Source organism: Nomascus leucogenys, chromosome 2 (genome assembly GCF_006542625.1).
Source record: "Nomascus leucogenys isolate Asia chromosome 2, Asia_NLE_v1, whole genome shotgun sequence".
Lineage (NCBI taxonomy): Eukaryota > Metazoa > Chordata > Mammalia > Primates > Hylobatidae > Nomascus > Nomascus leucogenys.
This window is the reverse complement of record NC_044382.1, coordinates 84710361-84782449: the sequence shown is the minus strand read 5'-3', so window position 1 is coordinate 84782449 and position 72089 is coordinate 84710361.

Sequence of the window (72089 nt, the reverse complement as noted above, 5' to 3'; positions counted from 1 at the left end):
CAGCTATATGTAAGTGTTACATGGTACCGTAATTCCTCTGGAGAGTTAGTTCAGCATTTCTGCACGGTGTGGTGGAGTCACACCACATGCCCATTTAACTTAGTGGGGGTTATACCACACACGCTTGGGTAATATATCATCACCCAGCCAAGCAATCAAACCAAACAACCCTCCAATAGGTATTTTTTAGGTTGTTTAACTGAAGGATCGACATTCTGTTTTGATGCTGGAGAAAAAACCTGGCTAGCAGGGGTAGTTACATAATATTCAGAACCACGCTTACTTTATTGATGAAATAAGGGATTTTTTCAAGGTGAATTTTGGACCGTTTTGGGGGTTTGCCTGAATTATTATTATTATTAGTTTTGAGACAGGGTCTCACTCTTGCCCAGGCTGGAGTGCAGTGGTGTGGTCTCGGCTCACTACCACCTCCGCCTCCCGGGGTTAAGCAATTCACGTGCCTCAGCCTCCCAAACAGCAGGGACTACAGGCGTGTGCCACCATGCCTTGCTAATTTTTGTATTTTTAGTAGAGATGGGGTTTCACCATGTTGCCTAGACTGGTCTCGAACTCCTGAGCTCAGGCAATCCACTCACCTCCACCTCCCAAAGTGCTAGGATTATAGGCATAAGCCACCACGCCCAGCCTGAATTCTTGATTTTGCAATTTTTCTACAGATTTTGGATTCTGCCATGTCCTATTTGATCCTTGTCCAACCTGGTGAGATAGGCGAAGTGTGTTAAAATAACCAGATAGCAGAGCATGGTAGTTTGGACTGGGAACTTGGGAGTCAGACTGCCTGGGTTCAAATCTCAACCCTGCCACTTACTCTTGGATATGCTATAGACAAATCAACCTCTATGTGTCTTCATTTTCTTATCTGTAAGTAGAGATGATGATTAGCACAATAATAAAATAATAGTACCACCTAGGGGTGTCTCAAGATTAAATGGGTTAATACACATGAAGTGCTTGGAACAGTACCTAATAAATGTTAGTCAAAAGTGATAGCAACAGTCATAAAACAATGACTAGTGCCAAGCCCTGGGCGATGCATTTGGTATGTATTACTGCATTTGAACCTGGTAAGAGCCCTTTTTGAACAGGTGACAGGATTTGCCAAAGTCCCACAATCACGACCTCAGCTCTGCAGCTCATGTGTGCCTTTAGCCCTTGGTGGGACCCTATGAGAGTATAAACGGTGCAAACCTTTAAGGTTGTACACCAGAACTTCAGTTTATTGAGTACCACCTACTGTGTGCAGGACATTGTGTTAAGTGCATTATCTCATTTAATCTTCACTGTGACTGTATGAGGTAGGTGCTCTCACTAGCCCCATTTTCTTTTCTTTCTTTTTCCTTCATTTCTTTTTTCTTTTTTTTTTTTTTTAAGACAGGGTCTCGCTCTGTCACCCAGGTTGGAGTGCAGTGGGGCTATCAGAGCTCACTGCAGCCTCTACCTCCTGGGCCCGAGAACTACTACTGCCTCAGCCTTGTGAGTAGCTAGGACTATAGGCAAGTGCTACCACGCCCAGCTAATTATTATTATTATTATTTTTTGTAGAGATGAGGTCTTGCTCTGTTGCCCAGGCTGGTCTCAAACTCCTGGACTCAAGTCGTCCTCCTGCCTCAGCCTCTCAAAGTGCTGGGATTAAAGTGTGAGCCACTGCACTTGGTCCTACTTTCATAGAGAGAAACTGAGGCACAGGGGCCTGTGTCTTTTTCATTTCTGAGGTCTTAGTACCCATGCTGGGTCAGTTGGGTGTAACCGTTTGCTGAATGAGAGGTTGGCTTCAGCTTCTGGGATTCACTTGTGGTCTGTTTCATCCATCATAAGAAACGGGGAAGGGAGCAAGAGCTGAGTGGGGTTTTGAGAGGAACGCACAGTGAGGGCCCGGGGCAGAGAGCCCTCTGGAAATGCCAGCTGGGAACACTGAGATGCCTTGTCTTGCTGTCTGTGAGCGTTTATAGGGAGCTGTCTGACAAATCTAGCCGGGCAGGCACTGTGGTGACTTACGAAGCTCAACCAAATGTGTGTGATCAACTCAGCACAGTCGGAGGAGGTCTGGGGTGTCTTCCCTGACCTGGGGAGGTTTGGCTTCATGTAGGGTCATGTGTGCACATGCATGTGGGGAGGGGTATCACCAAGAGACAGTTTGTGTGGTCACAGATAAAGGTGCTTATGACCTTTTTGTGACTTTCACCTTGGCCTAGGGAAGAGATTCTCTGTGAAGCATCTGTTGAATTTAAATGTCACTCTGGTGTGGGGGGATATGGAAAAGGCAGAATCTAAACTGGGTGCAAATCTGGCCAAGTCACTTTGGGCAAGTTACTTAACCTCTCTCTGCTTCAATTTTCTCATCTACACAAGGGGAATAATAATCTCACTCTCACTATCATAATGCCTAGAACAAGTGGGTGCCCCGTAACTTGCTGCTCCCGCTCCTCTGAAGTGGATTATTTCTGTGGGAATCAGGAGAACCCACATATGCCTTGGAGACAGATAGTCTGGGCTTGCTCATTTTCATTTTTTTTTGAGATGGAGTCTCTGTCACCCAGGCTGGAGCGCAGTGGCATTATCTCGGCTCACTGCAACCTCCGCCTTGCGGGTACAAGCGATTCTCCTGCCTCAGCCTCCTGAGTAGCTGGGATTACAGGCGCCTTCCACCATGTTGGCTAATTGTTGTTAGTTTTTTTTTTTTTTTTTTTGAGACGGAGTCTCACTCTGTTGCCCAGGCTGGAGTGCAGTGGCATGATCTTGGCTCACTGCAACCTCTCCCTCCCGGATTCAAGCAATTCTTCTGCCTCAGCCTCCTGGGATTACAGGTGTGCGCCACCATGCCTGGCTAAATTTTGTATTTTCAGTAGAGACAGGATTTCACCACGTTGGCCAGGCTGATCTCTAACTCCTGACTTCAAGTGATCCACCCGCCTCAGCCTCCCAAAGTGCTGGGATCACAGGCATGAGCCACCGTGCCTGGCTGGCTTGCTCATTTTCAAACCCTTTTAGGCCTCAGTTGCATCACCTGTAAAATGGGAATGACAGCAGCCAGCCTGGTAGTGTTGTGATCACCAAGGGAAAGAATGAATGTAACATGTTTGGCCATGGTAACCATTCATGTTAGTTTTCTTTTCTTGTTCCTTTTCTCCATTCATTTCCTCGAAGCTGGGTTTCTTGACCCAGGAGAATATGGACAGGATTTGTAGGGGTGGGACTGGGAGACCTCAGAGCTTTCTATGGTACTTTTTGTATCCTTTGTTAGGTTTGACTCTTGTAACAGCTCCAGGAGGTAGGGTAGGTGTCATCTCCATGTAACGAATAAGAAAAGCAAGGCCCAGAGGGGTCAAGAAACTTACCAAGGAATATCCAGCAATGAGGGTGGAGCCATGCCTAGACCCCAAGCCTCCTACCTCCCACCTATTGTTCTTTATATAGCAGTGTTTCTCGACTGGGAATACTTTTACCCAAGGGGACATTTGGCCATGTCTGGAGACATTTTTGGTTGCCACCATTTGGGGTAGGTGTGCTACCAGCATCTAGTGGGTAGAGGACAGAGTTGCCGCTAAATGCCCTACAGTGCACGAAACAGCTCCTAAAACAAAAAATGGGCCAGCCCTAAGTGTTATTGATGCCATGGTTGAGAGATCCTGTTCTATACTCTCTTCTTACTGATTATTCTAAAATAATAATGCCTGAGATTTTTAAATCATTTACCATGTTCCAGCCGCTGTTTGAACATTTACACCTGTACTTGTATAAACCCGTTTAATCCTCAAACAATCTCAGAAGTAGGTCATAGACTATCCCTATTTGATAGTTGAGGAAACTGTGGTACAGAGAAGTTAAGTACCTTGTCCAAGGTCACACAGTTAGTAAGAGTTCGTATCTGAACCCAGGCAGTCTTGTTCTGGAACCCAAACCCTTAATCTCTCTTTTTGCTAATAACAGAGAAGGGAGGGAATTGGTTATGAATGAATTCAGAAATAAACCCATCCCCTTTCTCAGAGGATCAGAAAATGTAGTGCAGTCAGTATTTGCTGTTTTGTCTGCCCAGTACTCCTCCCTTCTTCTGGGAATGCTTCATTTTTCTCCCACCTCCAGTCCCTGCCAACCTTCCTTTGTTGAACTGAGTTTGCTATTCTTCCCTATTCCATTCCCACCTGAGGATTCTTGTGGGGATTGTCAATTTCAGGTTTCACCCTCGTAGCCATAGTTGATTGACCCAAGGGTGAGCACATGACCTCCCATTGGACCAATCAGAAGCTTTCTCTGGGATTCTTTTTGAAGGAAAAATGGGAATACAGCAGCAGTCTCTTTTTGTGATTGATAGTGCAGAGTGTGTGTTAGAAACAGGCCCGGAGAAGCAGGAATGCGAGAGTTAGGACAGAGACCCCAGAAAGTATTAGAATGTCCAAGTTCGGTTGTCCCCAGGTACCACCCTACCTTTCCCAAGATTGGTGAAAACTTCTGTTATATCCTATTTTGATACATAGTCTGTAATTTCTTCCTGTTTGCTTTGGAGATCTTCTCTGTATTTAGCACGATATGTCTGGGTGTGAATTTAATTTTTTTTATCCTGCTCAGGACTTGACTTTCTTTGTGACATGTTTTTCAAGGATTTAGAAAAGTCTCAGCCATTTTGTCTCCAAAAACTGGTTCTTTTCAACTGTTTTCTCTAGTCTCTCCTCTTTTGTATTCCTGTTAGATTTTGAAGTATCTCATCTACCTACCTACCTACTTATCCTACCTACTTACCTATTTAACCATCCACCTGTCACATTTCTATCTCTTTATCTCCCTGAGCAGAAGGCTCTCAAATGAAGAGATGGATACAGAGATTGGATATAATATCTCACTTGGCTCATTTTCTTTCACAATATTGTGACAGCTTCTCTCTTTGTAGCTATGAGTTTTCTATAACGGAAGATTTATTGTCTTCATTTGGTGTTGACCTCAGGGCTTGGTTATGGCCGGTGATGTGGCAGGTCATCACCTTGTGGAGGGTTTGGGATGGTGGAGGGCTTGGGATAATGGAGCTTCTCAAAGGCTTTGGTTGGAGATGCCATTACCCAACTTTGCTGAACACTTATACCTCCTGTTGTCTGGTGAATTTCTCCTATATGTTTTGCTGCCTTATATGTTTGTATATATATATCCTGCCCATAATTACCTTGCAAGGTTTTTGGTTCTTCTTCTCCCTTTGGTTTCCTCCATAGTGCCTGGGTGCTGAGGGGCATTTAGGATATAGCCAGGACATGTCCTTTCCTGATCATGGGGGTTGTGGGGAGGTGGTTGATCCAGCCGGTGTGGGATTTTGAGGGGCCACTCTCCTTTTTGAGAGGCTAACCAGAACACAATTTGCAAGGTTTCCATGACATTTAGCAAACTTGAGGTTATTGGCAATCCTCGTGAAGAGCTGTTTTAGAGACTGCAGCAGGATTGCAGGGACTGAGAAGTGAAAAAGAAAGAGAAAGTACAAATACATTAGGCTCCTTTCTCTGAGAAGCTTGGTTGCAAAGGGGCAGTGCATTTTGTGGTTTTAAGTTGCATTTCTTTAACCGTGAATGAAGTCAACCCTTTCCACATTTTGTTAGTCATTTGGATATTCCAGATGTTGTAGTTTTAAATGGAATGTGCAGTGAGAGCCTTACTGAGAAAGGGACATTTGAGCAAAACTTTGAAGGAAGTGAGAGATGATTCAGGACAAAGGAAGGATAGAGTGAGGGGAGTCAGGATCTGGGGCACACAGGGGACTCTGTTCTATATGGGAGGAGGCTCTGGGCACAAGACAGGGATTGGCTTGTTAAATTCTCACAAACACTGGACTGAGAGGAACATGGAGCTCAGAGAGTTTAATTGACGTGACTGAGATTACACAGCTAGCAGGTGATGGAGCTGGGATTTGAACCCAGTGCCATGACCATTGAGCCTTGGCTCTTTACTCCAGGAAGTGTGGGGGAGACCACTCAGTCAGTTTCACAAGAGCCCCATTCCTATCAAGAGCAATGCTCATGAATGCACTCCAACTGAGAGCTGTGCTGAATGGAATTCTAAGGACAATAAGAGCAGGAGCCCAAAGGACCATTTGTGCCAATAAATTGATTTCTTTATGTCCTCATGCTGCTAGCTTACAAGAAATGAGCCAGGCCTGCTGCTGCCCAGGGAGTCCCTGGGGAGTTTTTTTGGAAGCCCCTGTTGCCAAGGCAACCCAGGATCCCTCTGAAAGTGTGTTGTCCTGCATGTGTTCCTGTCTGTCCCCTCCCAGCTGGTTGTCTGGACCTCAGCCAGCCTTTCCTGGTCACTGTCCAGCAAGAGCAGGAGGTGGGTTGCAGCAGGAGAATTCAGGGGATACCCTGCCCCCCACCCTGTGACAGATGCTCATTTCTCTATTCCAAACCCTGTCTCACCCATACTTAAGGATGGGGTCCTTGCAGAGCCCCCCCAAGGCCTGCATGATCTTATCACCCTTCTGTCCCTCCAGCCCAGCCTCCTTGCTGATCTTCATCACTCCAACCCTACTCCTACCCCAGGGCTTTTGCACTTGCTGTTCCTTCTGCTTGGAAGGCTCTGTCTCCAGATTTTGGCTAGGTGCATGCCATTACGTCCTCATACCATTTGCTGAAATACTACCTTCTCAGCCAGGACTTCACTGACTGCTTTATTCAGAATTATATCCCCATATTCCCTGTCTTTATTTCTTGCTATGTATTTTTCCTTATATATACTATAATATACAATATGGTTTGCTTTTTTTTTCTTGTGTACTGTCTTGCTCCCTGTGGCAGGTAGCCTCTATCATGGCCCCTGGTAATTTCCACCTCCTGTTATTCATGCTGTTATGAAATCCCCTCTCACTGAGTAAACTGCTTCTAGCCAACAGAATATGACAACATTGAGGGGAGGTCACTTCTGTGGTTAGACTGTGCCTCTGTCTTGCAAGACAACTCTGTCTGTTGCCTTCCTGGCTGGCACACTTTAATGAAGCAAGCAGCCACATGGAGAGACTCATGTGGCAAGGAATTGAGAGAGGCCTCTGGCTCATACCCAGGAAGGGACTTAGGTTCTGAGTTCGGCAACCTTTGAGGAACTGAATCCTGCCAATAACCAGTGAGGTTAGAAGTGAAGCCCTCCTTTTTTTTTTTTTTTTTTTTGTGGGAAGGAGTCTTGCCCTGTAGCCCAGGCTGGAGTGCAGTGGAGAAATCTCGGATCACTGCAACCTCTGCATCCTGGGTTCAAGCGATTCTCCTGACTCAGCCTCCTGAGTAGCTGGGATTACAGGTGCACACCACCATGCCTGGCTAATTTTTGTATTTTTAGTAGAGAAGGGGTTTCGCCATTTTGGCCAGCTTGATCTTGAACTCCTGACCTCGTGATCCACCCACCTCGGCCTCCCAAAGTGCTGGGATTACAGGCATGAGCCACCGTGCCTGGCCGGAGCCTTCATTTTTATGGCTGCATAGGATTCCATGGAATCCATTTGCTTTATCCAGTCTATCATTGATGGGCATTTGGATTGACTCCATGTCTTTGTGAATAATGCTACAGTGAACATATGTGTGCATATATCTTTATAATATAATTATTCATATTCCTTGGAGTATATACCTAGCGATGGGATTGCTGGATCAAATGGTATTTCTGCTTTTAGATCTTTGAGGAATCACCACACTGTCTTTCACAATAGCTGAACTAAGTCACACTCCCACCAACAGTGTAAAAGTATTCCTTTTCTCTACAACCTCGCCAGCATCTGTTGTTTCTTGACATGGATGGAACTGGGAGCTGTTATCCTCAGCAAACTAATGCAGGAACAGAAAACCAAACAGTGCATGTTCTCACTTATGAAATGGGAGCTGAATGATGAAAATACATGGACAGATGCTGGGAGCAACACACAGTGGGGCCCGTTGGCAGGGTATGGGGAGAAAGAGCATCAGGAAGAATAGCTAATGGATGCTGGGCTTAATACCTAGGTGATGGGTTAATTTGTGCAGCAGACCAGCATGGCACACATTTACCTATGTAACAAACCTGCACATCCTGCACATGTACCCCGGAACTTAAAATAAAAGTTTAAACACAAAAAAAGAAGTGGTGCCTTCACTGATCGAGACTTCAGATGCAACCCCAGGTTCAGCTGGCACCTTGATTGTAGCTTGGGAGAGACCTGTGAGCAGAGCACCTAGCTAAGCCAGGCTCAGATCCGAGTCACAGAAACTACAACATAATAAATATGGGATGTTTAAAGCTGCTGAGTTTTGTGGTAATTTGTTGCACGGTGATAGATAACAAATACATTCCCCTCCTAGGATGTAAGCTCCACACTCTTGTTAAGGTTGCCAGTGATCCCAGTTGCTGAAATGCAGCAGACACTTTTCATTCTATACTCTGCTTGATCTTGCATGAAAAACCTGCCGCACCAGCTCTGGGCCCTTGGGTGTCCACCTGCCTGGCTGGCCACCTGCCTTCAGTGAGCAGGGACCTTGCTTCCTGAGAGACCAACTGATTCGTTTGGAGGAAGACTTTGAAGACATTGCTCAGTTGGGCCATTGGGGACTGTCCAAGGGAGGGGGAAAGGGAACCAGAGAAGGAAGGAGAACATGTTACCTTCCTTAAGAAAATAAAGTCCAGACCCCCTCACTGGAGAGAGTGTCTCTGTGTGGAATCAGCCTTTGCTGTCTCCAGTGCTTCTCCTTAGAGGTTCATCTTCCTCTTGGTGGCTTCTGGAGGCATTGCTGGATTCAAGGGTGACAGCCTCCCTTTAGTCTTAGATTCTATTCTTTTGTTTTGCTTTTTAAAACAATAGCTTTATTGAGGCATCAATTTATATGCCATAAAGTTCACCATTCTAAGTGTACAATTCAGTGATTTTTAATAAATTTACAGAGCTGAAAATCATCATCACTGTTCAGTTTTAGATCATTTTCAGCATTCCAAAAAGGTTCCTCATGCCCATTTACAGTTATTCCTAGGATAATAATCCCTGCCTCATGGGGTTGTTGTGAGGATTGAGGTGTATGAAAGGAATATGGCTTGCCAGATGGCTGACAAACTGGACATGTACTCTGGTCTTTGGAGCCAAACAGATTTGGATTTGAATCAAACTCTGCCATTTTCTAGCTCTGTGGCCCTTCTGTAGCCTCTTTGCCTCTCTGTGCTTTTGTTTTCTCATTTATAAAATGAGCATAAGAGGATCTACTAGATCACAAGTAAGATGTGAGGTAAAACAAGATGACACAGTTTGCCCCCAAGTTACCTGGTCAGCGGCATCACTTGGCTCTTTATCCAAATGCAATTTCTCAGCTTCATCTCTGAATTAATAAAACTGAGGTGGGGGTCCAGGAATCGGTAATTTTAATTGGCAAATTTGGGAAATACCAAGATAAATATCCAAACCACTTAGTTCTCTGTATATTTATTTTTACCTTATTAATTATAGTGTGTGACATACAGTATTATCATAGTTGTCATTTATTCATTTAATTAATTAATCAATTTATTCATTTATTTATTTATTTTTGAAATGGAGTCTCGCTGTGTCGCCCAGGCTGGAGTGCAGTGGTGCGATCTCTGCTCACTGCAACCTCTGCCTTCTGGGTTCAAGTGATTCTCGTGCCTCAGCCTCCCAAGTAGCTGGGATTACAGGCGTGTGCCACCATGCCTGGCTAATTTTTTGTATTTTTTAGTAGCAATGGGGTTTCACCATGTTGGTCAGGTTGGTTTCGAACTCCGGACCTCAAATGATCTGCCCGCCTTGGCCTCCCAAAGTGCTGGGACTACAGGTGTGAGCCACTGTGCCTGGCCCTATTTATTTATTTATTTATTGCCTTGCACAGAACCTGGCTGTGGTGAGGCCCCCACACCATCACGTGTGGACAGGGTGCCCTTGCCACCAGCTCCTCTCATGTTCCTACCTTCTTTCTGCCTCCTTCTATAGCAGCTGAGCAGAGGAGCGGCCTTCTATGCCAGGCCATCCATCAGCTCAGGTCGAGTGCTGCTGAAAGGTTCACTCTTGAAGCAAAGTGCTTTCTCTGCTAAACGCATTATTTCTTCCAATAGAGCCAGGAAAGGATATCATCTTTAAAACCCACTCAGGCCCAGCCAGCAATGTTTTGCAGCACTGTTGCTTTTGGAGGGCAAAGGCATAATCGCTGCCTCCTGGATCAGCCAGGGTCCAAGAAAAAAAAGACTCTAAGTTTTAAAAACTGAGGGAATGTAGATACTCAGGGGATAGGTAATGCAGAGGAGGGAAGAGCTGGGGTAGCCAGGCAGGAAGCCACCACCATCGGTAGGGCTGGAAGGGCAAAGGAAGGTAGTAGAGGCAGACCCCAGGGCTTGGTGTCTTCCAGAAGAAGCTGGTATCATGGGGGTTTGTCTGATGGGGACTGGAGGCTCAGAGAAGATAAATGAACTGCTCGAGAAGCTGCCCAAACCTCAGGTGTGGAAGGAAATGTCCTTGCTTTGTTCTTTCTCCTATCTGTGATCTGCCCACGATTGCCAGACACACACTGACTCAGGACCCTGGGGAACACAGGCTGCGGGGGTAGCATCCCTGTGAGCAGGGGTAGGGGTAGGAGTCTCTGAGAGCAAACAGGCCTAGATCCAGCAAACCTCATCCCCAAAATATCCTAGCACAGGAGTAGGTAAACTACAGCCCAAAGGCCAAATCTAGCCCACCACCTGTTTTTGTAAATAAAGTTTTATTGGCACCCAGCCAATGTGTATGTCTTGTCCATCATTGGCTGCATGTGCATGCCAACAGCAGAGTTGAGTAGTTGCAATAGATACCATGTGGTCTGCAAAGTCTAAAATATTTACTGTCTGGTGGTATTAGTCCATTCTCTTGCTGCTGTAAGGACATATCCAAGACCGGGTAATTTATAAAGGAAAGAGGTTTAATTGACCCACAGTTCCACAGGGCTGAGGAGGCCTCAGGAAACTTACAATCATGGCAGAAGGGGAAGCAAACACATCCTTCTTCACATGGTGGCAGGAAGGAGAATGAGTGAAGGTGGGGGAAAGCCCCTTATAAAACCATCAGATCTCATGAGAACTCACTATCAGGAGAACAGATGGAGGTAACCGCCCCCATGATTCAATTACCTCCCACTGGGTCCCTTCCATGATACGTGGGGATTATGGGAACTACAATTCAAGATGAGATTTGGGTGGGGACACAGCCAAACCACATCACTGGTCTTTTATAGAAAACGTTTGCCAACCCCTGCTCTAGAGAAAGGTATCTATGGGGGAAAAATGCCTCCCATGGAGAGTGTCTTCTAGGAGCTATCAGGTCTTTCTGCCTGGGGTTCTTGGGCAAGGGCAGAGAGGGGATAAATTACACAGCGGGAGTTCTGGGAGAATCTCTTCTGTTGCTGGCCCTGGCCGTGGAAATGAGTTGATTTGACGGGGTTTGATTCTTCTAGCTAGACCGAGAGCTCCATAAGGGTAGGAGAATTAGCAGTGGTAAAATTCTCCATTTGTGATCCCAGGGAAGCAGTATGAAATGTTCCTCTGATGAACCATCTGGGAGCTGCTGATTTTAATTATAGGACGTCCTTATTATCCAAAGACAATTTATGTTAGGGTCAGCTCACTAAAAGTGAATCTTGTTTAAAAGGGGACCAACATTTCATTGGAGACAGTGGGGGAAAATAAGGAAAAATATAAAAGAGTTATGAAATTGGAAAAGCTAAGTTTTATATTACATTTGATGTACTAAATATAATTTTGGTTATACTAACAACTCTGCACTAAATCTTAGGACAGACAAAAAATGAGCCACTTTTTTTGACACATAGTTTTCTACCAAAGTTAAGTGACAGCATGATGTGACAGCCTTCACTTCATGTTTGACTGACAACACCATCATAAATAACTCTCCTTTGTGTGCTAAGTTTGAGAGCTTCACCAAATTTCCCAAGGCTCTCTCAATCCATAAATATTAAAATCTAAGTTTTGGTGCCCTGGAGCAAGTCTCAATCACCTCATCCAAGCTATAGCTCAGTGTGACACATGCTTGGTACTGAACAGATATTTCAGAACAGAGTAAAATCTAGAAGGAACAGGAGAAGCCAAGATTTGTACTAATTGATCAATCTTTTTGGAAACTAAGAAGCATGAATATATAGCTTAGTTGAAAGTAACAAAAAGCCAACTCAAAGTTGCCTGGGTCAATAGGGGATTTATTGGCCCATAGAATTCAAGTAAGGGTTAAACAGCAACATTGCAGGAAGAGCTGTGAGGCAGCTGGACCTGATGAATCATTGGAAGCAGGACCATTCTTCTCTTGTTTTTGCCCCTTTCCAATTGTTAACTTCTCTCATGATGGATGAGTAACTCCCCATGGTAGAAAACATGGTGGCCATTGGTGTTGACTTTTTCAAATCATGGTCATACCAACCAGGTGGAGGCCACTTATTGCTCTCTGTGGCCCAAAATAATAATAAAAAATCTTGACCTCTGATTGGCCTGGTTTGGGTCACGTACCCATCCAAGAACCAATCAATTGTGCCTTGAGGTCAAAGAAGAACTTGCCAGCTCTTAGAGAAATCTTATGGATGTATCTGGGAGAGGATAAATTCCCAGAAGAAGCAGGGAGACACAACATTAGATACCTGTACAATGGGTTTATCAGCTATGCTTTGTCCTGCTCCTCCTACCCAGACGTTGCAACACAGAGAGACTCTTGGACTCTTGTGAGGCACAGATTTTGGTGTAGTTGAACACCAGAGGCAGTTTGTGCTCTACCCAGAACTCACTTTCTCATCTTTCAAGCATTTTCTCCTCCAAGAAGCTGTCTCAGTGACCTCTAATCCAGAGAGAATTGTCTGCTCTCTTCTTTGTGCATCAACATTTATCCTTATGTGCTTATATGTCATTTCCTCTACCCTGTGTGCACTTCGGGGGTGGAGGTTATGCCCCCACAGCTGGGGTTGTGCACAGCTTATAGTAAACATTCAGTAATTGTTATCTTTGCTGATTGAAGGGGAGGCTTCCAGAGAGTGATCATCATATGAGGACAGCACTCAGTGTTGCCAGTTGTGTGAGTTTTGGAAAAAGGAGGCAGCATAAAATAGAGGTTAGAAATCCAAACTTCGGAATCAGCAAATATGGATTCCAGGTTTGGCTCTGTCACTTAGACAGGATGGCTGCATGACCTTGGGCAAGTTACTTAACCCCTCTGATCCTCAGAGGTTAAAATGGGTGCATAATAATAGCACATTCTTTTTTTTTTTTTCTTTGAGATGGAGTCTCACTCTGTCACCCAGGCTGGAGTGCAGTGGCGCAATCTCCACCTCCTGGGTTTAAGTGATTTTCCTGCCTCAGCCTCCTGAGTAGCTGGGATTACAGGTGTGTGTCACCACACCCAGCTAATATTTGTATTTTTTAGTAGAGATGGGGTTTCACCATATTGGCCAGGCTGGTCTCGAACTCCTGAGCTCAACTGTTCGGCCTGCCTCGGCCTCCCAAAGTGCTGGGATTACAGGCGTGAGTCACCATGCCTGGTCTTAATAGTACATTCTTTATGCAACATTTAGCACAATGCCACGTACGTAGCAGGCACTCGACGGTAGCTGTAAGATGGTTAGCCTGTCCTTGCTTTTCTCTTCGGTGAAATGGGGAATGCTACTGTCCAGTGAAATTGAGGCGATAAACCAGGAAAGGAAATTCTTCAGAGGAAACCTTCTTCATAACCCCAAAGCTTACCTGTTGGGAATCTTAATATTCTTTGGTACAGCAGCAGTTGAACGCTGTTTCAGGCAGTGGCTTAGTTGGATTTTACTTTATCCTCTTAGATTATTCTGATCTAAATAGCCGGTGTATCTAGGGAGATCCCACTCATCCAGTTAGAGCAAACGTGCAACACATACTCACTAATCCAGCCCACTAAACAATAGATCCCAGTTCAGACTTCTAAAGCTGAAGCTTCCCTGGTGAATAATTTATTCAATTTTCCTTTCAAGCCCTTATTTGTTATTTCATTATGTTTAAGAGAGGGCAGATGCTTTACACAAAACTCGTGTCATATCCATTTTAAGTTGTATTAATCAATGATCACAAGAGAAAACCATTCCCATCTTTGGAAGTGATGGCAATCATTGAAGTGAATGCTGTGGTTCCAGGGAGATGGGGAGCCTCGACCTACCTGCAGTCAATACTGAGGTTAGAGTGTCCGTGCCTTGTCATCCTCTCCTACTTCATAATCCTGGGCTGTACCAGGTGAGTGCACAAGAAGGAAGGTGGTTGTTACCATCTGGCTTAATATTTTCCTTTTTGCCCCTGCCTCAGGTAAAGTGGACAGGTAAGAAGGTGGTTGTTACCTGTCTGGCTTGTTACTTTCCTTTTTGCACCTGTATCCGTAGACTTACCATTATGAAAAAAGAAGGAAGAAGCTTTACTATTGATAGAACCCGCTTAGGGCAGCAGTTCCCAACTTGCCTAATCTGAGAATCGCCTGAGTCTCTTATAAAAACACAGAGTCCCAGGTCCTGCCACAGTAGGTTCTGATTCAGTAGGCCTGAAGTGGGAGCGGAGATGTAAATTTGTTCATGCATCCCAGGTGAGTCTTATAATCAGGGAATCTTGGGAAATGATCTCTTAGATCGCTGTTTGTCCAACTTTAGTGCGCACGGGATTTACCTGGCGATCTTATTCAAATGGAGATTCTAATTCAGCAGGTCTGGGGTGGGACTTTATTTATTTTTATTTTTAAATTTTATTCATTTAGTGTTTTGAGACGGGGTTTCGTTCTTGTCATCCAGGCTGGAGTGCAATGGCGCAATCTCAGCTCACTGCAACCTCCGACCCCTGGGTTCAAGCAATTCTCCTGCCTCAGCCTATTGAATAGCTGGGATTACTGGCGCCTGCCACCATGCCTGGCTAATTTTTGTTTTTTTAGTAGAGATGGGGTTTCACCATGTTGGCCAGGCTGGTCTCGAGCTCCTGACCTCAGGTGATTGGCCTGCCTTGGCCTCCCAAAGTGCTAGGATTACAGGCATGAGTCATCATGCCCTGCCTGGGGCAGGACTTTAGATTCTGCGTATTCTTTCAACTGTCCTCTTAGGGGATGCCGATGCTGTGGTCCATGACCACACTTAGGGTACCTCAGCTACTAAACTACTGGATGAATATACTAGTTGGTATAAGTTGGTTTATTGGGGGTTAGAGACCTAAGATACTGGCTTGCATAGGTTGTTTATTGGGGGTTAGGTAATTAAGAATCACCATAAGGAATATTGTTTTGAAAATGACATCTATTCAGTTTATATTTGGGGGACCTTCACTGTTTAGAGCAGTGGACTTCTAAGTAGAGACATTCTTTAGGATGTGGGGAGAAAAATTAGACTTTTCTTTCTCTTTATTTTTTATTTCATCCTTAAAAAAATCCCCTCCCGTGCATGTTTTATAACTATCCAATATATCAACACAGTTGGACATGCATCTATTTTGTATATAAGTGTATGTATGTACTAGGGTGCATAGTCAAAAGCTTATTAACACAGTGTGCAGTAAGGACATCTGGAGACTATGGCTTTAGGTTCTCATGAAAGGAAGGCGTTTTATGGGGAGCTTAATGTAGTTTCTCAAAAGATAAAGTGATTGTTTCTGAAAGAAGAGAAGGGGCTGAGCAGACAGCGATCAGTGCTTATTTCCATCTGGCCCACAGACCAGAGCAGTAGAGGTCAGACATCCATCCAAAGGGCAGAGGTCAAATAGGAGTGGATTTCCTGGAACTTTATTACAAGGATCTCTCTCTCAGTCTCTCTCTCTCTCTCTCTCTCTGTCTTTGTCTCTCTCTCTCTCTCTGTCTCTCTCTCTCTTGTTCCTCCAGTTCAGGCCCCTCCCTGGGAAGATGTTTGTGCCCAGGTGGCACCAAGACAAAATTTGGCAGGACAAGCTCATAGCCCTTTAGCCCTTTCCTGGAACACAGGAGAAAGAACTCTGTGGGCAGGCCCTGTAGTTTCATCTTTCCTTGATTCACTGGTGTCTCTGGTCCCTATCATCCAGTTTTTCACCTTCTCTCCTTTCTAACTGAGTGGTGCTGAAAGGTTTGACAAACATCAGTGTGATGAATATACTCAGAAGAGTCAGAGAAGGTGGTGAATTCTGGCCCCTGATTTATGTCTCATGAAAGCTGAGGGTAGAGGTGCGGCGATTGGAACAGCCTAGTAATTCAAAGCCGTGTGATCATTCAGCTGGGTGTGTGATCTTTGGCTACCAGGTCAGTCCCCATTCCCAAGGACACTTTGTCTTCCAGTGGGTCCTTCAGCATCCTCAGGGTAGGGTACTAAGTTAATACAGAGGCCCCTGGCTGTTAGAGCCATAGAATATTTTCCTGGGCCAAAGGCATGTCCCATAGGAGTCAAGCAAAGCCCAGGACCAACTTGAATCATGGCACAGTGTTGACCTGTGCCATCTAAGGTGGGTAGTATGTAGTATGAACCAAATATATGCTGACTGTGTACCTAAGTGATTTTGGTTTTTTTGCTTTCAGATGTTCTAGTTCTAGATAACTAAATTACCTAGTTCCTTGGACCCTTCAGCCCCATTCATTCATTTGACATTCAGCAAATCATTTCTAAGGGCCAAGTACTATGCTAGAGGCTGGAGATATAGCATTGAACAAAATGGTCAAGGTCCCTGCCCTCTTGAAGCTCACATTCTTGGAGTCAAGGTAATAATCAGATGAGCAAATAAATAAAGGACATACTTTCAGATATTGATGAGTTATGAGCAAAATAAAATATAATGGGCTAGAAATTGGCTACAGAAGTGGTTATAGAGATTTTTTTTAATTAAAAAATTTTTTTTTGTTGAGACAAGGTCTCACTCTGTAGCTTAGGCTGCAGTACAGTGGCACAATCACGGCTCACTGCATCCTTGACCTCTCAGGGTCAAGCAGTCGTCCCACCTCAGCCTCCAAGTAGCTGGGACTATAGGTGTGTGCTACTACACAAGGCTAATTTAATTTTTTTTTTTTTTTTGTAGAGATAGTGGTCTCACTATATTACCCAGGTTGCTTTCAAACTCCTGGCCTCAAGTGATCCTCCTTCCTCAGCCTCCCAAAGTGTTGGGATTACAGGTGTGAGCCACTACGCTTGGTCCTAGTTTTCCTTTTTAAGGGATCTGGCTGAATATTTGGGGAATAAAGGGCAAGAGTGAAGGCAGAAAGACCAATAGTGAAGCTGTGGCATTAGCCCAAGTGAGAGGGGGCAGCAAACTGGACCACGGAGATGAAGTCCTTAGCAGAATCCTCACAGCTAGTATGTGACCCAGGGCTCAAATCAATGGTGACAGAGTAGACAGACTGTTAGCTGAAGGACCAAGCTTCTGCTGAGACCCTGAGTGACTTGGATCTAGACAAAGAGACCGAGAAGCATGACTGGGACACTAATAATAAGAATTGATCTTAAGACTGTTCTTCAGTGCTGGAGGCTCCTAATCAATTTCCTGATTAGGGCCACAATTGGACACAAAATGGACATGGCCTGAACCATTTAAGTGAGACAAGAAAGTCTCGCCAGGCGAGAGTGGAGATGTGATACAGCAGGCATCTGGTTGACCCTGATGGTAAATCTCCCTTGGATCCCAACAGACCTCCAGACAGAACCCAAGCACCCAAGCTATGTTAGTCCTGAAGCACCTCCTAGTGGCTGCCTTCAGATAGTCTGATTTATTCCGTCCCTCTTTTTTTTTTTCTTTTACAGTGGGTCTCACTGTTGCCCAGGCTGGAGTGCAGTGGCACAATCAGAGCTTACTGCAGCCTTGACCTCCTGGGCTCAAGCGATTCTCCCCCCTCAGCCTTCACAGTAGCTGGGACTACAGACACCTACCACTACATCCAGCTATTTGTTTTACATTATTATTTGCAGAGATGAGGCCTTGCTATGTTGCCCAGGCTGGTCTCAAACTCCTGGGCTCAAGTGATCCTCCCACGTTGGCCTCCCAAAGTGCTGGGATTACAGGTGTGAGCCACCGTGGATGGCCTCATTTTCTTTCTTACTATCTCCTTTTTCCCTCTGCAAGCGGATTGAGTGCACGTGCTGCTCTCCTTGTTCACTGTTTGAACACGCAAATCTTCGTTCTATTTCAGGAATCTCACTGGTGCACACTACATACATGTGCTCCCTTAACTTCCACCCTCTCTTCCATCTCTTACCCAGCTCTTCTCCTTTAGGCAAATCTTTCTCTTCCTTTCCTTTTATTCTGTTTCACATAAAAGCCTCAGATGTCAGCCGGGCACAGTGGCTCACGACTGTCATCCCAGCACTTTGGGAGGCTGAGGCAGGCAGATCACCTGAGGAGTTTGAGACCAGCCTGGTCCAACATGGTGAAACCCCGCCTCTACTAAATATACAAAAATTAGCCAGGCGTGGTGGCAGGTGCCTGTAATCCCAGCTACTCGGGAGGCTGAGGCAGGAGAATCACTTGAACCCGGGAGCTAGAGGTTGCAGTGAGCCGAGATCGTGCCACTGCACTCCAGCCTGGGTGACAGAGTGAGATTCTGTCTCAAAAAAAAAAAAAAAAAAAGCCTCAGATGTCATAACAAGGCCTGCCAAGTGGTAGAGCAGTTTGGGTGATATATCTGAATTAAGGTGAAGGAACAACTCTAGTTTCGATCTGGCACACCAATGTCACAGAGAACCATCATGTTAACCCCAAAAGCCATTGAAAGAATCCAGGGTTGCACTCAGAATCCACATGAATGACTCCCTGGGTCTCCCTGTTGTCTTGTTAATTAAACCTGGTTTTTATCCTCCTCAATCGTGCAGATACAAATCCTACTGTGTGAAGGGCATCTGTTTCCAACTTAAGAATGTCTTTTGTTTATTTTATCCTTTAGTCGCCAGAACTCATCGGGATTGCTTTTTACCCCTGAAAAAAATTACAAAAATTTGGAGGACTTAAGTTACTTTAGTGCCAAGCTATTGAGAATGACTCTGGGAACTCCATCACCAGGTATTCCTACAGGAAGTACTTTGTTTAATGCAAGAGACATTTATGGAGCACTTAGTGAGACACGGTAGAGATGGGGCTTGGTTTCAGCTCACCCCCACTACAGCATTATTTCATGCATTCCCGCCCGTCACAAAACCACACCACGACCTCACTGCTAAAAATTCCAGGAACTGGCTCTAGGAGAAAACTAAGGTTGTGGAGTGTCCCACCTGGGAAGGAATGCTGAACAATTTGTTTGCAGCCTTGTTGCTGCAGTCTGGACCACCAGGTGGCCCATGATTCACGATAACCATTGCAACGAGATCTGTTGACCTGCATACCGTACCTTCACGTGCTTTGCCCAGCCCAGCCTCCATACTCTACCCCGATGTCAATTCCTGTGCTTTGATTAGTAAAAAAGCCCTACCTGCTCTTTTCAGGGCATCAGTTCAGGGAATTCTGTCTCTTATGCTGCTTCCCTTATGCCCAAGCATAAGTTCCAATGAAGCCTTGTTTGGGAAAACTCTTTCGGCACCATGGCAATTTCTATTGCATTGAAAGCCCAAGAACCTGTGGCTGCTAACATATTCTCTGGGGGCTTGTCTGGGATTACAGGACATGGGGAGCCTTTCTCTCTCTAAGAGGGAGACTTGTGAGCTGATGAGACTGCTGGACAAGATCCCTTTGCGGCTGACAAGTGGCCACCTGAACTTTTGATTCAGTGTCATTGCGATGGGTGAGTCTTTTCTGGAGCCTCCCGAACTTCCTTGCCTCCCCTCAACTAGCAATGCTTTTCTCCCTCCCCTTCTTTCTCTTTCTCTCCTTTTCCTTTTCTGTCTTTTCTGTCACTCTGGGTGCTTTACTTCTCGTCTCCTACTTCTTACTGCTTTGGGTAGCCTAAAGCAGTGGTCCCTAACCTTTTTGGCATCAGGGACCAGTTTCGTGGAAGAATATTATTCCATGGACCGCGGTCGGGGGGATGGTTTTGGGATGATTCAAGTGCATCACGCTTATTGTGTACTTTATTTCTATTACTATTACATTGTAATATATAATGAAATAATTATAAAACTCACAGTAACAGAATCAGTGGGAGCCCTGAGCTTGTTTTCCTGCAACTAGATGGTCCCATCTGAGAGTAATGGGAGACAGAGACAGATCAACAGGCATTAGATTCTCATAAGAAGTGCACAACCCAGCCAGGCACGGAGGCTCACACCTGTAATCCCAGCATTTTGGGAGGCCAAGGCAGGTGGATCATAAGGTCAGGAGTTTGAGACCAGCCTGACAAACATGGTGAAACCCTGTCTCTACTAGTAATTCAAAAAAATTAGCTGGGCATGGTGGCATGCACCTGTAATCCCGGCTACTCAGGAGGTTGAGGCAGGAGAATCGCTTGAACCTGGGAGGCAGAGGTTGCAGTGAGCCAAGATCTGGCCACTGCACTCCAGCCTGGGCGACAGAGCGAGACTCTATCTCAAAAAAAGAAAAAAAAAGTGCACATCCTAGATCCCTTGCATGTGCAGTTCACAATGGGGTAGTGCTCCTATGAGAATCTGATGCTGCTACTGATCTGATGGTAATGTGAACAATGGAGCAATGGGGAGCAGCTATAAACACAGGTGAAGCCTTGCTTGCTTGTCCACTGCTCACTTCCTACTGTGTGGCCCATTTCCTAACAGGCTATGGACCGGGGGTTGGGGACTCCTGGCCTAAAGAGATATCCTTGAGAACCTTGAAATGGCTTCCCTGTTTTACTTATAGACATCCCTGAGGGATGGATTGAAACAGGTGATATCTGGGTCTGATCAACCCAGAGGCAGTGAGATGGGCTGCATCCCTCCCCTGGCCTAAGTTGGTTTGGGGTTGAGTCCCAAGAAAATCCCTCTCTCTCTTGTCACTCTCCCTACCTGGCACCCTGGCCCTTGATCCTGTAACTCTATTCAAAACCCCTCATTGCTTCACTTCCCTTTGTCACCTCTGATGGAGAAGAGAGGCCTGTCATCTTTCTGGGCATCTGTCTCACGTGTGGTCCTTTAAGTGTGGGGTGAATGCCTGAGACAGGGTGCTGGGGATGCCTGGCTGGTCTTCAGGAAGGCACCAGGGATGCCTATGAGTGACTGTCAGTATGGGTTTTCTGCACAATAAGAAAAGTTCAGGCCGGCTGTGGTGGCTCATGCCTGTAATCCTAGCACTTTGGGAGGCTGAGGCGGGTGGATCACCTGAGGTCAGGAGTTTAAGACCAGCCTGGCCAACATGGCGAAACCCTGTCTCTACTAAAAATACAAAAATTAGCCATGCGTGGTGGTGCATGCCTGTAATCCCAGCTACTTGGGAGGGTGAGCAAGGAGAATCGCTTGAACCCTGGAGGTGGAGGTTGCAGTGAGCCGAGATCACGCCACTGCACTCCAGCCTGTGCAACGGGAGTGAGACTCAATCTCAAAAAAAAAAAAAAAAAAAAAAAAGAAAAGTTCAGGGATCAAATGTTTCACCTGCACCTATAGAGTTCAGTAGAGTAATTTGAAAGGCTCTAGCCTGTGGTTCCATGAAATGGAAATAGATGATTTTCTTTTGTAATGTGACTTGGCCCCCCATAGCTATGGTGCAGTGAGCAAGCTCAGCAAAAGCAGCTCTGCTCTTCCAGAAGCTGCAGAGAAATGGAATCCAAAAGCCTGGCATGCCAGCAAGAGGGTAAGAATTTCTTACCCTCCAGGTTCCTGGCTTCTCTCTCTCTGTGCAAACTGGTTGAGTGAATGGTAAAAATCACTGTTTTCTCTGCAAGGTTTTGATTAATGGGAAAAAGGATTTGTCTGTGTTGTTCTGTCGTGGAGAGGGGCACCGCAAGACAGAACCTGGGGATAGAACTCATGTACGCTCGCTGTTTGAGACAGCCCAGCAGACTGGTCAGTTACACAAACTTTGCTGCCGGTCCCTGAAATAAAAACTGGATGAGGTTTCTCCTCGTTTTGTTTTATGTCCTTGAGAGCTTGACTTTGTGACCATGGAGGTCACTTTCTTCTGGTCTTTGCTACCTGGAGGGTGAGAATTTTCGGGTTCATGTCAGGCATTTGGTCTGAAAGGAACATGATGATGTCACAACTAGTTTTAAGAATTCTCTTGAGCAGTTAAAAATCTTTTGCAAGTTCAACAATGACTGCTCTAGATACCTTCTGGGAAAAACAGTGGTGACTGCCTCATGCTATAGTTCAGTAGCTAAGGGTTTGCTGTTTGATGAAGGTGGCTAGGATTCAATTCCTGGCTTAGGGAATGAGTTCTTTCTGGTTTGATAACATGTGGGACTTTTGCCATTGATTAATTCTTTTCCCCTCCATGGACAGCTTCTGATTTCCTGTCTTGAATTTTTTTTTTTTCTCTGAGCTATCTTTGGGGCGATTCTAGATCTTCTAAAAACGGCTTGTCATCTCTTTGGAAACACTTTGTGCATCCACAATTAAGTCATAATCTTAGTTAAGGCTTATTATGTCATTTGGAAAATACCTTTGGGGAGAAAAGCTTAAAAGCCAGAGGTGTTGGCTGTTTGTCCTGGCTAAAGTCTGGTAATATAATATTTTAAAATATATTTTTTCTTTTCTTTCTTTTTTTTTTGAGACGGAGTCTCACTCTTTTTTGCCCAGGCCGGAGTGCAGTGGCACTATCTCAGCTCACTGCAAGCTCCACCTCCCGGGTTCACACCATTCTCCTGCCTCAGCCTCCCCATTAGCTGGTACTACAGGCGCCCGCCACCATGCCCAGCTAATTTTTTGTATTTTTAGTAGAGACAGGGTTTCACCGTGTTAGCCAGGATGGTCTTGAGCTCCTGACCTCGTGATCCGCCCGCCTTGGCCTCCCAAAGTGCCGGGATTACAGGCGTGAGCCACCGTGCCTGGCCATATTTTTCTTTTTTAAAAAGAGCTCTATGGTTAAAAGCCAGATTAATTTTAAAAGTCTTTTATGCTTTTTTTTTTCTTCTTGGATCTTGTTTTTTGAAAAATTTTTTTTTCTTCTTAGTTGACTAAATTGTTTCTCCATTTACTTCTGTCTGTTTCCTTGCCACCCACAATGCCCACAAGAGAGGACCTAAGGTCATTTCTAACAGCCTAGGACTCCTTGGAAAAACGGAGGCGTCGCAGACCCTGTTTTGGGAGAAACCTCTGTTTTCCTCATAGAACCCCAAGAATTGTAAGCAGACAGATTCCTCTCACAAGCTAATGCTTTGCTTTGTTTTGTATTACATTACCTAAACATTTTGACTTTTGGGGGCATCACATAATACTTTACATTATGAGAAAACTTTTAGCCTTGGTGTGTAAGAGCTAGATGAGAAATTTACTTTTAGGGATGGCTAATGATAGTTGCTTACAGTGAATGTTTGTTACTACAGGGCGATACTCCTTTCTTTGAACATTTAGATAAGAAAAGTGTGCTCTACCTAGAATGTATGGAATTGGGGGGATGGGCTGATTACCCAATGGGCTGATTGGTACTGGGCTACCCACCAGCATTGGAGAAATGTCCTTGCAGTGAGATGCTCTGTGGAAGCATTGCACTGTCCTGTCTTGTAGTGTTTCTCTCTTTTTGGGGACCCAAGATTCGGGATAAAAATGGGATCCGTAATCCCCGGGAATCTGTTTTGCCATCCAGCTGTGCCTGCTTATTAGGCCTTAGAAACAGACTTTTCTGGCCTTGTTCCTTAAAAGGCTCCACCCCAAAGCCAATAATCAAATTTAAAAATTTACATCTTTGGCCGGGTGCGGTGGCTCACGTCTGTAATCCCAGCACTTTGGGAGACCGAGGCGGGCCGATCACGAGGTCAGGTGATTGAGACCATCCTGGCTAACACGGTGAAACCCCGTCTCTATTAAAAATACAAAAAATTAGCCGGGCGTGGTGGCGGGTGCCTGTAGTCCCAGCTACTTGGGAGGCTGAGGCAGGAGAATGGCGCGAACCTGGGAGGCGGAGCTTGCAGTGAGCGGAGACCGCGCCACTCTACTCCAGCCTGGACGACAGAGCGAAAGTACGTCTCAAAAAAAAAAAAAAAAAAAAAAATTTACATCTTTAAGGAAATCTCCATGAGTAAGAGTGTCTGCGTTTCCTAGCTATCTTTTTTTTTTTTTTGAGACAGAGTGGCCGGTTCTGTGGCCTAGGCTGGAGTGCAGTGGCTCAGTCTTCTCGGCTCACTGCAACCTCCGCCTCCCAGGTTCAAGTGATTCTCATGCCTACGTCTCCCAAGTAGCTGGGATTACAGGCGTGAGCCACCATGCCCAGCTAATTTTTGTAATTTTTAGTACAGATGGGGTTTCACCAAGTTGGCCAGGCTGGTCTCGAACTCCTGACTCAAGCAGTCTGCCCGCCTTGGCCTCCCATAAGTGCTGGGATTACAGGCATGAGCCACCTCACCTGGTCCGTTTCCTGGCCATCTTAACTGAACTTTTGCTCACACCATTTTCCCTTGGTTTGAGTAAAATACTAGTCTTCTATCTTGTTTCACCTGAGTTGTTCCTTTACAAATGCAAATTTAGAGTTGCCTAGCTGACAATTATTTAGGCAGGAAACAGGTAATCAAAAGACTCATGGTCTAAAATGGTCAAGAGAGACAGAAACTGACAAATGAAAAATTTATTACCATACCAGAGCAGCTTCTGTCTGTGTATTTATATTTGTTGTGTGTGATGTTTATAAAAAAGAGCTCTAATTAATTGGCTTAAAGAAAAATAAGTGCTTAAATAATATACTTTGTCAAAAAATGAAAACTTTAATGCCTTTTAGTTCACGTGACTTTAGTAATCTTTGGTACTACTACTAATATTTTAAAGATTATGAATAAAATAAAAACAACTTCAAAATTCAAGCATTTGGTCTACATTAGACAGCTCAGATACTGTCTTTACTAGATAGCTTCGAAGTCATAAACTGCTTTTATGACTTTTGGTAATTATTTGACTTGCTGGCTTTAGAACTATTATTAGGTTGGTGTGAAAGTAATTGCAGTTTTTAATTATTAACAATAATAGATTCAGCTGGCCGCGATGTCACATGCCTGTAATCCTAGCACTTTGGAGGCTGAGGTGGGCGGATCACTTGAGGCCAGGAGTTCAAGACCAGCCTAGCCAACATGGTGAAACCCCATCGTCTCTACTAAAAATACAAAAATTAGCCAGGTGTGGTGGCACACGCCTGTAATCCCAGCTACTCGGGAGACTGAGGTACGAGAATTACTTGAACCTGAGAGGCAGAGGTTGCAGTGAGCCGAGATCATGCCACTGCACTCCAGCCTGGGAGACAGAGGGAGACTCTGTCTCAAAAAAAAAAAAAAAAAAAAAAAAAAAGTAATAGATTCTAGGTGAGGTTTGGGTACATATGGTGTTAGCCATGAGCCCTAGCTATGCTAGAAAGAGTTAGACATTGTCTGCAGTTCTGTCCTATGTCCTAGACTCTGCAGCTGATACATAATTATAATTGCTTGTGCTAAAAATAAAAATTATATGTTTTTGGTAAAAAGGCATGGGAATGTGGATTTTAAGAAAAAGTAGTTTTGTCTAATTTAAAGAGTTTGTAAAAGGAAAATAAATCTTGGAAATCTTGGGTCCCCCAAATCACTAAGCTAAAGGGAAAAGTCAAGGTGGGAACTGCCTAGGGCAAACCTGCTTCCCATTCTATTCAAAGTCATTCCTCTGCTCACTGAGATAAATGCACATCTGTTTGCCTCCTTTGGAAAGGCTAATCAGAAAGTCAAAAGATACCATTCAGGACATAGGCATGGGCAAAGGCTTCATGACTAAAACACCAAAAGCAACGGCAACAGAAGCCAAAATTGACAAATGGGACCTAATTTAACTAAAGAGCTTCTGCACAGCAAAAGAAACTACCATCAGAGTGAACAGGCAACTGACAGAATGGGAGAAAATTTTTACAATCTATCCATCTGACAAAGGGCTAATATCCAGAATCTACAAAGAACTTAAGCAAATTTACAAGGAAAAAACAAACAACTCCATCAAAAAGTGGGCGAAGGATATGAACACTTTGCAAAAGAAGACATTTATGCAGCCAACAAACATGAAAAAAGCTCATCATCACTGGTCATTAGAGAAATGCAAATCAAAACCACAATGAGATACCATCTCACGCCAGTTAGAATGGCAATCATTAAAAAGTCAGGAAACAACAGATGCTGGAGAGGATGTGGAGAAATAGGAATGTTTTTACACTGTTGGTGGGAGTGTAAATTAGTTCAACCATTGTGGAAGACAGTGTGGCAATTCCTCAAGGATCTAGAACCAGAAATACCATTTGACCCAGCAATCCCATTACTGGGTATATACCTAAAGGATTATAAATCATGCTGCTATAAAGACACATGCACACATATGTTTATTGCAGCACTGTTCACAATAGCAAAGACTTGGAACCAACCCAAATGCCCATCAATGACAGGCTGGATAAAGAAAAAGTGGCACATATATACCATGGAATACTATGCAGCCATAAAAAATGATGAGTTCGTGTCCTTTGCAGGGACATGCATGAAGCTGGAAACCATCATTCTCAGCAAACTAACACAAGAACAGAAAACCAAACACCACATGTTCTCACTCATAAGTGGGAGTTGAACAATGAGAACACATGGACACAGGGAGGGGAACATCACACAATGGGGCCTGTCAGGGAGTGGGGGACTAGGGGAGGGATAGCATTAGCAGAAATACCTAATGTAGATGATGGGTTGATGGGTGCAGCAAACCACCATGGCACGTGTATACCTATGTAATAAACCTGTATGTTCTGCACAGGTATCTTACAGGAACTTACAGTATAATAATAAAACAAATAATAATTTTAAAAAGGAGAAGAAAAAAAAGAATGCAACCCATTTGTCTCTCACCTACCTGTGACCTGGAAGCCCCCTCCCTGCTTGAGTTATCCCATTTTTCCAGAGGGAACCAACGTACAGTACATCTTACATATATTGATTAATGCCTCATGTCTCCCTAAAAGTATAAAACCAAGCTGTGCCTTGACCACCTTGGGCACATGTCATCAGGACCTCCTGAGGCTGTGTCTCGGGCATCCGTTCTCAACCTTGGCTAAATAAACTTTCTAAATTAACTGAGACCTGTCTCAGATTTTCAGGGTTTGCAGGTTTAAAGCTTGTCTTAGGTTAAAAGAAAGATAGAATAAAACTGATGGTTTAAGCAAGTTGAAGAAGGTATGTGAAAAATTAATATTATTAAGAAAATTCTGTGTGTGAGCAAGTTGGCTAAAATTAAGATTATTATTTAGTTTCCCCATAAATTACACATTAAAATAAAATCATATTGGTGCAGGGCCAGAATTTGGGCCCATGTGTCAGAATAACAGGGTTTTCTTGGAGTATTGATCTGTTCTTTAACAAAAAATTCTAAAGGGTTATAAAAGGTTTATAACATTCTTACCTTATGGTCAAATTGGTTACAATTCGATAGATTTCTTTATAAAATTTTATTAAAATGAACTTTAGCATTAATATACTAATGCAGAGGTAACATATGGTTTTCTCTTTTAAACAAGATTTTCATTTGCCTGCAGGAAAAAGGGAGAGAGAAGAGACAGATTCAGCTGGCTTCATGCTGCCTTTTTTGGTTTTTGTTGTTTGGAAAGCTGTCTCCTCTCTATAAAAGACTAATGGATTTTTGCTTTTTTGAAATCTTTGAGTTAATCACTTTGACTAAAATAAACTGTGGTTCTATTTTGTGATGAAAAGTGTTTTAAACCTTTGATATTTGATTAACTTTTCAAAATCACACTCTAATCTTTTTTTGACTTGATTGACCTTTTTAGATATTAGGTTCCCTGAAGTCCAAAAGAGACATATCTAGCTTATTTGGTACATAAAAACGTGCAGAAGACATTGTCAAATATAAAATGGTGTTTAACTTTCTTTGGGTTATATTTATATGTTATTTGTATGTATCACAAAATTATATAAAATTCCTATAATTCTAATATATCTCAGTATTATGTTGTTAATAATTATGATTATTATGTTAAATTACCGTGTGCCACAGAGATGACTAGATTTCCTTGTCAATTGTGTCTTTAATTGTGGCTGCCCTAAGACTTTTGTCCTCTACAGACAATCATCTTGTTTTGATCTTATTCAAAAGACAGTTTATAATCAGCTAGAGGACTCTGACAGGTACTCTTGAATTCAGGTCTCTGATAACTTTGAGGACTGAGTCATTAGAATAGAGGTAAAAATTTCCAAGACTCTCTTGGGGAGGTAACGTGTTCATAAATATTGAGCAGACCAGAAGTTAATTGCACGGACCAAACTAATAAAAGATTTTGCTTGAAACGTTGCTGGTCCTTTTTGTTTTGTTTTTCAGAGTCAAGAACACTTTTTTTTTTTTTTGAGCTACTTTACAGGTTTTAACAATTGAGTAAAGTACGCTCCTGTGAACAAATTTTCTCTGCCTGATTTCTCTATTTTCAAATAAGAGAATTTGAAAACTATTTGTGAGTACTCTTAACTTATGGCAACATAGTTATTTGCGTAAGTGCAATAAGAATCTGTTTTCTTTTATAATAGGACACACTTGGAGATATTGGTTATTTTACCAAGGCTTTCATTGAAATGACATGCTTTCACATATAAGCAGACTGCCTCAGGGAATCAAAGTTGACTTATAGACTGATAAATCTCCTTGGAAGAACTGGTCTCATACTTCGTCTACATAGTCCCTGTATAGGGTTCCTAACTGTGGTAAGTAAAGAATACCACTTTTTTTTTTTTTTTTTTTGGAGATAGAGTCTCACTGTCACCCAGGCTGGAGTGCAGTGGCATGATCTTGGCTCAGTGCAACCTCTGCCTCCTGGGTTCAAAGGATTCTCCTGCCTCAGCCTCCCGAGTAGCTGAGACTACAGGTGCCTGCCACCACACCTGGCTAATTTTTGTATTTTCAGTAGAGATGACGTTTCACCATGTTGACCAGGCTGGTCTCAAACTCCTAACCTCAGGTGATTTGCCTGCCTCGGCCTCCCAAAGTGCTGGGATTACAGGTATGAGCCACCATGCCAGGCAAGAACATCACTTTCTAACAGGCCCAGAAGCCCCCATTTATCTTGGGACCTCCAGAAGAGAGGAATTCACCCAACTCATATAAGTATTTGCAGGCACAGATAAATGTGTGACTGGGCTTGAGGCTTTAAAAAGTCAAATCTGATACTCCTTATGGAAAAAGTTCTAGGAAAGCCAATTTAGAAGAGAGCCTCTATGGGAAATAATTATTTTTGTTGCACTTTATGCAAATAATCAGGCCAAGTATAATAAGATCAAAACTTGCTTTGCAAATTGGTCCTGCTGTGATTTGCCATTGATAAAAATGAAAGACTGGATAGAGAAAGCTTATAATATACCTGCTGTTAGATTCTTGTTCATTGTTTTTGAGTTGAAAAATTATTTGCTGCTATTTGGATTGAATCTTAAGTCCTTTCTGGGCTATGAGTCTCCAAACTAATGTTTTCAAATTTTTCTTCTATTTTCCTGACTTAATAGGGTTTCTACTGTCTTTTTCCTGATTGCCTGCAAGCTAAAGCTTATTCTTTATGATACAGGTGAGAACATGTCAGATTGCCACTGCCTTTCTCTGTAACTAAAGATTCTTTGAATCTAACATCTGGATAGATTATGCCCACCATTAATGCTTGTTTTTCTTCTGTTTCCATAGAAATGCCTCTATTAAAAGTCTGTTTGCTCTATATTTCAGACAACAGGAGACTAGTTTTCCAGCCTACTAACTTAAATTTCAAATGGCGTTCAATCCCTTCTTATAAGCATTGTTAAACTGAGCTTAAGCATTTTATTAATTATTGCTGTGTGCTATTTGATTTTTAAAATAATTATCTGTTATATTCAACAGGGGTGCAGATGGTTAAAGTTTGTCTTCCAGGCTTCAACAGTTCATGTCAAACTGATAGTGGTGCAAGGATTCCAACCCCTACCATCCCAGGAGGAGCCAAGCTCCTATAAAACACTAAATCAAGAGGTTTTTATGACTTCATAAATTAGGCAGAAACAATGACCCTGGCCAGCAGGAAGTAGCTCCAAAAGATGAAACAATTGCCCTTTCTCCTTAAGAAGAGGGAGAATAAATTCTCTCAGCAGGGAATAAGACACAGTAGAGATGGAGTTTGTTCAGCTCACAAGCTCTAGAGCATTCTTTCATGCAGTCTTACTGATCGCAAACCCACACCAGTTCCTCAATGCTAAAAATTCCAGGAACTGGCTCTAGGAGATAACCAAGATTGCAGAGTATCCCACCTTGGGAAAGAATGCTGGACAATTATTTGTAGCCTTGTTGATGCTGGCCAGACCACCAGGTGACCCATGACTCCAAACAGCCATTGCAACCTGATATACTGAACTGCATACCCTACCCTTCACATGCCTTGCCCAGTACAGCCTGCATACCCTCCCCCTGATGTCAATTCCCATGTTTTGCCTAATAAAAAAGCCCTACCCACTCTTTTCGGGGAATCGGTTTAAGGAATTCCCTCTCTCTCTTGCGCTGCCTCCCTTAATGCCCAAGTATAAGCTCCAATGAAGCCTCATTGGATATCCCATGATCCCACCATTGCACTCCAGCCTGAGTGACAGATACTGTTTCAAAAGAAAATCTTTTGATGCCTCTCCCTGGGGGCATAATCAGAGAAACACAGGAGTTCAAGGGACTTGTGTGGGCTTAGACTCAGAGTCAGCAAACTATGGCTGCCACTTGTTTGTGTAAATAAAGTTTATTGCAACACAGACAAGGTCATTTATTTATGGATTTGCCTGTGGCTGCTTTTGCAATACAACAGCAGAACTGAGTAGTTGCAGCAGAGACTGTATGGCCAGCAAAGTTGAAAATATTGACTATCTAACCCTTTACAAAAAAAACTTTGCTGACTGGCTTGAACAATGTGCATTTCAGCAGAGACTACATGGGGCACAGCCTATGAGTATTGCCTTGAAAGGATAGGGCTAAGACCTGAGAACTTTTGTTCACCCCTTGTGGGTAGGGGGTGGTGCTCAGAAAAGGTGTTCTGATTATCACTGAAGTCTCCTTTTCCACCAGGACAGTGGATGGCCACCCAGAGTTGGATTGAAGTTGATTTAAAGAAAATAAAGGAACAGGATAACCTTGCACACTGGAGATTTGTATCTGCTTGGGTAAAAATAGTATGATAGTATTATATTACCCAGTGCATCCCACCACTTCTGGAAATTTCGTATATCATTCTCCCTCCCACCTGAGACTGCAGTATTCCATACTCATCACCATCCGGGGATGGCTGTTATGGCAGGAATGCATAGAGGAAGAAAAAAAAAAAAAGCCAATGCTCAGCTTTTGAGTTTCAAAACAGGTTTTTGAAATGCTTGGCACCTGACAATAATTTTGAAAACCAAGGATTTTGCTTTATAAAAGCCAGTTTTTAAAAATGGTTTCGAAAGCTTAAGTCCTAAAGAGCTTAGGGTGTATGGTTTATATCATAATAAAAAACTTGGAAAGGGTAGATGAAGAGGCAATTTTATCACTACAGAAATGATAACATCTCCCTGGGAAGAGACAGAAACAGGGAGATATAAGAGAATTAGGTGTGGATAAGTATGGAATCAGTTATTTATTGCTGCATAAAAACCACCCCAAAACTTAGTGGCTTAAAATAACGATTCTTATTTATTTTGCTCACTGTTCTGCAATTTGGGCAGGGCCTTCTCTGCTCCAGTGACATCAGCTGGGATGGCTTGATGGGGTGGGGGTTGGGAGGTGGTTCGGAGATTTGTTTTCAGGATGGCTCATTCATATGGCTGGTAAGTTGGTGCTGGCTGTTGGGAAACTCAGCTGGGGCTATGGCCAGGGATCTCAGTCCTCTCCACAAGTCTTTCCTTGGCTACTTGGACTTTTCTGCAGCATGGGATTTGGGTTCTAAGAGCAAGTATCCCAAGAGAGGAGGATAGAAATGCATAGCTTTAAAATGATCTAACTTTGGTAGTCAGATAGTATCTCTTCCACCGTCCTCTATTGATGGAGGCAGTCATAATGTTCTGCTCAGGTTCAAGGGAAGGTGCTGTGGTTTGAATGTTTATCCCCTCCAAAACTTATGTTGAAACTTAAATCCCCAAAGTGGCACTATTGAAAAGTGGAGCCTTTTAAAGAGGTGATTGGACCATGGATGCTCTGCCCTCATGAATAGATTAATCCATTCATGGATTGATGGGTTAATGAATTAATGGGTTATTATGGGAGTGGCATTGCTAACTTTATAAGAGAAGAGACACCTGAGCTAGCATACTCAGCCCCCTTCCCATGTGGTGCCTTCCTCAGAACTCTGCAGAGAGTCCCCACCAGCAAGAAGGCCCTCACCAGATGCACCTCCCTTGACCTTGGACTTCTCAGCCTCCAGAACTGTAAGAAATGAATTTCTTTTCTTTACAAATTTCCCAGTTTAAGGTATTCTGTTATATGCAACAGAAAATGGACTAAAAGAGAAGGAGATACAGACTGCACTACTCCACGGTTGGAGTACCAAGGTTACATTATAAGAAGAGCAAGTTGAACAAGAGACATTATTGCCCCCATCTTTGGGAAATCCAATCTGCCACAAGTCTATTTTAGAAAGGGCTTTGGCTCTTGTTCCCTCACCTGACTCTCAAGTGGGGGAGAGGTTGCATAAGTAAACTCTAGTGAGGTTGGGAGGTCAAGAGCATTGGGGACTTGTGTCTCAGCTGTCAGGCCTTTCAGAGAGGCTTCTACTCGGCTCAGCTTGAAATGATAGATAAGAGGTGGCTGTGAGTGTTGTCTGGGCAGACTGGTCAGGGGCAGGTTCACTGCATCATCAACATCCCCAGTGTCTCCTAGGAGAACAGAACATGCTTCTATGGCCAAGGTTAGCATGGTGGGGGTGGTGAGAGCCTTGTAGGGGAAATGAGGGAAAATGGCCATCACTGACTAGTGAGACCAGAAAGCATTAAGTCCCCACGAAGTCAATGAGGAGTAACGGCATTGATTGAAGAGAAGCTACTTCTCGGTGGCTACCAAAGGGATAACGAAGGGCCAAAGAGTGCCCCCCACCAATGCCATGATGCTATGAACACCTCCCAGAAATTCGATGCAACTGGAAGGAGAAGGCAGAAGGAAGTAGACCATGAAATAACCAATGAAACCTTGAATTTGCTGAGTTCTTCCTGAATTGTCTGAGTTTATCCTCAATTGAACAGGATTAGGTTTACTGCAGCCACATAGTGTGGGGGCCCTGGAAAATAATAAAATTCAGTTATAAGGAAGTAAAAGAGATTATATTTTTCTTACCTGGGTTTGCGGCTTTTAAAACGTTATATCTGCTGCAAAGAGATATGCATTGGCTACAAAAAGCAGCAGAGAACCAAACAATTTTGAAAAAAACATTTAGGAGGTGAGGTCGGGGCTTGGTGCTGAATGAGTCAGTAGGAAATCCAGACAATGATCTTTTGGAATACCTGCATTGTAAGGTGCCTGTCTTCTCTGAATCTTTGTGGAACTGAGGGGTAGCCTGGCGACAGACACGGTTTTAATCCTTCTTCTGAAATGCAAGACGGAGCCACAAAATTGAACAGAAAAAAAAAAGATAGGCATTTTTGCATCGTTGTCCAATTTGGCCAAGGCTATATCAGCTCCACAAGCAAACAAGCACTTGGCATCCCTCCGTAGGTTTTTTCCTCGAGTCTCATTAGTTCCCCAAATGGAACAGCTGCTGCCAAAGCAGTTTGCTCCACCAGCCCAGCACTCGCTCCTCTGCCTGCTCAGGCTCCCTCAGCTCTGGAGGAATTAATTTCATCTGTAGCAGAGCTCGGAGGCACTACGGTGACTTCAGTTGGCAGCCAAGGGGCTCCAAGCAGCCAAGCTAAACATGGTGGGGGAAGCAAGCCCTGTTGTCCCAGCTCATTGCTGGCATGCCAAGACTCCATTAGTTAAGAGTGCTTCCTGGTGCAGGCTGGAAAAGGGAGGAGGGTGGAGTGCAATTGCATCCTAAGCATGGAGCACACCTGCAAAGGGGGAGCTGTGTTCAGAGCTGCTGCCCCTAGTTTTCTGCATTTATGCTACCCTATACTCTTCCCTGTAAATGGCCATCCCTATAAGTGCTTCATTGCACCTGGGTGGCTGGAAGGTCTAGTCAGTGGTAATGCTCCTCAAGTGTTAATTGTGCATAGGATACCCGAGGATCTTATTATAAAGGCAAGTCTTGGCTGGGTACAGTGGCTTACACTTGTAATCCTAGCACTTTGGGAGGCCAAGGCAGGAGGATCACTTGAGGCCGGTAGTTCAAGACCAGCCTGGGCAACAAAGTGAGACCTCCATTTCTAAAAAACTAAAAAAATTAGCTGGGCATGGTGGCATGCACCTGTAGTTTTAGCTACTCAGAAGGCTGAGACAGGAGGATCTCTTGAGCCCAGGAGCTTGAGGCTATAGTGAGCCATGATTGCACCATTGCGCTCTATGTACTCTAGCCTGGGCAATAGAGCAAGACCCTGTCTCTAAAAAAAAAAAAAAAAAGAAAAAAAACTTGGCATGTCCTGAGACTCTGACTTTTTTGAACTTATTTATTTATTTATTTATTTTTGAGACAGAGTCTTGCTCTGTCACCCAGGCAGGAGTGCAGTGGAGCAATCTTGACTCACTGCAACCTCCATCTCCTGAGTTCAAGTGATTCTTGTGCCTCAGCCTCCTGAGTAGCTGGGATTACAGGCGCATGCCACCACGCCTGGCTAATTTTTGTATTTTTAGTAGAGATGGGGTTTCACCATGTTGGCCAGGCTGGTCTCAAACTCCTGACCTCAGGCGATTCGCCTGCCTCGGTCTCCCAAAGTGCTGGGATTACAGGCGTGAGCCATCATGCCCAGCCTGAAATTATTTTTATTGTGATTAAATATACATAATACAAAGCATACCATTTTAACTGTTTTTAGGTGTACAGTTTTGTGGCATTAAGTATATCACATTGTTGTATAACCAATCTCCAGAACTGTTTTCATCTTCAGCTGAAACTCTACCCATTAAACAACTCCCCATTCTTCCCTCTCCCTGACTCCCGGCAACCTCTATTCTACTTTTTGTCTCTATGAATTTGACTACTCTAGGGACCTCATATAAGTGGAATCACACAGTACTTGTCTTTTTGTGGCTGGCTTATTTTACCTAGCACAATGTCCTCAAGGTGCATCCACATTGTTGTATATGTCAGTATTTTCTTTTTAAGACTGGATAATATACTATTGTATATACTACATTTTATCCATTCTTCAGTCAGCAGACATTTGGGTTGTTTCCATCTTTTGGTTATTGTGAATAATGCTGCTGTGATCATGGATGTACAAATAAGACTTTGCATTTCAAACAAGCTCCCAGGAAAGGCTTGCTGCTGTTGATCCTTGGAACCCACGTTGAGCAGCCAGAGCCCTGTAGTGAAGGGTCTGGGCCCCAGATTCTCACCCTCTGGGTTATATCTTAGGTCTGTAATTTATTAGCCATGTGACATTGGGCAAATAATTTTTTTTTTTTTTTTTTGAGACAGTCTTGCTCCGTCGCCAGGCTGGAGTGCAGTGGCGTGATCTCAGCTCACTGCAACCTCTGCCTCCTGGGTTCAAGCGATTCTGCTGTCTCAGTCTCCCAAGTTGCTGGGACTACAGGCACGCACCACCACACCCAGCTAATTTTTTTGTATTTTTAGTAGAGACGGGGTTTCACCATGTTGGCTAGGATGGTCTCAATCTTCTGACCTCATGATCCGCCCATGTTGGCCTTCCAAAGTGTTGGGATTACAGGCATGAGCCACTGCCCCGGCTGGGCAAATAATTTGTTTTAATTTATTTTTAATTTTTATTTTAGAGACTGGAATGCCATAGTGTCATCATGGCTCACTGCAGCCTTGACCTCCTAGGCTGAAGTAATCCTCCTGCCTCAGCCTCCTGAGTAGCTGGGTTTATAGGCATGTGCCACCACACCGAGCTCAGGCAAATAATTTAACCTCAGTCTCCTCCTCTGTTAAATGGAAATAGTAATGGAATCTGCCTTGGAGGGTGATATGGCTTGGCTGTGTCTCCACCCAAATCTCATCTGAAATTGTAGCTCCCACAGTTCCCACATGTTGTGGGAGGGACCCGGTTAGAGGTAATTGAATCATGGAGGTAGGTCTTTCCTGTGCTATTCTTGTGATAGTGAATAAGTCTCATGAGATCTTATGGTTTTATAAAGGGTAGTTTCCCTGCATAAGTTCTCTTCTCTTATCTGCCACCATGTGAGATGTGCCTTTCACCTTCCACCATGATTGTGAGGCCTCCAGCCATGTGGAACTATGAGTTCATTAAATCTCTTTCTTTTGTAAATTTCCCAGTCTCGGGTATGTCTTTATCAGCAGTATGAAAATGGACTAATACAGAGGGCTGGACGGGTATTGAATAAAATGATTATGTGTTAACTGCCTAGCACAATGTCTGGCATATGTTAGGTTGCCCCCTGTGAAACTGTGCTTTATGAAATTGCCCAGGTCAGAACTGGTCAAATATCAATTCATATGAGTCTGGTCATATGAGAGTTGGTCAAATATCAATTTCATATGAGTCAACCTAATTACAAGCTTTTAAAATATTTTAAATAATAATTATTGAATAATGTTAATATTAATCCTCATTTCCAAACCATAGTTACTCATCTCCTTCCAGAATATCGTCTGTGTCTTGGGGACTTCCAGAAGGGAAAATCACCACCACTTTGCTTCTTTCCCATCCCATCTTGACCCCAGCCAGCAGTCACGGCTGCCACCTTGGCCTTCCTTTTGGCAGCATACCCCTTTCCCCCAGCCTGCCGAGGTGAGAAAAAGCCTTCTGAATGTCCAGTGGTGCTGTCTGCATTTTTCTGCCTAGAGATAATTTTTGGGTGTGTGTACATCTTGCCCTTGTGTGTGTTCAGTTTTACTAGTGACCTGATTTTGCAGAGCTCAGCAACCCGTGAGGACCAATAGGGCCTTGTTGACTAGGACAGTTCAGCATTTGCTGGTTCATGCATTTAACTGCATAATGCACGATGCCAGTGGACCCAGCCCTGAGTCTTCCCTCATCATCCCTGTAGTCCCACGGGTTTCTCACGTGTCCCCCTGACCAGTCCTCTCAGCTCCCACTCTGCATCCTCTGGCTGACCTTGGCTGTCTGATAAGATGTGGGACAGGGAGATGCTCACTGTGGCTGCTGAGTTGGTGCCTCTGAAAATGCCAAGCCCTTGGTCAGGGGGTTGAGTCCTCCACCCTCCAAAAATGACAATCCCTGGAGATGATGAAAAACACTGCATCTGAGTCCATTTCTTGCTGCATCCTAGTCCCAGGGTGGAGAGAAGGCCTTTCTCGGCTACTCTGGGTCACATTTTATCCTGTGGACCTGGGACCTAAGACAGCCCTTGTTTTGTTTTTGTTTTTTAGATGGAGTCTTGCTCTGTCACTCAGGCTAAAGTGCAGTGGCACGATCTCGGCTCACTGCAATCTCTGCCTCCCGGATTCAAGCGATTCTCATGCCTCAGCCTCCTGAGCAGCTGGGATTACAGGTGAGCAACACCACACCTGGCTAATTTTTGTATGTTTAGTAGAGACAGGGTTTCACCATGTTGGCCAGGCTGGTCTTGATCTCCTGACCTCAAGTGATCCTCCTGCTGTGGCCTCCCAAGGAGCTGGGATTACAGGCATGAGCCACCGTGCCCAGCCTGTGTTTGGGTTTTATGTTGAAACTAGCTCCTTTGGCTGTGTCTCCCAACCATGATATCCAAGAGGCCAATGAAAGGACAAACTCCCAGTCATCCTCTTCATCTTCCCCTATATCTTTGTACTTCAGAGCCCAAACTTTTCCTTGCCAACTCCTTTTACCAAGTGTGAAAAGCGTAATCACTAACTTTTACTGAAGGGTATTTTAGATTTTATAATTCCCCCCTAGTTATTTGCCTCCTGATAAAAGGATTATACATTCCTGCTCATTACTGTGTGATTGACATGCCTCCCAGTGAGAGGAGCAACATTCTTGTCCCGCTGATACTGGGCTTGGCCCTGTGACTTGCTTTGGCCAGTGGTGTCTGGAGGGATGTGATGGATGTCTGAGCAACTTTAAACTGTTGCCTGTTTCCGCCAGCTCCCTTGTTCCTTTCCTCTGTCACAAGAATGGTACATCTTAGGGCTTATCCCAGTGAGGGGCTGCCCTTCAGCATGAAACCAGGAAGTAAACTTTTGTGGTTGTAAGCCACTGAAATGTTGGGGTTATTTGATATTATAACAAAGCTGATTAATAGAAGAGCTTAACATGTCTAGGCATTGTTCTGTGTTTCATGTATATTTAATAATTCATTTAACTCTTAGAACAACGTTATGAGATATTTGGTTGGTGCAAAAGTGATTGCGGTTTTTGCAATTAAAAGTAATTGCAAAATGTACTAATTTTGTAATTTTGCGGTTTTTGCAATAAAAAGTAATTGCAAAATTTACTAATTTTGTAATTTTTTGTTACTACAGCAATCCTACCCCATCCTACATACCAGTCAGGATGGGGTAGGCTTTGCTGCAGTAATAAAAGAAAAAATTCCGAATACTCTATGGCTTAGCTAGAATAGAACTTACTTTTTCCACATGCTGTGTGTCTGCTGAAGGTCAGCAGGGGAATCTTTTCCTCACTGTTACTGAGGAACCCAGGATGATGGAGGCTCCAAATTGTGACATGTGGTCACAGTACAAGAAGGGGCACATAGCACATAGTGCATTGGCTCTTAAAGTTTCTTCCTGGAACAAATACACATCATTGTGCTCATGTTTCACTGGGTCAAAGCAAGCCTTAATTCCACATAGCAACCCTGCAAAGCAGGTGGCCTTCTCTCTAGTTCTCAGATGAGAGACCTGAGGTTCAGCAGGTGAAGGACTCGCCCAAGGTCACACAAGGGTGTGGAGCCTGCATTTGAATTCAAATCTGTTTGACTCCAAAGCCTGTTCTCTTAAGCAGCACATCCTTCCGCCTTGGAAAAGTTGGTCATTTTCAGGTCAGATGACCTATGGTTTCCCCCAGGAAAGGGTGTTCTTATCTTCAGATTTTTCAGCTTCCTTGAGCTCAGAGATGGCAAACAGAAATCCAAGGGTTGGATTTGACCTCCAGAAGTAATTTGTTTGACTTCTATGTTAAAACATTCTTAAAAATTAATTGCAGGTATTTAAAATGGAAAGATATCAGAAACTCACGCACAAATTCCTCTTTCCCAAATTCTTGGAAAATTGAAGATCCTCTCACAATGGGGCTCATTTGCATATGGGCAGGCAACAATGGCCAGGAACCGAGTAGGGCCATCCCTTTTAGGTGATGTCTGTGCTCTCTAGTTTGTCTCTTCCCCTCGTCTCCCAGCCCAATTCACTCATTTGTCATGCCCGCCTGGTCCTGGCAGGCACGTGAATTTGGACTCCTGCCCTAATTCTCCCCTACTTGGCTTAGAGAGTTGCCAGGTGGAAAACCAGCCTGCACCCAGTCAGTGGAGATGGGAGGGGGTGTGACTTCCTGTACAAAGAAATGAGCAAATGGGTTCACCCATCAATAAAACGGTAACACAATAATCCAGAGTGGTCCCAGCCTCTAGAACAAGCAGGCTACACATGCAGAAGCAGGCTCAGGGACAATCAGATTCAATAAATATAAATTTTATATCAGCAAGTTTTGCCACCAGCTCATTAAACTGGAGTAATAAGTATGGGGCTGAGTACCCTCTTAACACACTGCAGCCAGAAGGAGGGCTGATGGAGAACCAGGCAAGGGACTCACTGGGGGAACGGTTACCGGCAATAAGAAAACATTCATCACAGCTGCCGAGGAGGCCTGAGAATGTCCCACGATGCACAAACTGTAGAGGCCATGGAGGAAGAGGTAGAGGGAGAACACCGAACAGGAAGCATTTAAGGCAGGGCAATTTGTTCATGGTCCTGGTGAAATTAAGGGACTGTTAACTATTGCCTAGTGCCTTGTTCCTTTCTTCAGGAATATTTTTTCTCCCCAGTGCAGCACAAGGTTGCTGCAGACAGTTGTACAACTGCACAACCCTAGGGGGTGCCATTCCCACCGTGTTCATATGAATGTGTCTGCTGGAGTTGAGCAGTGCACAGTCTGCACAACTGCACGTGGCAGGCTGGTTCCAGCACTTCCAAGTCCCACTCATCTTTCCAAGTCGAGTTCAAATGCCATGGCCTTCCAAAGCCTCTTCTAACCTTACTTCCTTTGAACTGCCTCTACTTTTTGCTGTCTCAGTTTTCTAGCATTTACCATTTCTCCAGAGAGTTCTTCCCTGACCAGCCCTCTCCCCGACAACCTAAATGAATTTTCTCCTGTTATTCTCTCTCATAGCATCATGTTCTTTCCTTCATGGCATTTATCCAAATTTGTAATTAAATATTTATCTGTGTGATTATTATTTCATGTCCTTTTCTGCAGCTGGGCTGTAACCTCCCTAAGAACAGAGACCAAGCCTTGATTTGTTCACGGCTGTAGTCTCATTCACAGCACATAGTAGGTGCTGGGTAAATATATAATGATGGAAAGAACGTGCATAATTATCATTTCATTTGCTATTCTATATGATATAGTTTGGTTGTGTGTCCCCACCCAAATTTCACTTTGAATCGTAATCCCCATGTGTTGAGGGGGGAACTCAGTCGGAGGTGATTGGATCATGAGAGTGGTTTCCCCCATTCTGTTCTCGTGATAGTAAGTCTCAAAAGATCCGCTTGTTTGATAAGTGTGGGCCTCTTTCCCCTTCATGCTCTCTCTCTCCCTCTCCTGCTATCTTGTGAAGAAGGTGCCTGCTTTTCCTTTGCCTTCTGCCATGACTGTAAGTTTCCTGAGGCCTCCCCAGCCATTTGGAACTGTGAGTCAATTAAACCTTTTTCCTTTATAAATTACCCAGTCTCAGGCATTTCTTTATAGCAGTGTGAAAACGGTCTAATACCCTATAGGCTAAGAGAGGGCAGGAACTGGCCTTACTCCTGGTTGGGTCCCCCAAACACTTGGTAAAGTCCTAGCACACAGTAGTTGATCAATCAGTGTTTTATAGAAAAGTACAGGATATGAGCTCTCATGATGAGATGGACTGTAATTGCTTTGGTCGTTCTCATAGCAAACACCCCTTCCTGGATCTTCACCAGTTCTGCTATGCATCTGTCTTCCTCCAGCTTCTTGTCTGAGAGGCTTTAGTACCTAATGGACAAACATGGGTTCCATCTTTCTTAGATGACCGTCTAACTCAGGGTTCACCAACTACAGCCCATGGGTCAAATGCTACCCCTTGCCCATTTTGTACATAAAATCTTATTAGAACACAGCATGACCCATTTGTTTATGTATTGTCTATGACTGCTTTTGTACTGCACTGGCAGAGTTGAATAGCTATGACACAGACCATGTGACTCACAAAGCCTAAAAACTGTTTGCTATCTGTCCCTTTACAGAAAATCTTTGCTGACCTCTGTTCTAGCTCAATGGCCTTGAACAAACCATTTAACTTCTCTGAGCCTCAGTTTTCTTACAAAGGGGATTATAGGCACAGTGGCTCACATCTGTAATCTTAGCACTTTGGGAGGCCAAGGCAGGTGGATTGCCTGAACTCAGGAGTTCGAGACCAGCCTGGGCAACATGGTGAAACCCCATCTGTACTAAAATACAAAAAATTAGCTGGGCATGGCAGCGTGCGCCTGCAATCCCAGCTACTTGGGAGGCTGATGCAGGAGAATTGCTTGAATCCAGGAGGTGGAGGTCGCAGTGAGCCAAGATCGAGCCATTGCACTATAGCCTGAGCAACAGAGCGAGACTCTGCCTCAAAAAAGAAAAAAAAATGGCTTATAATAGCTACTTCATAAGATTATTGTGAAACTTTATGTATAGTAGGTGTTCAATAAATGCTTGTCTTGTCTCTTTCTTGCTTACTTTTGTAAACAGAATTCTGGTCCCTTTTCCTGTACCTGAACAGAATCTCTGTGTTGTTCATCCATTCAACACATGTTTATTGGGTGTCAACTATGTGCTAAGTATTTTGTTAGGTACTGAGCATTCAAGGGTGAACAAGGCAAAGACTCTGTCTTCATGGATCTGCTGGTCAATAAGGGGAGACACAATTAACAGGTAACCAAAATCCAATGTGGTAAGTGCAGGTGGGTAAGAAATGCAGAGGACTGAAGGAGCACACAGTGGGCCAGCTCATTCAGCCTCTGCAGGCGAAGTAAGTGTTATAGAAGAAATAACATTTCAGCTGAGACTAGAATGCATAAGAGTGAGTTAGCCAGGGGAATACGTCTTAGAAGGACTGTCTCTGGAACTCTTTCTGAGTTAGTACTTCACGGGATGGCAAGATACTACTGCTGAGTAATTGCAATGATCCAACTGGAGTTGAAGTTGGAAGGGGAGAGAGGTGAGCAACAAAGCTGGGCAGGAAAGCAAGAGTTTGATTGAGGGGGCTTGGAAGCCTCTTGCTCCAGGTCTATCACCAGAATGTGGGTGTGGAGTCCCAGGGCAGCCCCAGGGCTGGTGCTATGAAATGAGTGCTGGAATTTGTGGCTCCTGGGGAGGAGCAATGATGGACATGTGATTTCAACGTAGCCCACAGGGTCACCAATGCAAAGGCCTGCAGGGAGGGCTGGTTGCAGCATGCCCATGTCCATGGGGGATAGGCAGGTGACTAAGTGCTGTGGGTGACCCAACAGCCTTCCTTACCCTTGAAAGTGGGCAGACACCACCTGGATCCAGGTAAGTGTGGCGGTGAGAAAATCAAGAAAATCTAGAAATCTACATTTTATTCTGTTTTCTTTTCTTTTGAGACTGAGTCTCACTCTGTCGCCCAGGCTGTAGTGGGGTGGCATGATCTTGGCTCACTGCAACCTCCGCCTCCTGGGTTCAAGTAATTCTCCTGCCTCAGTAGCTAGGACTACAGGTGCCCAGCACCTCGCCCAGCTAATTTTTTAAATTTTTAGTAAAGATGGGGTTTCACCATTTTGGCCAGGCTGGTCTCGAACTTCAGACCTCAAGCAATCCACCCACCTCGGCCTCCCAAATTTCTGGGTTTACAGGTGCGAGCCAATGCACCCGGCAGAAATCTACATTTTAATGTTGATAGCTAATCTTTATTGAGCATTTACTCTATTCCAGACACTCTTTTATAAGCTTTCTATCAATGAACATACTTAAGTCTCTTATATAACTAGGAGGCATGAACTACTATTACCCCATTTGGCAGCTGAGAAAATTGAGGTCAGCATGTGTGAGCAGCACAGGTGGAGGCTGGGGGAGCTGGGATGTGAACCAAGGTGGTCTCTGTTTAGGACCATGACTACACTCTTTCAAAACACTGGTCTAAGGGCCTAAACTTCTGGCCAAATAAATTCTCAAGTCTGCCAGCTTTAGATCTTTGATTAAGAGGATGAAAATGAACTTCATAAATGTAAAATGATGATGGATTTAAAAATTTGGCTCACTAATATTAAACAGCGCTCTTGCAAAAGCTGCCTTATTCTTCATGGATCAAGATGTACCAAGCATCAGAGAGGGTTGCCTGTGCTGCGGTTCCCAAGCCCCAGCATGCTTGAGACTCTTTCTGGGGTGTTTATTTAAGATGCAGACTCCAGATCTTTTGGTGAGAGTGTCTGTTTCAAAGACTGGGGGCAGGACCAGCTAATCTGCCTTTTAACATGTACCCTAGTTTGATTCTGCTGGGGGTGAAGCCAGGACCACCTTTAGAGGATCAGAAAAAGTCTGATCCAGCCTCCAGGTGGGTGATGAAGAAGGTCAGATGCTCTTTCCATCTCTGGGCATCAAATCAACTCTGCACATGAGTTCAGAAATAATGACCACATCAGCTGGGTGCAGTGACTCAAGCCTGTAATCCCAGCACTTTGCGAGGCCCAGGTGGGCAGATCACCTGAAGTCAGGAGTTTGAGACCAGCCTGGTCAACATGGTGAAACCCCATCTGTACTAAAAATACAAAATTTAGCCAGTCATGGTGGTGCGTCCCTGTAATCCTAGCTACTTATGAGGCTGAGGCAGGAGAATTGTTTGAACCTAGGAGGCAGAGGTTGCAGTGAGCTGATATCGTGCCTCTGCACTCCAGCCTGGGCAACACAGTAAGACTTTGTCTCAAAAAAAAAAAAAAAAAAGAAATAATTACTACATCAATTTCCAACCATGTGGTCCTCCCTCAGAAAGCCACCTGATCTTCCAAGCCTCAGTTTTCTTATCTGTGAAATGGACATAAGCAATGTGATGAGGACCAAACTTATTTGCTGCTGCTTTTTTTGTCTTTTGAGATGGGGTCTTGCTCTGTCTCTCAGGCTGGAGTGCAGTGGTGCCATCATAGCTCACTGCAGCCTTCAACTCCTGGGCTCAAGTGATTCTCCTGCCTCAGCCTCCTGAGTAGCTGGGATTACAGATGCATGCCACCACGCCCAGCTAATCTTTGCAAAAAAAAAATTTTGTAGAGATGGGGTCTCGCTTTGTTGCCACGCTGGTCTTGAACTCCTGGCTTCAAGCAATCCTCCCTCCTTGGCCTCCCAAAATTGCTGGGGTTACAGGCATGAGCCACCATGCCTGGCCATTTGCTTCTTAGCTGTGTACTATTGAATAAGTCAGAACCTCTTCAAGCCTCAGTTTTCTCATCCATAAAATGGGCGACAATAATAGTGAAGACTATTGGACAATAAAAATAAAATAATTACGGATAAACAGAGACTGACAAAAAAGAAAATAAAATAATTAGGAAAAAAGTTTATTGGGTAAATTAAATAAGGAAAAATTGACAAGCAATGAGGAGGCTGTTGATAAATGTTTCTTCTCTGCTCCCTCCTACTCTTATTGGTTCTGTTAATTGCTTCCTCTGGGTGAATTTACTGCTTCAAAAGGAGCTGCTTATTCATGGTGGGCACTTAGTTAGAGCTTGGAGTTAATGAGATCCCAATTGTGATTGGAGCCCCAAGGTGTTGGGAGATTTAGTTGCTTCCATTCAGAAGCCCCTCCTGTGAGTTTCCTCCTTCAGTCTGCAGCCCCCACCAGCCCAGTGACCTGGCAGATCAAGCCAGATGAGGGAGGGCAGGCAGAGGGAGGGCAGGCAAAGGAAGGGCCATCCATCACCATTACCAGCCAAGCCTCTTCACAAGACACAGGTATCCTTCAGCAGCACTCAGCAGCAGCAGCCTGGAATGGGAAGACAGCTCGTTATGAGTTTATTAATGCACAGTTTGGCGGGGCTGGAAGAGTTTGCTGGGTATCCTGGAGGGTCCAGCCAGGCCACGCTGGCAGCTGGCCCAGCTGTCCTCCTGGGTTTCTGGGAAACTTTGGGAACAGCCTTTGCCCCTCAACCCCGCACTTCTCCAGGTTCTCAGCAGGACCTTTATCAATCTGTAGGGGACTCCGGAAGGCCTCACAGAGCTTCTTCAAAGAGGACAAAGAGGAAAATTTGTACTTGGAGAAAATGTCAGTGGGAGGGGTGGTTTCTGGGTGAATCGCATTTTCCATAGAGCCTGCCATGACACCCTCTCCATTTTCAGAGAAAACAGAGTACTTTCCTGCTTTGTGCCCCACGATACCTGAGCACCTGTATTACTATTTGACTATTTATGTGTTGGTTTCAATTGACTATTTATTTGACTATCTATTTCTTGATTTTGGTTGTTAGTTACACAATACCTGAACTGTTGTCCCTGTAAAAAATGGAAATTACAAGTATGTCTAAAGACCCTTTTATTCTCCATTCTCATTCCAATACCCCTGTTTATATTATTATCATTATTTTTCTTTTTTATTTTCATTATTTTTATTTTGTATGTATCTTCGCAGATCATTAGTGGTCATAGGAGTAATAATAACCATTATATTAGTATTGATAATAGCAAACATTCATTGAGAACTTACTTTGCATCAGCTTTATATTAGCTAATTTGATCCTCGCAATAACCCTATGATGTATATACCACTTGTATTAGTTTGTTTTCATACTCTTATAAAGAACTGCCTGAGACTGGGTAATTTATAAAGGAAAGAGGTTTAATTAATTCACAGTTCAGCATGTCTGGGGAGGCCTCAGGAAACTTACAATCATGGCAGAAGGCAAAGGGGAAGCAAGGCATTTTCTTCACAAGGCAGCAGGAAGGAGAAGTGCTGAGAAAAGGGGGAAGGGCCTCTTACAAAACCATCAGATCTCGTGAGCATTCACTCACTATCAAAAACAGCATAGGGAAACCACGCCCATGATTCAAATACCTCCACCTGGTCTCTCCCTTGACACATGGGGATTACAAATTGTACAAATATACAAGTTAAGATGAGATTTTGGGTGGGGATACAGCCAAACCATTATCATTTCCATTTTACAGATGAAGAAACTGAGGCTCAAAACATTTCAGAAATGTTTTCAAGGTCACATAACCAGTAAATGGCATAACTGGAAGGTGGGTCCCAGAAGTCTGAGTCCATAGTTTGTGTCCTTAATCCTCATTGTACAGTTCTCTACCTACTGTACATGTTTATATATCATTGAAGGTAAATGCTATTTATGTGTGTATGTTCATGCATATGTGTGTGCACAATGGATTTTTTTTTTTTTTTTCTTTTTGGAGAGAGAGAGAGAGAGAGTCTTGCTCGTTCGCCCAGGCTGGAGTGCAGTGGGTGATCTTGGCTAACTGCAATCACCTCCCCCCAGGTTCAAGCAATTCTCCTGCCTCAGCCTCCCGAGCAGCTGGGATTACAGGTGAGTACCACCATGACTGGCTAATTTTTTGTATTTTTAGTAGAGATGAGGTTTCACTATGTTGGCCAGCCTGGTCTCAAACTCCTGTCCTCAAGTGATACACCCATCTCAGCCTCCAAAAGAGTTGGGATTATAGGCATGAGCCACTGTGCCTAGCCCAAATTGGTTATTTTTAAATTGTAAATAGTGTCTTATTGAATAGTTGTTTCTCATACAACTATTCAATAAGATACTATTTACAATTAAGCTACTTTTTTCCTAACAAATTCAACCAGCAATGCGTCTTGGAGTTTTTTCCATGTCAACAGATATAGACTTATATAGACAGATATAGACTTACTTCATTATTTTTAATGGCTGGTAGATACTTTATGGGATTCACGGACTGCAAATATAACTGTGTTTTGGTGTTCTTTTTTGGGGTCATTCTCCTGTTGATGGATGCATTTGTGTTTCTTTTCTCCTTTATTTTAAACTAAATTTTCCCTTTAAATTGTAACCAAAAAAATGTAGATTTCTTAGTACTTAGGACTTACATTTTGAGGAAGGAGATTGCCATGCACACATTAACCCTGCATCCTTGTGCACGGATTCCGCATTATTTCCTGCGGGCTGTGTACCTTGCTCTTATTTATATGCAAGTCAGATCCTGCACTAGAATGAACAACCTGAGGATACAGACCATGCCCCAGTTCTTTCTGTGTCCCCTCCCCTAGTATTGTGCCTGGTATGTCGTAGGGGCTCAGTGAATGTTTGAATGAATCAGTGATTGAATGGTGTATTAGTTATTGCTGGTTAATAAATTTCCACAAGACTTAGTGGCTTATTTTATAGTTTCTGTGGCTCAGGGATTCAGGCAGAGCTCATCTGCACAGGCTGCAGTTAAGGTGTTAGCTGGGGATTCGGTCATCTCAAGCCTCCACTGGGCAAGGATTTGCTTTCCAACTCATGTGGTCATTGGCTGGATTTAGTTCCTTGTGGTTGTTGGAGTGAGGACCTCAGTTCCTGTTGTTTATTGCCACGTGGATCCTCCAACATGACAGCTTGCCTTATCAGAATGTGCAAGTAATAGAGTCTGCTAGCAAGACAGGAGTCACATTCTTTTGTAACCCAATGTGGAAACAGCATTCCATCATGTTGGTTGTGTTTTGTTGATTGAAAGCAAGTCACAGGTCCCTTGCACACTCAAGAGGAGGGAGTTATACTGGGACTTGAATACCAGGGAGCAGGGATCACTGGGTGCCCTCTTAGAATTCTGCCTACCACAAAATAATAATTTAAATAATAACATCAAAAAATAATACAGTTGACCCTTAAAGAACATGGGCTTGAACTGTGAAGATTCAAATATGCAGATTTTCTTCTGCCTCTGCTCCCCTAAGACAGCAAGACCAATCCCTCCTCTTCCTCCTCCTCAGTCTACTCAAGGTGAAGATGATGAGGATGAAGACCTTTAAGATGATCCACTTCTAGTTAATGAAGAGTAAATATATCTTCTTTTTCTTATGATTTTCTTAGAAACATTTTCTTTTCCCTAGCTTACTATATTGTAAGAATATAGTGTATAATACATATAACATACAAAATAGGTGTTAATTGATTATGTTATTGGTAAGGCTTCCAGTGGACAATAGGCTATTAGTAGTTAAGTTTTAGGGGAGTCAAAGGTTATATGTGAATTTTCAACCGTGTAGGGGGTTGGCATTCCTGACCCCTGTGTTGTTCAAGAGCCAAATGTATTTGTATATTTCTTACAGATTACAAAGTGCTTTAATGTTCATCACTGTACTTTAATGCTCGCAGCTACCCCAAAAAGTAATTACCATAAGAAAACCAGGGCAAGATTATTATTCCTGTCTTCATGTTGAGGAAATTTGGACTCAGAGAGTTCAAGTGATTAGCCCAGGATCACACAGCTAGCAAGAGGAAGAGTCAGGATGTCAATCTAGAAATTACTCTGAGTATAAGCAGTAAGACATTCAGTACTGGATTTTGCCTTGATATAATCTCAAATACAAGGGCATACATAATGAGAGGGTTACAAGGAGGCATCATGGTGTGGTGGAAGAAGATGGGGACTTTTTTTTTTTTTTGACAGAATCTCGCTCTGTCGCTCAGGCTGGAGTGCAGTGGCACGATCTTGGCTCACTGCAACCTCCTTCTCCTGGGTTCAAGCAATTCTCCCTGCCTCAGCCTCCCAAGTAGCTGGGATTACAGGTGATCGCCATCACGCCCGGCTAAGTTTTGTATTTTTTAGTAGAGATGGGGTTTCGCCATGTTGGCCAGGCTGGTCTTGAACTCCCGACCTCAGGTGATCCACCTGCCTAGGCCTACCCAAAGTGCTGGGATTACAGACATGAGCCACCACACCTGGCTAAAGGTAGGGACTTTGAAGGCAAGACTCAAATTTGAATCCTGGCCAGGTGACTTCTGGCTGTGTGAATTTGAGCACTGTTTTCTGTTATCCTCTCTGAGCTCAGACTTGTCCTCTGCAAATGGAGTTGTTGTGAGGATTAAATGCCATAATTAATGTAGGTAAAGTGCCACTCAGTGTGCTTGGCACATAGCCTGCACCCATTAGGTGTTGCTGCTGTTTTTACGGGAGCTGGTTGGGCAGTAGTATTGTTTATAAACATGTATGACGTGCTTTTGAAAGCTCCTTCAAAACTCAATGATTAATTGTTAATGGACTGAGCCCGGGGCTTCTCTTTTTGAGGTATCGTTTACGTGGATATTGTTTGTTGCTTTTGCACATATAAACCCACTTGATTAAGAATTGATGAAAGGAAGTCATAATTCAAGTAAATAAAGGATGCTCCATGAAGGTAAGTTCTGACAGCCTTGAAATTAGTGCATGAGTATGGTTGCCATGATTAATCGGGACTGAATAATTGGCCTCAGGAAGAACCTGCCAAGTGAGGCAATGGATATCAAGGGAACTTACCCATTGGGCATGAGATCAGGCACCCAGAAGGCACACACTGGGTGGTGAGGTTTTAGCCAGATGGTCACCTCTTTGCTCTATGGGTTTTCGACCGACTGAGAAATTAACAGACACAGGAGTCAGGGATCAAAATACCAGGCCTGTTCCTGGCTAATGTGGGTGGGAGGACATGGCTTGGACCTGTGGACCTAATCATCCTCCTTAATTCTCCTCTCCTGGTCTCGAACTTGAGAACTTCTTAAGGGGCGAGATAAGAGAAAGGGGAAGAGAAGGCCTAAAAAACAAAAAACAAAACAAAACAAAAACCAAAAGCAAACGAACAAACAAAAAACAAAAAACACCCCAAAAAAACCGCAGGGAGGAAAAGAAAGGGAGAAAAGGAAAGAGGGAGGTGGTAACACTTTAACTTTTCCCCCAAATAGTAGACCAGTGAAGCTCAGATTCTTACCAATCTGCCAATCAGATGCATTGCTCCACCTCCCAGAGAAGGAAGAAAAAGCTTATTCACCTATCGATGGCACTAGTCAGTATTTTATGAGCCAGCGTGGCTTCTGGGTGAGGGAGGCTCTGGTTTCCCCTTTCATTAGGGAATGATCATCATCATAATACCAAATATTTATGGAGTTTTTACTTGTGCCAACTCCTTTAAAGGAATTATCTAATTTAGTTATTGAGAGTCAAATGTATTTGTATATCTCTGGTTATCACAGCAACCCTTTGGGAGGGGGAATAAAATTAGCTGCAGTTTACAAATGAGCATGGTGGTACCATGTCACCTTTTTGACAATCCAAGGCCACACAACTAGTAAATGTCATGCTGACATTCAAATTCAAGTCTATCTGCTCTCAAATTCTGTGTTTTTTATATACTAGTTTTCTCTAAAGGTGGTCCATGGACTTCCTGATCAAGAATCATCTGGGATGTGTTTAAAAAATGCAGATTTCCAGCATGGCTGACTCTCACACCCAAATGCTGACAGGAGGTCTCAGGAGGGGCACAGCGATGTGTACTTTAAATAAGGACCCTGGCTATGTGATTCAAACACACATCAAAGTTCGTGAGTGATTGCACTGGAAGGATAGGTGTCCAATTCAGCTTTTACTAATATATCTATGGGACAAGTAAATGGACACTTATTTGAAAACAGAATTTTTATTTACTGATTTTTCTAATGTATTGAATCTGACAGTTTGTTGGGAGCCAGGCAAGCCAGGCCTCAGGTAAGCTGGGTCTCAGGTATCTGAACTCCTGCAAAGATCTGGATGTCACCTCTGGTACAAATTTTCTCACAATTTTCAATCTGGAGACTTTGACTTTTTGCCCAGTGATGACTCCTACACCAAGAGAAGCCAAGACCAGGGGAAACTGCCTTCTGAAAAATCTGATCCTCCTTTTTGCTTTTCAGGACATGGTCATTTACATAGATTAGCATGGCCACTTACATACATTTGCATATATCTGCATAGATTTGCATGCATAGGGTATGTGCATGGCTTTCTCTTATCCATTTGGCTCCATTCTTGAGTATGCTCTGTATATTGCAACTTCCCATCCTCTCATCCTCTGATTTGGACCTTCTTGAACTTTGATTTCAAAGTTTTATTTAATTTTAAATTTTCCACATGGTGGGCAGTTGGCTTTGGGAACCTGACCTGGTTGCTGGGACAGGTGGAGTTTCCTTTACTGGCCGATGGGAGGCAGTGAAGAGTAGTAGCTAACAGCATAGTCTGCAGTTAGATCTGGTTTATGCACTTACTAGCTGTTTAACATTGAATAAGTCACTTAACGGCCCCAGGGCTGTTTCCTCAACTCTTAATGGGAATAATAATAGTACCTACCTAATAGTGTTGTTTGAGAATTAAGTGTCTATAAAGCAGTTAGCATACTGCCTGGCATGGATCCAAAATGGTACAATTAATATGGTAATTTTCTTGTGATGATGATGATGATAATGAAGATAATGATGCAGTGCTCATCATAATGCCTTCTAAACTGTGACTCTCTTAATCCCAGAAGATAAGCACTCAGTGGAAGACAGAAAGGATTCAGTGATAGCATGGTTTTAAAAAATATGTCCACAAATTCTTTGATATTCTCCCCTTCAAGAAATGTAACTTAAGGCTGCTCTTTTTGAGTGTGAGTTGGACTTAGTGCTAAACTACTTCTCTTCCTCCTCCTCCTTCTTTCTTTTCAGAAATAGTCTGAAAAACATTTTATTTTTAAAATTTTTAAAAATGCATTTACTTGTCTATTTTAAAATTGATAGAGAACACTGTATGTTTTAATCATGTACAAAATGATGTTTTGAAGTACATCTACATTGTGAAATGGGTCAGTCCAGCTAATTAACAAATGCGATACTCACATAGTTAGCATTTTTGTAATAAGAGCACATAACAACCACCCTCTACATTTTTCAAGAATACAATATGTCATCATTAACTATAGTCACCTTGCCGTATAACAGATCTCTTGAAATTTATTCCTTGGTGCCTGACTTCTAATGAATAACATATGGCAGAGGTGATAGGGTTTCGTTTCCAAGATTAGGTTATAAAAAGGCTCAGCTTCTGCCTTGGGTGCATACATTTCCTCTTTCCTGATTCACTCTCTTTATGAGCAGCCCTAATAGAGAGACCCACGTGGTGAGGGATTGAAGCCTCCTGCCAACAGCCATGTAATTGAACTTGGAAGCGGATCCTCCAGCTCTTTTAGAAGCAGCTGCAACTCATGGAGATCTCATGAGAGAACTTCAACCAGAACCATGAACCTAAGCCTCTTCACGTTCCTGACCTTCTGAAACAATGAAATAATAAATGTTTGCTGATTAAAGTTTTAGGATAATTTTTGCTACGTTTGGGGGCAATTGGTTATACAGCAATATATAAATAGAACAGTTGGGAAGAGGGTATTCCAATTGTGGATACCCAGTTCTGGGGACTGAGGTGTTATACCTCTTGGTCTGAAGGCAGAATGCTCAAGGTGGTGCCAGGAGAGGTCTATGCAGAAGTGCATTGAGGAATAACTGGAATAATGGTGAATGTTAACTTGTTGTTGACCGCCATCCACATAATTGATTCCTTTACTTGCATGACACACTCACATATACGTTTCTAGATTTCAGATAACTTAAACAATTCACGAATACATAAAACATGAGTAGGGGAGAAGATATTTCTTTTTTTACCCATTGCTAGGTTCATGGCTGAGGCCCCTATAAGAAGAGACAGATTAACAAGAGAAAAGCATGCAAGTTTATTTAATATAAGTTTTTCATTACATAGGAACCTTCAGAAATGAAGACCCAAAGAAACATGGAAACCTATGTATTTTTATGCATAGGTTTGATGGAGTGGACAATCATGCAGAAGTATGATTGGGCAAAGGTGGTGTGATCTAATGGTAGTAAACTGGGGGGAACTTAGCAAGGCCTGTTTGTTCAGATTATTCACTGCATCCCTGTGTCATCAGAGATAAAGACATTCCTTTTTTCTGGGTATTGGGAGGGCACTTCTGGAATGAGGGTCTTATGACCTGCTTCAGGGGAACGTCGGAGAATTCTTTTCTGGCCTAATTCAGGGGAGAAGGGTGAGGGGAAGGTAAGAGTGACCTTCCTGCTTCTGCTGTTTTCTCAAATGCCAAGGTGTTATATCTTGGGGTAGCATGTCTTGAACCTCATCACATGACTATAGTTTGCAACAGCTATGAAGGTACATTAGTACTATTAGTATTCTATAGAGGCTGAAGCACAGTTGAGCTATGCAAGGGTTACATCCCAATTTTAGTTGGACACCCACTCCCTTCTCTTCCATTTATAAAGCATAGATGATGTTATCCATTTATTTACAAATATTTGTTGCATAGGCCCTGGGGAGTCTATGGTAAATAAGACAGCGTCTGTGATCACAGAGAATATAGTCTAGTGAAAAAAAAAATCTGCAGGCAGCTGGTAATAAGATCACACTGCACAAACTCTGTTCGACACAGTGCTATGTGGGGGTTGAGAATGCAGACACTGAAGACAAATTGCCTGGGTTCAAATTTCAACTCTGCCACGAACTAGGCTTGTAATTTCAGATATGTTAGATGTCTCCATCTGAGCCTCTGTTTCCTCATCTCTAATATGGTGGGTAATAGCAGCCCCTTCTTTCTAAGGTCGTTTTGAGGATTCAATGAGCAGTATACAGAGTAAATCCTCAATAAATATTAGCTGCTAATGTTATTTCATAACTGGGTTTTCTCAAAGGTTATTGTAACATTCTCCCATGACATCAGATATTCTCTCTATCCTCAGTTTTAATGGCTTCATAATATTCTGTTGTGAGAGTGTGCCATCTTTTATTTAACCGGTCTTCTTTCATGGGAAGGCATTCTTTTTCTTTTCTTTTTCTTTTTGATGGAATCTTGCCCTGTCGCCAGGCTGGAGTGCGGTGGTGCGATCTCAGCTCACTGCAACCTCCGCCTCCTGGGTTCAGCAGTTCTCCTGCCTCAGCCTCCCGAGTAGCTGGGACTACACGGAAGGCATTCTTGAAAGAGAAATCAGTCTGTGCAAAACCCATGAAGCAAGAGAGCCTGTGGACCTGAAAAAGATCCCCTGTCGGGGGTATTGGCGAGGAGAAAGCAGGATCAGGTCACTCTGAACCTTGTAACCTCTGAAGTTTGGGTTTTACCCTGGGGATGGTGGCTGCCAGTGAACAATGGCTTTCTAATAGTAGAGTTGCAGACACTGTGACATCTGGAAGAAAGAGGAATCTTCCCGGGAACATATTAGGGGTCCTGCTGAACCTGGTTGGTGAGGCTTTCATGCTGGGAACAGGAGACAGGGCAGCAGCGTGATGTACTGTTTGCTTGTTTGCCTCTGGAGTGGCAGCTGTTGTCTCACCCCCTGATGGTAACCTCACATCCTGAGCGGTCAGGATGCTGCAAGCTCCCTTATCCTGAATACACTCCTCAAATTGAATTCCCAGGGCAGGCAAACAAACCATCAGATCATCGTGGGCTGTTGTGGGCAGATTCAATTCACTTGTGGCGAGGGATTGTTTGCCAGGGCGAGGAACTCAAGTGCTGGGCCAGAGGGAAGGTGAGCTCATCGGGAGGAAGCTCTGCTTGCTTTCTCCACATATGAAAACCTAGAAACAAATAACACTCAGAAATTCCCTCTTGGATAAAAGAAAAGAAGCTTCTGGTGGAAGATGTTTAAACTATGAATTCTATGATCCTTTCATGCCCTCAAAAAGGCTAGGCTGTGGAAAGAGAACAGTGTCACCAGGAGGTTGAGCAGGCTGGGCACTGAAGAACCCATTCACATTACAGCTGATGAGCTTGGCAGCTCCTAGGGCTGTGCAGTGTCCAGCTGGAATGGCTACACGCAGCTGCCCTTAGGTAGGTACCTGGGAGAGGACCAAACTCTTAGTCAATCACTTCCAAGGCTGGGAAGGAGGCAAACATTGACCTTCTGGTTCTTCTCAAGGGAAGAAAATAGAATTTCCCAAGAGTTTGCAAAGGAGGAAATACATTTATGCTTGGAAATCTCTTCCCTAACCTTTATTAACCTGGCCAGTTTTCTATAATAATGTATATTTTTATATTTGAATAGGTAATAATTCCACATGGTTCAAAATTCAAAAGGCATGAGAAGATTTTCAGTGACAAGCCTCCCTTTCATTCTATGCCTTAGATGCTGGATTGCTTTTCTCAGAAGCAGACAGTGGTCCCAGCTTTTTTTTTTTTTATCCTAGGCCAAGTCTTAATTCTACTTCAATACTTTGAAGAGCTTTCTTGGCCGGGCGTGGTGGCTCATGCCTGTAATCTCAGCACTTTGGGAGGCTGAGGTGGGTGGATCATGAGCTCAGGAGTTCGAGGCCAGCCTGACCAACATGGTGAAACCTTGTCTCTCCTAAAAATACAAAAAATTAGCTGGGCATGGTGGTGCACGCCTGTAATCTCAGCTACTCAGGACGCTGAGGCAGGAGAATCGCTTGAACTGGGGAGGTGGAGGTTGCAGTGAGCGGAGATCACACAACTGCACTCCAGTCTGGGCAACAGAGTGAGACTCTGTCTCGGAAAAAAAAAAAAAAAAAAAGAAAAGCTTTCTCAACCCACTTCCTCCCTGCAGCCAACGAACATTCCAGCATTCTTGGTGGAATCTGTCATTCACTCATCAATTTAATTAGCCTTTCTCCCTTTTTCCCTTTCTCCCTCCTTCTCTCTTCTCTCCTCTCTCTCTCTTTTCTTTCTCCATCCCTTTGTACTTTCTGGGTCCCAGGGGTCAAGGTTGAACTATTCATACCTCTTCTTACCTAGCAAATTACCACCATGTATGCAGACAAAGCTCCTTTTTGTTTTATTACTAATTAATTGCCTTTTATTTCATCCCTCTCCAGCTCCCAATAGACAGCATTTCTAATATGTCTAGTGTATATCCTTTTGTTTATATGAGTTCTTGTAAATGGGGAGGCATGCATTTTTGTAAAAATGTCAAGTAAACATTAAATATCCACTCTGGGATAGGCTTTGCACTGGGGATTTAGGGAAGCACAAGACAGGCTAGTTCAGCTCTGAAGTCTCCAGAGTGGAGGTCATTTGGGAGTCTTCCCTTGCTCTGTGTTCCTACACAGATAACTCACTGCTCTTTTTGTTCCTCCATCTCCTCTCTGCCTCTATATGTCTCTGTGTCTGCCTGTTTCTGTTTTCCTGTCTCTGTTTCTCTTTCTTACTTAATACTTACTCTTAGTCAGCCACTTTACATGGTTAATCTTATGAATCTGTACCCCAGCTCTGTAAATCAGTGAACCCAGGCTTGCTGGTTTGTCCAGAGGGGCTGCTGTTCTTTGCACTCCCCCTAATAGATCCATTACCTCAGTATATTAACAAAACATCATTTTTTTTTCCTGAAGATTTTATAAATGTGGCGAGGAAGGTTCACATTGCACAGCATTCAGCAGAAACCCAATCAGATTCTCCATGAAACATCTTCGGTTTAGCCCACCAAGTTTTCTTCTCCCTCTGTTGGGGAGCTCATCTTTTCCCATCTGTCTTCTCTTCTTCCTTTCTTTCCCTCCCTTTCCTTTCCCATCTTGCAGCCTCTAAAAACCCCTCTAGTGTTCTGAAAAATTCAACATGCTCCCTCAGTTAACATCTCTCTTTAAGCAAGAAAAAAGCTGGAGATTAACGATAAAAACCACCTCTTGGCAGGAGTAAGGGGGAGAAGAAGTGGAAATGATTTGTAGGATGGAAGCAGTCTGACCCGGACCAGAAACGGGGTGTGGGGGAAAGGGTGTCATTGTCTGCTGAGAATTCAAAGCAGTAACAAAACTGAGAGTAGGCATATCTTTCCTTATCAGCAAACATTGGCCAGAAGTTCTAAACCATGTCTATGATAAACTACTTCCTTTGACCACCATATGCAACTGTCACTACACATTGGGTGCAGGATGGCAAAATGTGTAAGCCTAGAGTTGAACAGCCAGGCTTGAATGCCAGCTCTGATGTGTACTAGCTGTGTGACCTTGGACGAGTTACTCTACCTCTCTGTACCTTAGTTTCCCACTTGCAAATTTGGGACTATACAACATCATGGCCTTGTTGGTAGGTTTATATGGGTTAATGCCTAGGATTAGCTGGGAGCAGTTAGTAATTACTTAATGCATGATGGCGATTATTAGTGTCAGGAAAATTGTGAAAAACTTACAGTGAGCAGCAAGGATGGCTGGATGTCCTCTCTGGTGCACCTTTCTGGATTATCACCACCTTTCACTGTCTTTGAGCTATTGTACAACTCTGTAAGTTGCAGAAAACTGATAACGCAAATGAATTTTGTCCATAGAAACACAAATAAATTATGTCTGGTAGAAGGCAATTGATTGTTGCACTGCGGATATTGAGCAGTTTTGCAGCTATTAGGCAAATTTATTTCAGGAATCCTGATTACCTATGTATATGTCTATTCTTTGACTTCTTTGAATCAGTTGTAAGCATATTTCTGGTTTTCTCTTTAATGAATGAGTTAAATAAAATATCTGACGTGTTTATGAGAGTCATTGTTTTACCTGTTTGAAACATTTCTGTAATTGTTTGTACAATTTTTCTTCAATTTCTTTTTTTTTTTTTTTTTGAGACGGAGTCTCACTCTGTCGCCCAGGCTGGAGTGCAGTGTTCACGCCATTCTCCTGCCTCAGCATCCCGAGTAGCTGGGACTACAGGCGCCCGCCACCACGCCCGGCTAATTTTTTTGTATTTTTAGTAGAGACGGGGTTTCACCGTGTTAGCCAGGATGGTCTCGATCTCCTGACCTCGTGATCCGCCCGCCTCGGCCTCCCAAAGTGCTGGGATTACAGGCGTGAGCCACTGCGCCCGGCCTTTCTTCAATTTCTTAAAGAAAAACCACAGCAATGGCCGGCGCCTGTAGTCCCAGCTACTCGGAGAGGCTGAGGCAGGAGAATGGCGTGAACCCGGGAGGCGGAGCTTGCAGTGAGCTGAGATAGCGCCACTGCGCTCCAGCCTGGGCAACAGAACAAGACTCCGTCTCAAAAAAAAAAAAAAAAAAGAAAAGAAAAACCACAGCAAAACTTCCCTGCCCTCACCCAAACTCCCCAAACAGAAGAAACCTCTTTAACTGCTGTGGTAGCTTGGTAATGAGTCAGCGGTCTGAGCCGAACTACATTTCCCAGAACCCTCTTCCCTTCACGTTTCCAGGTAGAGTGGGCTACGAAAGATTCCTGTGGGAGATTGGAGCGCAGGAGTGAAGCAGCCACCATTTTGCGGCTCATGCCCATTGCTTACCTCATGGCTCTCCTCGTTGGTGTGAGGTAATTCCTGGGTCTGCAACTGTTTCCCTCCTCTAGATGCTCGTGTCTCCGTCTCCTGGGCAGCTGTGAGTGTTCACCTCCATAGTAAGATTACCAAGGTGAGAGGCTACAAGAACCGCAGCTCTTGCTTGTGGTCTCCAGCCTGGTCTCAAGCCCCACTTTCTTTACCCTCCTGAACTTCCTGCCCTGAAATTTCTGCCCTGTGGACTTGAAGCGCCAGCATCAGATCAAAGAAAACAGCCCTTCAGAGGCTGCTTAATCCATTCCCATAGTTGTGTAAGGTCAAGTGTGCAACCAATCCCTTAAAAAACCCTAAATTTAAATCTATATCCATATCTGCTATCTGCTGAATATTTGTGTCTCCCCCACCCCGCATTCGTATGTTGGAACCGAATCCCCAATGCGATGGTATTTGGAGGTAGGGCCTTTGGGAGGTAATTAGGTTTAGATGAGGTCAGGAGGGTGGTGCCTTCAAGAGGAGATTAGTGAGGCTTCAAAGAGATCCCTTGCCCCTTCTGCTATGTGAGGTTGCAGTGAGGAGACAGCTGTCTATGAACCAGGAAGGGGACCCTCACCAGACACTGAATCTGCCAGTGCCTCGATCGTGTAATTCCCGGTCTCCAGAAATTTCTATTGTTATAAGCCACCCCATCAATGACATTCTGTTATAGCCACTCATACAGACTAAGACAATGTCCATATTCACATTCACATTCAAATGCACATCTTCTCAGTATCTGTGTATCTCTTAGTGGCTCTGCTTCTCGGATTGAACTCTTAACTGCCCAGCTTAAGGACACAGAGCTGGCCAGTGGTGGAACCCAGATCTGTGTGGTCTCAAAGCCCCCAGTCCTGGTTCTTGACTCCTTCTGCATCCTCTCTGTGTGTCAGCTCTACATGGGCTGTCTCTTTCTTCTGTGTTGGCTCCTCTGTGCTCTGCCCCAGTCTGCTCTTTTTTTCTTTTCCAGCTTTCCTTTCTCTACTTTAACTCTTTTTCCTATACAAAGAAGAGATGCTCAATCATAATGATTATGATTATGTTGACTGTGAATGACTTAAAAAAATCTGTGGGTGATTTAAAAATCAGGTGACTTAAGAGAAAAATAAACGAGGTAAAATGATTTTTAACCGGGATGTGGCTCATAATTGTAAGTTAGTTTTTCTCCCCCTGATAAGGTTCTCAATAGGGAAAAGTTCTGTACTCTGGTGAAGATCTTCTTCTGGATCCAAACGGCCCAAGCTGTGTTTTAGGTGTCTTTCATCTCAGGCCTGGTGCCATCTGGATTTCCACATGCAATGTGATTGTGCTCCCATGAGGAATCAGCTGCTTTCTTTTCCAACTCCCTATCTCTCAATCCATCTTTTGCCCAAAGGACCAAATCTCTTTCTTGCAGTGGTTAGTTTTTTAACCCAGATATAGGTTTTCTGTGGTGGTCATACATAGCCCTGAGTCCCATTCGAGAGAGCCTTCCCCACTAGGTGCTGAGGGAAGATGGACCTGTTACTGAAGACATTGTAGGGAGATGAAGAGGTATGTTTACATTGCACAGCACACACTAGAAATTTATCGATATGGTTTGGCTGCGTCCCCTCCCAAATCTTATCTTGAATTGTAGCTCCCATAATTCTTACGTGTCGTAGGAGGGATCTGGTGGGAGGTAATTGAATCATGGGGGTGGGTCTTTCCCATGCTTTTCTTGTTATAGTGAATAAGTCTCATGAGATGTGATGGTTTTATAAAGGGCAGCTCCCCTGCACAGGTCCTCTTGCCTGCTGCCATGTAAAATGTCCCTTTGCTCTTCCTTTGTCTTCTGCCATGATTGTGAGGCCTCCCCAGCCACGTGGAACTGTGAATCCATTAAACCTCTTTCCTTTATATATTACCCAGTCTCGGGTATGTCTTTATTAGTAGCATGAGAATAGGCTAATACACTTATGTTCCCTCCTAGTCTTCTCCCTGAAGCTTCTTACCCCTGGTAGCCACCTCATTTACTCTCATCTTCCCCTATACAGACTCCTGGGTTTCATTCTGATTTATGGAATCAGAATCCAAGAAGGCAAGGCCTGGGAACATGAATTTTAACAAATATCCCAGTTGATCATCATGCGCAGGAAAGTTTGAGAGTCATGGCACGAGACATAGTCCAGATTCTCAGTTTTTAGGATATGGGCTTTTTAAAAAACCCAAGCCTTGAATGACAAACTGCCTGAATTTGAATTGCAGCTCAGGTGTTTGTTACCTCTGTGATTTCTGCAAGTCATTTTATCACTGTAAGCCTCAGTATCCTCATCAGTAAAATGGGGTTGATGATAGTATCTATCTCATTGGGTGATAATAAAAGTTAATTCATTTGCTCATTAATTCGTTAATTCACTTGATATTTATTGAGCACCTTTGGTGTATCATGACCTCTTCTAGGCATTGAGGAATATAGAAGTAGAACACACACACACACATACGTGCACACACATGTGCACACACATATATACCTTGTCCTAATTGAACCAGTGCAAGGGTTTTGGCATACTTTTCCTGTAAAGAGCTAGACAGTAAATATTTTAGGCTTTACAGGCCACAAATGACTTCTATTACCTATCTTTCTTTGTTTTTTTCTAAAACTCTTTAAAAATGAAAAACCATTCTTAGCTCATGGGCTGTGCAAAGACAAGCCACAAGCTGATCCGTGTTGTAGTGGATTAAATGGAATAATAGCTATAAAGTATTCTAGCAGACATGATGATGATGATGTAAAGTGCTTAGCACAGCTCCTGGCCTGGAGCCTGGGCTCCCTAAGTAGGTAGCTGTTTCATTTGCCAACCTTAACCCCCAGTGATGCTCCCTTGAGCTTTATGCTCCTGCTCTGGTCACTGTTCTATGGTATCTTGTATCAGACCCAGACCCGTTGGCCACTCAGCCTTGTGGAAGTGAGCAAGGCCCTTCCTGCTGCTCTCTTCCTTTCCACAAGGTCAGAGGGGTAGATGTGGGCATCCATCCTCCCTTTGGTCACGGCTGGCAGCCCCTGGCAGTCCTGCTGCTGGTCTCTCGCTTGGCCAGGGCACACTTCCGTTCAACTCCTCTGCCTCCTGGGGAAAAATAGTTGGAACCAGCTGGGATGACTCACGATGCGGCGGCCACGTGGCTTGGCTCTCTGCAGGGCCACAGCCTCTTTGTGTGTCAGCTCAGGGGGTGGCGGAAATGGAGGGGCTGCCAGGATGGGGCAACCCGAGGACATATCTCTGCTGCCTGATGCTTTCTGGACATGAAATGAAATGGTCCAGGGCTAAATCAGGTTCCCCACTGGGCAGTCAGCCATGGGCTCTCACATCCTGGGGAAAATTGGGGACTGAGTTGGTCTTTGGCATTTTGAGGGGCTCCAGAGCACCTGGTGTCAGTGGATTGGTGTGGCTCATTTTTGAGGCCTGGTACCACTCTGCTGTCTTTAATTACATGGCAAATGTTGTCCCCGAAAAGGAAACTTCCCCAAGTGTGGCTGAGAGGACAGTCCTCATCCATCTCCTTGCCCTCTTCTGACCCTCTCTGTAATCCATCTTCCACGCTACAGTCAGCATGATCTTTTAAAAATGTAACTTTGATCTTGACTTTCCTGCTTTAAAATACTTCAATGGCTCTTCATAACTTTCAGAATAAAATCAAGAGTCTTTTGAGAAAATAATTTCAACTTTTAGATTTGGGGTTGCATTTACAGGTTTGTTACATGAGTATATTGCGTGATACTGAGATTTAGAGTACAGATCCCGTCACCCAGGTGGTGAACATAGGACCCAATATGTAGCGTTTCAACCCACGCCCACCTCTCTTGTGTTTCTCGGTGTCTATTGTTCCCTTCTTTGTGTCCACGTGTACTCAATGTTTAGCTCCCACATATAAGTGAGAACATGTGGTATTTGCTTTTCTGTTCCTGTGTTAATTGGCTTTGGATGACGTCCTCCAGCTGCATCCATGTTGCCGCAAAGGACATGATTTCATTCTTCTTTATGGCTGGGTAGTATTCTATGGTGTGTATGTACTACATTTTCTTTATCCAATCCACTGTTGATGGGCACCTGGTTGATCCCATGTCTTTGCTATTGTAAATAGTGCTGCCATGAACCCATGAGTGCATGTGTCTTTTTGGCATAATAATTTATTTTTCTTTGGGTATATATCCAGTAATGGGATGGCTGGGTTGAATGGTAACTCCGTTTTAAGTTCTTTGAGAAATCTCCACACTGCTTTGCACAGTGGCTGAAGTTCAGAGTGTTCAGCTAAGATGAGGCACCATGTATGACCCTGTGGTACTTCTATCTCTCGTATCATCTCCTTCCCTCTGCACCCTATCCATGCTGAATCACAGGAGCTGGTTTCCAGAAGTCCTATGCTTTCACAGTCCCGTGGCTTTGTGCCCACTTTTCCTGGTATTCCCTCTCCCTCCTTGTCAACTGGAGTCCTTCTTCCCTCTTTTGAGCTCCTACTTGCAATTGACTCCCAAGTGTAGACAGCATGCCCAGGAACCTGGGTTTGAATTCCAGGTTCAATTCCTGGATTGAATTCCTGGATCCAGCAATAGATCCAGTTTGATCTATTGCTAGCTGTGTGGCATCAGGTAAGTTACTCAATCTCTCTGAGCTTTAGTCTCATCTGTAAAGTGGGGCTGATAATGGGACTTGCCTCATAGGGTGCTTTTGTTGTGAAGATTGGGTGAGATTATGCATGTAAATATCACTGCACTGTGGGTGGCCTGTAGTAAATGCTCAGTAAATTCATCAACGTTACCACTGGCTGGCACCATGAGCAATTTAAGGGCAGACCAGTGGCTTCATCTCTGGATCCCCCAGCACCTAACACAGTGCCTGGATTATATCAGCCAGTAACTGAGCTTTTATCTGAATGCTTTTGAGTAAAGGTCATGAAGAAAACTAATCTAGCCTGTGTATCAAAATTTATCTATATGAGGATGTCCATTGCAGCATTCATTTGGAGAATAAAATATTGCAAAACCACTGAAAGTCCAGCAATAAATCATGGTGCATCTTTACTATGGAATATTTTGCAGCAATCAAAGACAATGATGTCACCCCATAAGTGCTGACATAGAAAAATATCTAAGACATATTCTGTGAAAATTTTGAGTTTGTGTCAGCAGATAGTATGATACCATTTATGTGTGTGTGGTTTTTATTTTATTTTATTTTTTTTTGAGAAGGAGTCTCGCTCTGTCACCCAGGCTGGAGTGCAGTGGAGCGATCTTGGCTCACCGCAAGCTCCGCCTCCCGGGTTCATGCCATTCTCTTGCCTCAGCCTCCCGAGTAGCTGGGACTACAGGCACCCACCACCACGCCCAGCTAATTTTTTGTATTTTTTTTTTTTAGTAGAGACAGCGTTTCACCGTGGTCTCGATCTCCTGACCTCGTGATCCGCCTGCCTTGGCCTCCCAAAGTGCTGGGATTACAGGCGTGAGCCACTGCGCCCAGCCTGTGTGTGTGTGTTTAAAGGACATTTACATGTAGACAATGATTAGAAGAATGCTGAAGAAACTGTTAACTGTAATTATCTCTGAGAGGGGAAGAGGGAGGGAGAAGGAGTTTTGCTGTTTACTTTATGCCAGGGGCCAGTAAACTACAGCCCTTGGGCCAAACTCAGCTGGCTGCCTGTTTTTGTAAACACAGTTTTATTGGCACATAGCCATGTCCATTTGTTTACATATTGTTTGTGGCTGCTTTTGAGCTTCAAAGGCAGAATCGAGTAGCTGCAACAGCCTGCATGGCGCAGACCATATGTCCCACAAAGTCTAAAATATTTACTATTTGGCCCTTTACAGAAAAGGTTTGATAATCTCTCTTTATCCCTTTCTGTACTATTTAATTAAAAAAAAAGGGACATAGTATCTAAATTGTTTTGTTTGCAAGTTAATGTGACCTTATTTTGTAGTAACAGGATGCTGAAGCCACGGACTACCATATCCATTATCTGTTGCCACAATAATGCTGTAAAAAAAAATTACTCCAAAACTCAGTGGCTTGAAACAACCACCATTTATGGATCATTAGGGTGGTTCTTCTGGCCTCTGCTGGGCTTATTTACATATCTGTGGGTTGTGTAGGAGGCTCTGCTGATTTTGGCTGGGCTCTCTCACACGTTGGCCTTGGCTGGGACAACTGGGCTGGTGTCCATTGGTCTCTCATCCTCCTGCAGGGTGGCTCAGGCTGTCCTCGAGGTGACGGCAGTGTTCTGACAGTGAATGAGAGAGCAGGTCTCTTTAGGCGTAACCTTGAGACTCACACACCCTCACTTCTACTCTAGTTGGCCAGCACAAGTCACAGGCCCAGGCCAGATCGAGGGATGGGGAAAGAGTCTACCTTTTGATGGCAGTAGTTGCAAAGCCAGATCGTAAAAGATAATGTATTAGTCTGTTTTCATGCTGCTGATAAAGACATACCTGGACTGGGTAATTTATAAAGAAAAAGAGGTTTAATGGACTCACTGGAGAGGCCTCACAATCATGGCGGAAGACAAAAGGGACCTCTTACATGGCAGCAGGCAAAAGAGAATGAGAGCCAAGTGAAAGGGGAAATGTCTTATAAAACCATCAGCTCTTGAGAGACTTATTCACTACCAGGGGAACAGTGTGGGTGACACCGCTCCCATGATTCAATTATCTCCCACCAGGCCCCTCCCACAACATGGGGGAATTATGGGAGCTACAATTCAAAATGAGATTTGGGTGGGGACACATCCAAATCATATCAAATAGGAACACCAGAAGGGGTGGAGGATTGAGGACAGTTTTGTAACCAATCTACTGCAATGACTCCCTTACCGTGACAGAGCACCATCACCTACAGGCTGTCTAGTGAGCTTCCAAATCACCCTTTAATGGTACGTAGTCTAGTGCCCTTACCCCTATTATAGAGGTAGCTGAGGAAGCTGAGATCTAAAGAGACTTGCTCCAAATTGCTCCATGGGGCAGGCTTAGACTGGAATGTGAACCCAAATCTCCTGACTCCTAGCACAGGGCTCTTCCCCAGGCTCCTGGCTGCTGAGCTTTCTTGGTCCCTTTTTTTTTTTTTTTTTTTTTTTCCTGTTTCACATGGGCCCTGGGAGAACAGTGAGCTTCTCTTATTCATTTTTGTATTCCTGGTGCCTGGCACTGACGATGTGTTCAGTTGACACATGGGACAGTCTGGGACTATTTTTTCAAAAGGTACAATGAATGGCAGTATATTGAATATGAAACACTTCCATTTTTGGCCACTCACCAAGTAAACTACTTTCTGTATCTGAGGAATCTCCCATCTTATGGGCCCCAGGTGGGTGATTAAGGCTTCACCAGTCACAAAACAAAACTCTCTGGGACCCCCACCCAAAAAGACAGGGTCTGGAGGGTTCTCTGTTGGGGTGGGGGCCTCACTGGTCCAATCCTGTGGTGTGAGTTTTGGGATTGTTCCTGTCCCCAAATCTCTAGACTTGGTTCTCCAGCCTTTCTGCCAACCACTTAATATCTTTAATTAATTCCTTTTTCAGGAAATTACCCAGAGTTGGTATCTTAGTCTGTTCATGCTGCTGTAACAAAACACTGGAGACTGGGTGATTTATACAGAACAGAAATTTATTGCTCACAGTTCTGCAGGCTGGGGAAGCTCAAGATCAGAGTGCTGGCAGGTTTAGTGTCTGGGTAGGGCTTCCTTGGTGGCATCTTCTCACAACCCCACCTCTTTTTTTTTTTGAGACAGAGTCTTGCTCTGTTGCCCAGGCTGGAATCCAGTGGCGCAATCTCGGCTCACTGAGAGCTCTGCCTCCCAGGTTCACGCCAATCTCCTGCCTCAGCCTCCTGAGTAGCTGGGACTACAGGTGCCCGCCACCACACCTGGCTAATTTTTTGTATTTTTAGTAGAGATGGGATTTCACCGTGTTAGCCAGGATGGTCTCGATCTCCTGACCTTGTGATCCACCCACCTCAGCCTCCCAAATTGCTGGGATTACAGGCACGAGCCACCATACCCGGCCCCACAACCCCACCTCTTAATACCACATCATTGGTGTTTAAGTTTCAACACAAGGACTTTGGGGAACATTCAGACCATACCAGTTGATTTCTGTTGCTTGCATTTAAAAACTCTGACTCTTATGTGTAGCAACTGTTAGGCTGTATGCTACAAGTAACTGTCTTAAAAAGATCTTTTTGGCTGGGTGCGGTGGCTTACGCCTGTAATCCCAGCATTTTGGGAGGCTGAGGCAGGCGGATCACCTGAGGTCGGGAGTTTGAAACCAGCCTGACCAACATGGAGAAACCCCGTCTCTACTAAAAATACAAAATTAGCTAGGTGTCGTGGCGTATGCCTGTAATCCCAGCTACTCCGGAGGCTGAGGCAGGAGAATCGCTTGAACCCGGGAGCTGGAGATTACGGTGAGTGGAGATTGCGCCGTTGCACTCCAGCCTGGGCAACAAGAGCGAAACTCCGTCTCAAAAAAAAAAAAAAAAAAAAAAAAAAAAAATCTTTTCTGTGTCTCAGTTCCTTTATATTTAAGATGTGGAAAAGGGTTGCCTCTCCTAAGCTCTGGAGGATAAAAGGGAAGTACATAGACAAAGAGAGGTGAAAAGACTGGAAAATTAGCTTCAGAGAAAGACAATTCAGCTGGAGCTATTTGGAATTGAATCTCACACCATATAAGACTTGCCTAATTGTTCGGAAGATTTCACCTCCATATGTGGGGTGAATTGCTGCTTTGACCTTAAACATCAGAATCATGCAACTGTTCAAAGTGAATTAAAGCTGCAACCAACATCAGCAGGTAGAGGTGAGTGTCTTTTGTCCTCTCAGCTGTTTGGCTGTTGGAAAGGTGTACTAGTTTCCTAGGGCAGCTGTAACAAATTGCTGCAAACCCAGTGGCATAAAACAACAGAAATGTATCCCCTCACAGTTCGAAGTCTGAAATCAAGGCATCAGCAGGGCTAGGCTCCCTCTGAAGGCTCTAGGGAAGCATCCTTCCTTGGCTCTTCTAGTTCCTGGTAGCTGCTTGCAATCCTTGGTATTCCTTGGTTTACAAATGCATTTCTGCCTCTGTAGTCACATGGAATTCTCTGTGACTGTGTCTCTTCTTATGAGGACACCAATGATTGGATTTAGAGCCCCTGCCAATCCCAGCCATGCTGGTAGTTAAGAGCATTGGCTATAGAGCCAGGCTGCTAAGGGTCTGAATCCTGGCTCTGCCATTTATTAGCTGTGTAATCCTGGGCAAGTTACTTGATGTCTCTGAGCATCAGTTTCCTTTTCTGTAAAATGGGGATAATAATAATAATAATATTATATCTAATGCAAGAGTTGCTGTGAGGGTTAAATAAGCTAATATGTCAATGGTCTAGAAGAGCTAAATAAGAGTTTAACAAATGTTACTGTTCTTGTTATTTCTACCAATACATATTCATTGAGCACTTTCTGTCTTCTAGACCCTGGCCTTGGAGCTTGAATACAGGGTGGTCACAGGCAGAGAAGGCAATAGTCATCCTGATTTACCTGGTATCTCTTAGTATCCAGCCCACTGCCTGGTTTGTGGAGGATGCTCAGTAAATATTTGTATATTAGTGGAGCGTTGGTGCTGATCTCTCCACTACACTTTGGCTTCAGAACCTTGGAGCATGTATATATAACCTTCTATATTGACCCTCTTGTGAATCTGGGTGAATAGTGGTAGCTGTAGTTTATGAGACTTTCCTTGTCACCTCTCCACGTAATGACTGAGAGTCCATCTCTGGGCCTTTGCATGGGCTATTTCCTCTGCCTAGAACATACCACTCTCCAACTTCCCTTAGTTACCAACACATTCTCCTTCAAGTGTCTCAGAGAGGACTTCCCTTACCAGCCTGGCTGTCTATTCTCACCCATTCTTCTATCCTATCATCTTATTTCCTTCAGAGCACCATTCTGTGCTAAATTCATCTAATTGGTTTGCATGCTTAGTTTCTCTCTCCTCCACCAAAATATAAGCTTTACAAGGGCAAAGACTTAGTCTAAGTGGTTCATCCATGTTTTCTGAGCAGGAACTGTACCTGACACATGGTAATTGCTCAATACGTGTTTGTCCAATAAATGAATTATCCTAATAATAATGGCTAAAATTTATTAAGCACCTGCTACGTGACAGGTGTTGGCAGAGTACATTAGATATGTCATGTCACCCAATCCTGCAAATGTTATCGCCTTGAGCCTTACAGCTGAGGAAACTCAAAGAGCACATGGGACCTGCCCCAAGCTGCACAGCCAATGATGTTACAGCTTCATTCTGAGCCCTGGCTCCTGCCTTTAAAAACCCTCTGCTCTCAACCACCATGCTATGTATTCTGCCTCTTAGGGCATCAGGAAAATGTCTGGACTCTTCTCTTCCCACCTTCAGCCCTAGGGGGCTCTTGAGAAGATTAATTACAAAACTCCAGACTGTACTCAGCCTTGTGCAGGAAGCTGTGTTTCCACAGTGGGAGCAGCACTTGGGAGGGGCACCCAGGGATCTGCCAGGACTGGCTATATCTCGAGCCCCAGAGCCCCCGAATGTGCACACTGCTTGTGCCTCTGCTGCCTGCATGACAGCCTCGCCGTCACGTAGCGCTGGACCGCAGGTGTTCTGCACCAGACCCTCTTTCAGAAAGGAAATGCAATTAGGGCTGCACAGTTGGCAGACTTCATCTCCATTTCGGCCTTGGGAGAGGGATCAAAGGGCAGCAGGCAGGGCTGTGTGTGCATGTGCATGTACGTGTGAATGACTGTGTGTCTTGGGTTAACCCCTGCAGGCCTGAAAACAGCTTTCAGGACTCACAGGGCATTGTTAGAAAGGGGAAAATGAATACTTTTCATTCCTGCCAGTGACTGTTGCCTCATCCTTCACCAACCATAGTTATATTTCTTGAGAAATTACTGTGTGCCGGGTACTATGTTGAGGACTTCATGTATATAATCTCATTTAAAGCTCATAACCACTGTATGAGCTTAGTGTTGGTGTCAATCTCATGTTACAGATGAGAAAATGGGCTCAGGGAGGCTAACAGTTAGTTGGTGAAAGTCCAAGACAGGAATTAAACTCAGGTTGTTCAGACTCCACTTACCCACCACATTGTACTGCCATTCCAATAGCCTTGCACTTTTTCATTTTTAAAGCAGACTGAAAAACCTCTTTCTTTGATATGACACTCACAAGTAGTTTATTCTATGCAAACATTGTGTCCTACATTTCATTTTGTATAGGTGCCGCTGCTTTGTAACTCTTTCATAGTCATTATTGTATTAGGCAGGGTAGGACAAGTTATGCTGCATTAACAAACATCACCAAATTATAGTTGCTTAACATAAATTTCTTTCTTACTCATTTCAGATTCAGGGCAGGTATGGTCAACTGGCCTTCATGTATTGGCTTAGCCCAATTATTTCAACAATTGCTTGGCAGAGAAAGAAAGCACAGAAAATCACTTAGTGGTTCTTAAATGCCTCTGCCCCAAAAGTGATGGTGTCACTTGTGCTCACATTTGATTGGCCAAAGAAATTTGCACGGCCGTGCCTCACCTTAAGAGGGTGTATGACAGAGGCTAGGCGTGGTGTCTCATGCTCATAATCTCAGCACTTAGGGAGACTGGGAGGGATGGATCACTTGAGGTCAGGAGTTCGAAACAAGCCTGGTCAACATGGTGAAACCCTGTCTTGACTAAAAATAGAAAAATTAGCCGGGTGTGGTGGCAGGCACCTGTAGTCCCAGCTACTTGGGAGGCTGAGACAGAAGAATTGCTGGAATCCAGGAGTGGGAGGTTGCAGTGAGCTGAGATAGCACCACTGTGCCCCAGCCTGGGCAACAGAATGAGAGACTCAGTCACCAAAAAAAAAAAGAGTATGACAGAAAGGACAGAAAGAGAGGAGACCCTCAAATCTTGGAGAGTCCTAGTAATGCCTCCCACACTCCCACAATCGTCTCTTTCTTCTCTCATCCCCTTCCCACTTTCTGTGACTGATTAACTCTTCTTGAACACCCACCAAGCCTACCCACCCTTCTAGGTGTCATATTGTTAAGCACAGTTCTATAAGGCACAGACCCCAGACTTTAGGTACACATAGACCTGGATGAGAGTCATCAATCCACCATTGTCTTTATTAGCTGAGTGATCTTAAGCAAGATGCTTGACCTCTCAGAGTTTCAGTTATTTAGCTGTAAAATGGGGTTTATACAAGGTTCTGTCTTCAGGAATAATGAGGATTACAAGAGATAATCTCTGTAAAGCTCCTAGCACCATGCTTGGTACTCAGTAAGACTATAATAGTAGCAACAGTTAACACCACCTACATCCATTGAATGCTTAGAGTAGGTGCTCAATAAATGCTATCTGTAAGAATTATTTTGGCCACTCCCACTCTTAAGTTATAATATGGTTGTGAGTGTTTATTATCTCTCTTCTACTCATTTGTTCATTTATTCAAAAGGTATTTATTGAGGGTCCTTTATGTGCCATGTACTGTCCCGCAAGTTGGAGAAATATTAGGGAAGAGTTAGACAGTTTCTACCTTCATGAAGATTTCTTTCTTCTTTCCTTTCTCCTTTGTGTTTCTCTCTCGCTTTCTCTCTCTCTCTTCCTTTTTCTCTGACTCAAGGTTCACCCTCATTAGACATGTAACAGAATTTCATTGAGTGTCTACTATGAGCCAGGACAACGGGAAAACATAGCAAACAAAGCAAGCATCATTCATGTTCAATAGCACAGTAGCAATTTTCACTCAGGAAATGGACAGTGCGGGCAATGCCTGTAGGTTCCGACTGGGCCTGATCCTTTGGCCTCCAGAAGCCCCCACTGTCTGTCTTAAGTCCCCCTGCTCCCCTGACCCTCAGCATCCACCCCCAAGCTCTCCTATGCATTCTCACCAGAGCCAGTGGCTGCTGGGGCTGCCTGATTCTGCAGAAGGCTTTGAGGATGGAGCAGGCACACAGCTCTTTGAGTCCCAGCCCCTGACCGGCTACTTTCTCAGGCATGTCAGGGCTCTGCTCCACTCGCCTGCATGAAAAGCCAGAGCTGATGGACAAGGTTGCTATCTCCACCATGCTGACAGGAGACTCTGCACCTTGCAAGGTGCACCTCTGTGAAGAGAGACGAAAAGGGTCACTGATGGGGTTTAACCTTGGGCTATACAATGCAAATAAATGGAAACTTCTGAGTCAGAGCAAGGCCTGGTTTACATCAGAAAGACTGAAGGGCTGAGAATGGAGAGACCTGGCATTGGATTCCAGCTCAGCCTCTAGCGCTGCTTGAGTTGGGAGAAATTCCTGTCCTCTTCTGGCATCACTCCCCCTATCTGTGGTGTCTGATTCCTACAACAACCTCACTATTTGGCTTTGTATACTGCCTGGAGATTATTCACTGTCTTTCTTTTAAAGTGCCTTGCTTTAAATTTACTTTAAAAATGTGTTTTTTTTTTTCATTTATATAGATTTAAAGGGTACAAGTGCAATTTTGTTATGTCGATATATTACATAGTGGTGAAGTCTGGGCTTTTAATGTATCCATCACCTGAATAATGTATGCTGTTCCCATTAAATAATTTCTCGGCTGGGTGTGGTAACTCACGCCTGTAATCCCAGCACTTTGGGAGA